This window comes from Miniopterus natalensis, chromosome X, assembly GCF_054644295.1.
Source record: "Miniopterus natalensis isolate mMinNat1 chromosome X, mMinNat1.hap1, whole genome shotgun sequence".
Lineage (NCBI taxonomy): Eukaryota > Metazoa > Chordata > Mammalia > Chiroptera > Miniopteridae > Miniopterus > Miniopterus natalensis.
In genome coordinates this window covers 88,963,084-89,035,172 of record NC_142103.1, presented here as the reverse complement: position 1 = coordinate 89,035,172, position 72,089 = coordinate 88,963,084, and the positions used below count along the sequence as shown (strand labels likewise).

Sequence of the window (72,089 nt, the reverse complement as noted above, 5' to 3'; positions counted from 1 at the left end):
ATGTGCGCTGTATTCCAAGCATAGATCTCCTTCGAGGGCACCGAATCCTGGCTACCTCACTTACCACACTGCCTAAGATTCCCCTCACTCAAGGCTTGCGAGCCACACTGACAGCCTGCCCAGGATTTCATCCCATCCATCTAGAACATGCTTTCTTCCTATATAGCCCTGACCATACTCTCTCTTTGTTCACTTCTCTGCTCAAATGCAACATCCTCAGAGAAGCCTTCCTTGACCAACCACCACATTTTCACCCATTCTTCACTCTCCTTTACTCTGCTTCATGTTTCTCCATAACACTGTCACTACCTGACATGCTATAATGTACTTTTCATTTATCTGTTTATTGTCTGTCTCCCCCAACAAACAAACAAGTAGTTTTGGTCATAAATTTCAGAGCCTAGAGTGATACCTGGCACAGAGTAAGTACTTAATAACTATTTGTCAAAATGTGAAGGACTGTTTTTTATTTAGCACAGGGAAAACTTTTACAGCAGATCTTGAATAACATGGTCTCATTTGATGCCATTTGGTTATAATGTTCATGAGATGCCATAAGAATGTAACCCTTATTTATATCAATTAACCTTTGGTAAAATTGTTTTTGTTACATGTTGTTTTGCTTAAAGTCACGGACTCTATCAGTGACGTTAAGTGAAGACTTATTGTACTTCAGTTATGTTTGTACCACCTTACTAATATGATACATATCCACCTCTGATTATTAGAAATTATGCTATAATTTTTCCCACCTATGATAATGAGGAAATGACTTATTAGAAATGGGAGTGTTTTCAAAGATTTCTTTTGGAAAAGAAGTTAACATTTAGCAATTTGAATTCCCTAAAGGATGTATTTTTGGTCTTTGCCAATAAATTTACATTAATTGAGAAAGGACCAAGATCTTTAGAAAAATACTACAGAGAATTATTGAGTTCCTGATATTTTCCTTTGCAGTGCTTTTCTGTATAAGCTTTGTTGTGTATTTGTTCTTTTTTTCCGTCATGAAGAGCAACTACTGAAATGCAAACACTTGTTAAGATATATTTTTGGTGGTTTCCACAAATAAACGTATCTCAGTCTGTGCCAAAAATTCACTTTACTAAAACAAAAAGAATCAAAAGCATATTCAGCACCCATCTTGAATGAATGACAACAAAAAGCCCTTAGGTCAAAAGCCCCTGAATGCTTTATTTGGTCTGATTCATACAAGTCAACTTTTTTTCTTTGTGGGAAGGTTTCCAAGTCAATATGTTAAGGAATATAATGATATATGAATCAAGAGCTATGTGCGCCTGGCTGGTGTTGCTCAGTGGTTGAGCATCAACCTAGGATCCAGGAGATCACTATTTGATTCCCGGTCAGGGCACATGCCCTGGTTTCAGGCTCGATCCCCAGCAGGGGGCGTGTGGCAGGCACCCGATCGATGACTCATCATAGATGTTTCTATTTCTCCCTGTCTCTTCCTCTCTCTGAAATCAATAAACATATTTTTTTACAAATCTATGTACAAAGTACAGCTAGGCATTATGAGAAACACAAAGGTAAGTAATACTCATATACAGATGTACAAGCGATAGGACTGTGGTAGGCAGTTAGACAGACCTGAGCAGAGCAAGGAAGATGGGCCAGGTACAGAAGATCACCAGGGTGGAAAGCCCTGGGTGCCGAGCGAAAGACAATTGTAGGTGTGACCTCCCCCCCAGGATGACCTTTCCTCCCCTGGCATATCTCCGGTCATTCAGTTTGGACCCCCTGACCTTTCCTCCCTAGAGATAACATCTAGGCCTCAGTTGTATTTTAGCTCCAGGCCTATAAAAGCAGCAATATCAGACAAGTGACACCATGGCTGACCTTAGAACCAGCTGCTTTGGATAATGACCCTCTGCCCTAGTGCTCACCAATCAGTCAGTGGAGACCCCACCCTGAAATGACACACCCATAGAACTCAGAAGAAATTGGTTTAGCCAAATTAGAAAATAAACTAAGTGGTGCCTTTCTCATATTCAATATTTGAACACTTTGCTTTTATTATTATTTTTTTAAATTTATCTTTATTGTTGAGAGTATTACAGGTATCCCATTTTTCCCCCCAACTGACCTCCTCCACTTCGCTCCCATCCCCTCCCAGGCCTTCACCCTGTTATTGTCTGTGTCCATGGGTTATGCATATATGCATATAACTTCTTTGGTTAATCTCTTCCCACCCTCCACCCCACTTCCCTCTTTCCTCTAAAATATGATCATCTGTTGCCTGCGTCAATGTCTCTGGATCTATTTAGTTCATCAGATTCTTTTGTTCATTAGCTTCTTCTTAAAGAAGACCCTTCAACTTTTCCTGTACTGCTGGTCTGGTGGTGATGAACTCTTTTAGCTTTTCCTTGTCTGGAGAAGCTCTTTATCTGACCTTCAGTTCTAAATGATAGCTTTGCTGGGTAGAGCAATCTTGGCTGTAGTTCCATGTTTTTCATCACTTTGAATATTTCTTGCCACTCCCTTCTGGCCTGCAAAGTTTCTGTTGAGAATTCAGCTGACAGTCGTATGGGGGCTCCCTTGTAGGGAACTAACTGCTTTTCTCTCGCTGCTTTTAAGATTCTCTCTTTGTCTTTAACCTTTGGCATTTTAATTATGATGTGTCTTGGTGTGGGCCTCTTTGGGTTCCTCTTGTTTGGGACCCTCTGTGCTTCCTGGACTTGTAAGTCAGTTTCTTTCCCCAGGTAGGGGAAGTTTTCTGGCATTATTTTTTCAAATAGGTTTTCAGTTCCTTGCCCTCTTTCCTCTCCTTCTGGCACCCCAATAATACAAATGTTGGGCCTCTTGAAGTTGTCCCAGAGGCTCCTTGTACTATCTTCATATTTCTGGATTCTTATTTCTTTTTACTCTTCTGGTTGGGTGTTTTTTGTTTCCTCATATTCCAAATTGCTAATTTGATTCTCAGCGTCCTCTACTGTTGATTCCCTGTAAATTATTCTTCATTTCAGTTCCTGTAGCCTTCATTTCAAATTGGTACTTTATTATGTTATCGATTTTCTCAGTTATTTCCCTAATAGTCTGCTTAAACATCCTTATAAACAAAATTCTGAACTCTGTATCTATTAGCTTGCTTGGATCTGTTTCATTTAGTTCCTCTTCTAGAGATTTCTTCTGTTCTTTCCTTTTTGACATGTTTCTTTGCCTCCACATTTTGGCTGCTTCCAGGTGTTTGCTTCTATGTATTAGGTAGAGCTGCTATGTCTCCTGGAATTTGTAGAGTGGCTTTGTGTAGTAGGTGTCCTGTAGGGTCCAGGGGCTCAGCCTCCCCAGTCACCTGCCCTGGGCCTTCTAGGTGCTCCCCTGTGTGGGCTGTGTGCACTGTCCTATTGTAGTTGAGCCTTGGTTGCTGTTGGGCTCACTGGGAGGAATTGACCCCCAGGCCAATCGGCTGTGAGGACCAGCTACAACCACAGCCAGAGAGCTGCTGTGCTGGAGACACCCCTATGGAGCAGGATTTGCTTCAGTGGAGCTTTGGGGTTCACCAAGTGCGCCCCTTGAGTGTGTCACTCGTGGCTGTGATAGGGTTGTCATCCAGCGTGGTCGAGTCTGACCACCAGGTGCGCTGTCTCTGGGGCCTCCCGGGAGGAGCAAAGTCAGCCTGTGCCAGTGCCTTGCCCAGGGCCACCCAGCATGAGCTACTCAGCAAACCGTAGTGGCTGCTCCTTGTGCTGGGCTTAGAGGTGCCCAGGAGAGGCCAAGCCATGAGCCAGTGCAGCTGCCGCCAGTGCCAGGCCTGGGGCCGCTTATCAAGCCGTATGGGGCCCGCTGCTGCTTGTTTGAGAGATTTTAGGAAAGTCCTAAGCATGGGGCTCGAGAGGCCACTTGCACAGAAAAGCCCCTGGAAACGGCCTGGATAAGCTGCAGGTGGGGAGGGCGGGGCCTCCGGGAGTCACGGGGCGGGGCCAAAGGTGAGTCAGGTGCTGGCGACTCAAACATGGCGCCTGCCTGCCGGCTGTGCGGGGAGGACTCGCCACAGGAGCCATGGCCTCCGCCAGCCCTTCTGCCCGGGAGGAAGCCGCCCTCCACCTCCCGCCCAGATCTCAGGCAGGTCAGTTCCCCCCCGAGTGTCCCGGGTCCCTTCAGGCCGCTGCCCGGCGCTGGGCTCAGAGGGAGCGTCCGAGTGAGTCCGCGCGCGGCCCTTTAGAGGAGCTGCTGGGGCTCCCGCGGCCTCCGCGACCCTCAGGGACAGTCCCTGCTGGTTTCACAGCCCGGGGTTGTGGGGACGTCTCTTCCCGGCCTGGAGCCCTGGGCTGGGGCCTGCTGTGGGGCTGGGACCCTCCCTCCTCCGGGAAACCCCGCCGCCGAGATTCCCTCCCGGGTTTCCGTGCAGCACCGGGTGTGGGCCCGCGGCCGCGTCTCCGGGATCCAGCCCCGCCCCGCCCGCGTCCCCGCCCCTCCCCCGGTCTCGGTGCTGCCTCAGCTCCCTGGTTGCGGGGCTTCTGTGCAGCGGGGTCTCAGGAGGCTCTGAGCGACGGTGGGTCTGTGTTTTAGTTGTAATTTTGATGTGGTTGCGGGAGGCGGTGGGTTCAGCTGTTACCTCCGCCGCCATCTTGTTTCTCCCTGCTTTTATTTTGCTTAAATTCATTTCTAATTAGCTGGATCTCTAAAATTAGGTTTTACCTACATGTAGAATTAATATAATGTAGGAAAGAATTGTCTGAACACAAGAAGACAGTCTTGGGTGGAGTAATACACGATGGAAGGGAGTTGTGAAGGAGCGAGCCCTCTACATTTATTCTGCGAAAGAAAAAGTAGTCATGAGAACTGTGTCTAAACCCTTGAATAATAATGGGAGTGGGGGGATGGTCTATGAATAGTTTTCACTATTTGCAAAGGACTGAGAAAAGCATGTAAATCTCAGCAACAAGTCCATATAGTCAGACTTAAACTGCTCCTAAAGATGAGTGTCCCTTTTTTAGAACTTTCACTACAGCCATGCAAGCCTGGGTAATTCGCGGGCATTGTCAAAATGCCACGGCCCTTGAAGCCCAAGGAATGAGGCAGAGGCGTCTTGTAACATTTCATAACTCTGTGTGCTCATTCTTTCTAAGAGACAAGCCCCAGCATCTGTGGTTCTTAAAACACCGTTCAGAATGTCACATTATAGTCAATTCTCACACTTATCCTGGCAGGGATTCTTCTTTGCACAAAAAAATCTAGTCATACAATTTTGCTCCCACATCAGGTAACCTCCTCCCTCTTTTTATCATGGAGTCATATGGCCCCATAGTCTGTTCTATCAGTAAGGTGTTAGGGGTTATGAGAAGAGTAACTAGCCCTTGGCAGATTCACAATAAATATTGTTGCATAATTACTGAAGTGAAGGAGTGAGTGGTGGATTTATTAAAGAAGCAAGATATGGAAACCTGAGAAGTTTGGCAACATTGTCCAATAAAAGTATAATGCAAACCACTTATATAATTTAAATATTTCTTGTAATTCCATTTAAAAAGTAAAAAAAAAGACAAGTGAAATTGTCTTAATATTTTACTTGATTGAATACACCTAAATATTACCTGTTTAAGATATAACAACATATTAATTATTTAAAAATATTTTACAATATTTTTTACTATTTCTTTTAAATTCATTGTGTATTTTACACTTGTAGCATGTTTCAATTTAGAACAGCCACATTTCAAATGCACAATAGCCACATGTGGCCATTGGCTACCATAGTGAACAGCATAGCTATAGAGGAATAGTGAAGTACCCTGATCTGGTCACGAAGGGACTTTGGTTGCTTCCACCCACCTCCTGTGGGCCAAACCCATTTACATGGCTCAACCAAACTACAGAGGAGACTAGAAAATATAGCTAAAGAGCAATCTTCAAGAAACTATTGGTCAGGTAACCTAAGCTGTACTAAAAAAATATTAATGTTAGGTTAAAATAATTCTTTTTACTATTGAACCACTGGAGAACATGTTACATACAGTTTCTTACAATTAGGGGAAATTTTGAGTGAATGATATAACAAATGACTATTTAAATAGTGTTATAAAAAGCATTTTAATTTTTCTAAGCATCTCAATAAATTAATAAAAATACTTAGACAATAAATAAAATAGTAAGGATATATAGATAGCATTTATATGAGTATATATGTGTATATATATGTATATTTAACTATACTAGGTGAAAAATTAAGGTTTCCACCTCAATGAGGAAATTTAAAAATATATGCACATAAGTAGAAGTAGTAATCTTATAATATTGAAAGCTCTAAAAAAATTAAATAAAATATTTATAACATGGAGAACATTTTTTATCTACTTATCTTCAAACTGCTGTAGGCAGTGGGAATAGCACCAGGTGTTAGACCAGTGTGGTCAGACCAGACCTGGGTTCAGCAGCCTCAGTACTTGAGTTCTGGCTAGGAAAGAATTCAGTGCCAAGACTCCAACCATAAGAGAGCATTTATTTAGAAAATCACAGAGGTAGAAGAAATTTGTAGAAGAAATGGGCTGAGGAAACGAGTTATAGAGGCAAAGGAAAGGGCCCCTGGAGCGTGGGAGTGAGTAATGGTAATGCACCTGGGGGGCAGGGAAGGAAGAGGGGGAAGACAAGGGAAAGGCTCGAGTGTGCTCTGGAGAGGGAGAGGGAGAGCGCACTGGGTCCTCTATCCTAAGGGTTTTAAGGGTGGAGATGATGGGGAGGTCCCAGGGGAAGATCTCAGTAGAATATTCAGCAGTTTTCCAGGTGTGTCCTTTCAGGGTCTAGGTCTCCACTGATTGATTGGTTGATGGCAGGTCAGGGGTCATCATTCAATGCAGCTGGTCATGAGGTCAGCCTTGCTGTCCCTTGTCTGGTTTTGTTCCTTTTCTGGGCCTGGAGCTGGAATACAACCGAGGCCTAGACATTATTTCTGGGGAGGAAAGGTCAGAGGCTCCAAACCGCATGACCAGAGATATGCTAGGGCAGAAAAGGTCACCCTGCCGGCAAGGTTCCACCCTACAGTTGTCCATTGCTAGGCACCGGAGCTTTCCACCCTAGTGGCCTTCTGTACCTGGCCCATTACCCTTGTTCTGCTCATGTCTGTCTAACTGCCTACCACACTTATATAACCCTAATACAGTTGTTGAGTTAATTGAATGTGTGGATAAAAAGGGGCCACATGCTAACATGACAAGCTCAGGGAAGGCTATGTGATGGCCTTGCAAAGTCAGAGACCTAAAGCAACCATGAAGGATGCTCTGAAATGAAAACTTTTTAACTAAAAGCAGTTTATGGTGGGTAGTTTTGTCCTAAGCTGGTATCTTCCCTGACAAAAGTCAATCTTTACCTTAATTGAGCCTGTCTTTTGTCTTTTGCATCTATAATAACATACCTTTGGAATGGCAGGGTAACTCCCCTTTTTCTGGAGTTCTCAGAACACAACCAATGCACCAGGGTGGAGACTACAAAACCTCTCATAGTTATTTTTATCGTGTTAATTGTTCACTATTACCTATCCTGTACCCACTCATGTCAAAGATGTATATGTCTATCATTTACTTTTCATGCAATCCCAAAGGTTTCCCTGCTTTACTTTCTCCCACCTCCCTAATCTATCACCAATGAATTTCATGTAACCCACTTAGGTCTTCTCTTTTGATTGTAAAGTATAAAATAAGGTGCAAAACTGCCATTCTCTGGAGCATTCTCTCAATGCATTGAGATTTTGCTTCCTGCCAATTGTTGACAGTTTGGCTCAGATAAACTCATAAAACTTCTTCAGAGGTTTAAATGTTTCTTATGTGGACAAATGAGATAACTTATGTGAAGTTTTTAATGTATGACACATAATAAGCCCTCAGTGTATGACATATAATAAGCTCTCAGAAATGTTACCCAAGAAAAGGCATTACAATTAGGTAAAACTTCAAGAGACTGAAAACCCAAACTAACAGTAGCTTAAATTTTTTTAATTGATTTTTTAGAGTTAAAGGAAGGGAGAAGGAGAGAGAGAAAGAAACATCAACGTGAAAGCGAAGCATCAATCAGCTGCCTCCTACCAGGATTGAACCCGCAACCTGGGCATATGCCCCGACTGGGAGTCAAACTGGCAACCTTTTGATGCACAGGGTGATGCCCAACCAACTGAACCACACCAGCCAAGGCTAACAGTAGCTTAAATCTAAAAAGAAAGTAAAATCACCCTCAGGTAAATGAAGTCCTAAAGTGTGGAATAATGACTGTTCATCAACCAGTCCAGTGCTGGTATCATTACCGGAAAGGGGACCTAGTCCTTGGTGGGTCTGCCTAGAGCCAGCCAGTAGTGAGGGGGTTCTTGATTTCATGCAGGGAAGATTTCACATTACGCGTCCAGGTGACTAGGAGGGGACCACAAGTGGGAGACATAAAACAAGAAAGGATTTGGTATTATGAACCCCATGGAGCACTGTGACACCATCCTGGTTCATGCCCTTCTTTCACTATACCCTACTTCCTGTTGTTTCTTACCTACTAAGTCTTAATTCCTTTCACCCACTATTGTTAGTTACCGACTGGCTTAATTCAAAAGTTTATGTGCATTCCAACCCATACCTTTCTTCTTCCTTTGGACTCAATAGTGATCCAAATGATGTGAGTATAAATACATCAAATATATAAAGTGTAACCCCTGTGGCATAGACATATAATTCTTACCAAACATTCATGTTCTCACCTATATTTCCTGGCCACCTTGCAACTGGGCAGAACCAAACTGGCTAGATTTGGCCAATGGACTGTGAGCAGAAGTGGTTATTTATGGGCTGAGACAAAGAAAAATTGCTCTTGGACTATCATCGTTCTTATTCTTCTATGGTGATGATGATCTGAGATAGCAAGATGTCAGTGGACTACTTCCCGAACTCTCCCAGATAGCATGCAAATACTTCTCATTAGTGAAATCTAATTGAAACCCTGTTCCCAAGAGAGTCGGGGAAATATAATTTCTAAGATCCCACCCTTGGGCTATTGAGAGAGATTAAAAGGCAGAGTATTTGTCAACAAAAGGTATTGCCCATGGGTGATATATTTCTTATAAAGGCAAGAAGAGGTTTGAGTTTATTTCTATAATAACAGCACTCTCCTGCATTTGCCTGCCAAACATCCCTGAGTGGAGAAAGAAGAGTGCGATGTTATGGAGCGTGAGCTAGGAACTCACAGTGGAGAATGTTTACTCATGAGATCATTGTTGAGACAGAAAAAAATGTTGACAACACTTGGACTAGTGAATATGGAAACACAGCTTTAGGTTTTCTACCCCAGCTCCATAGCAACATGAAAAATCATCATGTTCTCAATACATGCTAATTGAATAAAATAAAAAATAATAATCATACTTTAAAGATGAAAGTGAAAGCTCTGATTATCATCCTTAGCAAAATATTTTAGCCTTGGAAATGAAATCATTGGAGAGTCTTTCAAAATGTGTGACTTCAGATTAATCTTAATTTAGTTTCTTGACTAAACTAACACTGGAATTGGTTCTTTCAACTTACTTCAGAGCAATTTTTCACTCTATTGTGTAAGCATTCATAGCCTCTCAGCCACCACCCTCAGTGTTAGCCATGGCAATAATAATACAATGGGTTCTTCACTTATTATTAGATGATAAGAATTTAATCAGTCATTTTCAGGTCTATGTTGCCCTCCTTCAGGCTTCTGAAAGGCAGTATAGAGTAAAATTTTCTTTCACTTTTTCCCTTTCAAATGGATATTAAGAAATTTAAATATTATGTTTGCATTATCCATGTTTTGAGTATGGCCCTTTCTTATGTTAATTCAAACAATTATTTTCACATTCATTTACCCTCATTTTCCAGGCAGTACTGAAGAGAGATTAAGCACACAGCATCAAGCTGTTTGTTGTTAGGTTTTGAATCTGGCTAACTGCTACCAGCCATGTGACCTTGAGCAAGTTCTTTCATCCTTCTTTGCCTCAGTTTCTTCACTTGTTAAATGAGAATAATAATATTACTTATCTTATAGAATTGTTGTGATGATAGAATGAAATAACACATATATAGTACTAAGAACAGTAACAAGCAGACAGAAAGAGCTCAATTGTATTAGCAATTATTATTATTATTATTATTATTCAAAGACATAAATCTCCTACAGGCTTAATCAATACTTCTGTAACCTGTATGTGAAGCTTCTTTACTCCATACCATGACAGTGGCTCTAAGAATCTCTCTAAGTATCATGGTGTGAGATTTGTGTGCCTGGTATGGATTGACTGCCAGGAAACATTGATTTATTTGAAAAATAAATTAAGAAAATAATCCCATTCACAACAGGATTAAAAGCATAATATACATAATAATAAATTTAACCAAGGAGGTGAAAAATCTCTACACTGAAAACCAAGATGTTGATGAAAGAAATGAAGGAGACGAGTAAGTCCAGACAACCACAAGTGGGAGGCAAAATAGCTGACAAGTGGAGGTGATCCACAGAGAGCCTCAGACCAGCCAACTACCTAAGGACACCAGAGCCAAACCTAGACAGCTCCTGACATTGGATGACATACAGGTACCTCCCAAGACACCCTAAATCAGCATACAAAACAGTGAGCCACAGACAATATAAGCTGCCCAGTTGAAATTCACCTGACTGACTTTGGGGTTTTTTTTGGTCATTGTTTGTTTTTTGTTTTTTCAGAAAAAGAAAAGAAAAATAATTATTTTTAAATTTTTTAATTGTTTCTAGTTTTTTAATTAATTTTTAAAATTTTGTTTTGGTTTGCTTATTTTTTTTGTTTTGTTTTGGTTTTTTATGTATTATCAAGATTTTCTTTATATTCTCTGCTTTATTGCTGGGATGTTATAATTATAACCAATAAATTTACTGCTTTTTTCTATTATTTCCCCCATGTCTTATTGGACTCCTTCACTGCCCTTGCTTTACCTCTCTCTCTCTTCTTGTTCCCCCTATAACTCAGAATGTGACTGAATTTACAGATAGTATTGATCATATCAATTGATGCAGAAAAAGCATTCAATAAAATCCAACATCAATTTTTAATAAAATCTCTCAGCAAAGTGGGAATAGGGGGAACATACCTCAACATAATAAATCCCATATGTGACAGACCTACAGCCAACATCATACTCAATGGGCAAAAACTAAAACCATTTTCCTTAAAAACAGGAACAAGACAGGGGTGTCCACTTTCACCACTCTTATTCAACATAGTACTGGAAGTCCTTGACACAGCCATCAGACAGGAAGAAAACATAAAGGGCATCCAAATTGGAAAGGAGGGAACAAAACTTTCATTATTTGCAGATAACATGATATTGCACATAGAAAACCCTAAAGACTCCACCAAAGTACTACTAGATTTGATAAATGAATTCGGCAAGGTAGCTGGATACAAAATTAACATCCAAAAATCAACAGCATTTTTATACACCAACAATGAACTCTTAGAAAGAGAAACTAAAATATCAATACTATTTACCATTGCAACTAAAAAAATAAGATACCTAGGAATAAACTTAACCAAGGATGTAAAAGACCTGTACTCAGAAAACTACAGGACGCTGAAAAAAGAAATAGAGGAAGATATAAACAAGAGGAAGAATATACCATGTTCATGGGTTGGAAGAATTAATATCATTAAAATGTCCATACTACCAAAAGCAATCTACAGATTCAATGCAATTCTTATTAAAATAGAAACAGCATATTTCACAGAGCTAGAACAAATATTCCAAAAATTTATATGGAACCAAAAAAGACCCCGAATAGCCATAGCCATCTTGAGAAAGAAGAACAGTGGGAGGGATCACTATACTGGATATCAAGTTATACAACAAAGTCACTGTAATAAGAACAGCCTGGTACTGGCACAACAACAGACATATAGATCAATGGAACAGAACAGAGACCCCAGAAATGGACCCATGCCATTATGGTCAGTTAATATTTGACAAAGGAGGCAAGAACATACAATGGAGTAAAGACAGTCTCTTCAATAAGTGGTGTTGGGAAAATTGGACAGGTGCATGCAAAAAAATGAAACTAGATCACCAACTTTCACACCATACACAAAAATAAACTCAAAATGGATAAAAGACTTAAATGTAAGTTGTGAAACCATAAAAATTCTGGAAGAAAGCATAGGCAGTAAAATCACAGACATCTCATGTAGTGGAATTTTCACTGATACATCTCCTAGGGCAAGGGAAATTTAAGAAAAAATAAACAAATGGGACTACATCAAACTGAAAAGGTTCTGCACAGCAAAAGAAATCAGCCTCATAATACAAAGAAACTCCATGGTATGGGAGAACATATTTGACAAAGATACATCTGATAAGGGGCTAATTTCCAACGTGTATGAAGAACTCATACTACTCAGCAAGAGGAAGACAGACAACCCAATTAAAAAGTGCTCAAAGGATCTGAATAGACACTTCTTTAAAGAGGACGTACAGATGACCAAGAGACATATGAAAAAATGCTCAACGTTGCTAATCATCAGAGAGATGCAAATTAAAACCACAATGAGGTATCACCTCACACCTGTCAGAATGGCTCCATCAACAAATCAACAAATGACACGTGCTGGCGAGGGTGTGGAGAAAGGAGAACCTTGGTACACTGCTGGTGGGAATGCAGACTGGTACAGCCACTATGGAAAACAGTATGGAGGTTCCTCAAAAAATTAAAAATGGAATTACCATTTGACCCAGTGACCCCACTTCTAGGAATATATCCTAAGAATCCTCAAACACTAATCAGAAATAATATCTGCACCCCTATGTTCATAGCAGTGCAGTTTACAATAGCTAAGATCTGGAAACAGCCCAAGTGCCCATCAGTAGATGAGTGGATAAAAAAGCTCCACTTTTTTATGGGACATTTACACCATGGAATACTATGCAGCTGTAAAGAAGAAGGACCACATACCCTTTGGGACAGTATGGATGGACCTGGAGAACATTATGCTAAGCGAAATAAGCCGGGCAGAGAAAGACAAATATCACATGATCTAACTTATGTGTGGAACCTAAAGAACATAAACTTATGAACAAAATAGATTCAGTAACATAGAAGCATGGAACAGACTGAGGAATCTCAGAGGAAAGGTGCGATGGGCATGTTGGTGGGGAGAAATTAACCAAAGAATTTATATACATATATGCATAACCCATAGACACAGACAATAATGTGGTGGAAGCCTGGGGCAGGGGGTAGGTTCAGGGTAGAAGGGGTCAATAGGGAAAAAAAGGGGACATCTGTAATATTTTGAATAAAACAAGCAAGAAAGAAATTGAAGAGGACACAGACAAATGGCAAGGTATCTTATGTTCATGGATTGGACAAATTAATATTGTTAAAATATCCATAAGACCCAAATCCTTCTAGAAATTTAATGCAATCTCTATCGAGATTTCAATGGCATTTTTTACAGAAGTAGAACAAACAATCCTAAAACGTATATGGAATTACAAAAGACCCCAATAGCCAAAGTGATCCTGAAAAAAGAGAACAAAGCAGGAGGCACCACACTTCCTTATTTCCAATATATCTCATGAACCCTCTTAAGCAGAAAATGCTTGGGATGCACTGTAAAAGCCAGATCATTTCCCCACACAAATGGAGGTCAAAGACTCACTGAATTACATACAGTTTCCCAAACACACCAGGCTCTCTCATTCCTCTATGGATTTACATTTGTTGTTCCTCTGTCTGGGATGTCCTTCATCCTTCTGCATCTAAATAACTCTTATTTATCCCTTAAGACAATGTAAATATGGCTCCTTCCAGAAGCCTTTGCCACTGTCTTTACCTTGCAACCCAATACCAAATGGAGTGAGCTAGCCATCACTGTCCTTCCAGTGGGTCTCTGCGTACTCCTATGTCATTGTATTTATCCATTACCTTTACACCATTTTTCTGTCTCCTTTCATTAGCCTATGCACTCTTGCAATGCAAGAATGGTAACTTTAACCTTTATCCCTTGCATGTGGAAAATGGTTTTATGGAACAAAGTAGGAGTTCAATAAACACTTGTGAATGAATGAATGAATGAATGAATAAACATGTCTTCAAATATATCATTCCTTCATTATTCTGGACATGTGCATATAAAAGAAAGATGAAGTGTGATCAATATTCTGAAGAATGTATAATCTAGTTAGAATGAAAAGGAACAGACGTGCCCTGGCTAAGTAGCTCAGTTGGTTAGAGCATCATCCCAATATGCCAAGGTTGTGGGTTCAATCCCCAGTCAGGGAACATACAAGAGTTAACCAGTACATAAATAAGTGGAACAATAAATTGATGTTTCTCCCTCTCTCTCTCTGTCTGTCTCTCTCTCTCCCTTCCTCTACAAATCAAGAAATAATTTTTTAAAAAAAGGAACAGACACATGGAAATGTAGAAGTGAAAAATACTGTATCAGCAAATGGTGCAATAAGGCTACATAATAAACCATCTCAAAGTCTCAGTGATATAAAACAGCAGTCATTTTTTTCACTCAAAGGTGTGCTGTCCTGCTGGTCAGATTCAGGATTCATTCCAAACTGGAGTCATATCTGCCCTCCCAGCAGCCAGCTATGGTACGCTGTTCTCATGGTGACTCCCTAGACCACAAGAAGCCAGCCAACGCACACTTAGGCTCCTCTGCACATTCCATTGGCCAAGACAAGCCACACGACCAATAACAGTATCCATGAGGAAGAAAGTGTTCTCTGCCCACAGTGGGAGAGGTAGGGAGTGAATATTTGCTAAATGGTAAATTATCACACACAGTGTCAGAATATCCATTCTAAATGCTTGGGAATGCCACTAAGTGTTCTGAATGTACAGAGAAGAGAGATTTAAGCGGGTCAGGACAATCTAGGAAGATTTGACAGATAAAATATTTCAGCTAGGTATTTAAAAAATAGGCAAAACTAAGTGGGGAAAAGGGAACATTTTCTGGGGAAGGAACTGAATGAGTAGAGGGGAAGAGGTGTGATATTCATAGTACAGTTCACAGTATATTTAAGATCAGTTGGGAGCAGTTAAAAGAGGACCAGGAGAGTAGACTACAGAAGTTAGAATTTATCCTTCAGCACTTGTTTAGCTGTTGAAGTATTTGGGGCAATTACTTGTGACTCCTGACTCTACTTCTTTCCTCATTTTTGCCTGTGTAGCCTCCCTGCCCCCAAATATCAGTCAGGATTCCTTAGCTCCAAGCACACAGAGAGGAGATCTGGCCCACTTAGTATAACAGGGTGACAAGGAAGGTGAGTAAACCAAGATAGGAAAACGGAGGCTGTGCAGCAGCCATGGCCACAGTCATATCATATCCCATAAATCTAGCAAGAGCAGCACATGTGGACTGGGAATTCACACCATCACCACTGCAGCACACTGGGACAGAGGACCCCGGGCCATACCATCAGCATCACTGTTTCTACGGCCACCCCACAGGGCTGGCACGGCTGCTGCTGCTTCAGCAACTGCTCGTCTGCAAAATACCGTCTAAGTAGTGCCTGCTATTGTGCACCTGTTCCGGATTTACACTTTGGGATGGGTGCCCCGCGTTTGTTGAGCTGAGGTCACCTGTCTGTATCCTAGCTGCAGGGGCTGCTGGGAAATCAAGTGTCTGGCATATTCAGCATTTATACTGGGAGGTAGGCCCGCTTCCCATGTATTAGGCAGAAAAGTCTTCAGGAACAGGATGCGGCTCAAGCTCTACCTCTAAAAACTTCCCCACATGTTTTTTAACTATCAACATTCCAGCCTCACACTTTCTCCCTCTGAAGTGCTACAGCAGTTTTTATTAGAACCACATCTTTGATATTTGTCTCGTGCAGTTTTGAATTTTCAGCATGTGTTTGTCTCTCTAGTGCACTTGTAAGCATTGTGCAAGCAGTGACCATGAATTATGTTCCCATGAACCCAAAGTGCTTGTCCCAGGGAATTGCTCAGAGAGCCTCAGTGTGGATTTATTAATTGACTGATAAAAACAGTGAGTGAGTGCTGAGAAACAGAGGGGACAAAGAGATTGACATTCTAATATTATAATGTTTTAGGCAAACAGTAATAAGGGCCTAAACTGGATATTCAAGTGGAAGGAAGAGACAGATGCAAGATATCAAGTCAGTGGAGTGCTGGAGCTGCTAGCACCGCTGCTTGGGAGAGATGACTGTACACATGTCTTCCCAACTGCCCCAAAACCTAGGCTTCAGTGACATCTCATCAGTAGCTTGGAACAGACCATGGTGGCAATATTTACACCACAGGATTCTGCGAACACTACAAATCTGGGCGCTTCTTTTCCTATTTTCAAATTTATTTTCAATTACAGTTTACATTCAATATTATTCTGTATTAGCTTCAGATGTACAGCATAGTGGTTAGACAATCATGTTCTTTACAGAGTGGCCCCCTGATGTTTCAGGTACCCACCTGACCTCGTGCATAGTTATTGCGATATTATTGACTATATTCCCTGTGCTGCAATATACATCTCTGGGACTATTCTGTATCTATTAATTTGTACTTCTTAAACCTCTCACCTTTTTCACCCAGTTCCCAAACCCCTCCTTCTGTCAACTGTAAATCTGTTCTCTGTGTCTATGAGTCTGTTTCTATTTTGTTTGTTTGTTTGTTTTGTTCATTAGATTCCACATATAAGTGAGATCATATGGTATTTGTCTTTCTCTGTCTGACTTAGTTCACTTAGTATAATACCCTCTAGGTCCAACCATGCTGTCACAAAGGGTAAGATTTTGTTCTTTTTTATGGCTGAATAATATTCCATGGTATAAATGCATCACAGCTTTTTTACCCACTCATCTACTGATGGGCACTTGGGCTGCTTCCATATCTTGCCTATTGTAAATAACACTATAATGAATATAGAGGTGCACATATTCTCTTGACTTAGTGTTTTGGTTTTTTTCAGATATATTCCCAGAAGTGGAATTGCTGGGTTATAAGGCAACTCTACTTTTAGTTTTTTGAGGAACCTCCACACTGTTTTCCACAGTGGTTGCACCAGTCTGCACTTGGGCTTTCTTCTCTTTTTTTCAGGGAGCCAGTCATAAAACATTGACCAGGATACCATTGCACTAAGGAAAAAGAAAGACTCTCTATACTTCTTTCATTTTTGAAATTAATATTCAGGAATTTTTTTTTTAATATTCAGCAATTTAATCCCTATTGCACATATGTTATTCATGTTTTGAATGTAACTCTTCCTGCTGTAGAGCTCTAAGTATGAATAATTTTATTTGCCTGTAAGGAAACTATAAGAATGCATGAGAGAATGGAAGAGTTTGTATATTCATGTATTTGATAAAAATGCCTTTTAGTTTAATTTTTAAGATACTTACGCATACCATAAAATAATAATCAAATAATTTAATAAGTGTGATTTAATTCTAGGAGTTAGATAATAATGCAGTAAAAAGAGATTAAGAACTAAGAGCAAGTTCCCAACTCAGTTTTCATCCACTGCCCTTCACCCCACTCCACTAGACAGCTTCAGTCCTGAATGTGGGTATTCTTGCCTCAAGAGGGAGAAACAAAGTAGCCGTTTAATTCTGTGGGCGCAGGACAGCCATGACACTGCACCTTCAAATGAACACTGGTGTAAGACAATGGAAAACAACTCCCCTGTGTAGAAAATAATAAATGCGTCTCCATTCGAACTGCATGATTTTTTTACGGCTTCCTAACCTTCTTGTTCAAATGTTAATGAAATGTTTTTCGGCAGGCTGTAATAGTCAGGATCCACTCAATAAAAGCTGCACTGCTAAAAGGTCGCATCCAACTGTGTTATTCTCCCAGGATTGTATGACCCCTGCTGCCGCGTCCATCAAAGGGAACAATGAGGAGGGGTCTCCAGACAACTGCTTTGGCCAGTGCAAAGTGGAAGAATGGCAATGTTTCCTTTTCTGAAATGAAGGATGTTTGCACTTAAAAGTCTTTAAGAAGTATTGAGAGCAATTTCTGTAAAAACTTGAAATTAAATGTGTGGTTTTTCTCTATTGTGCTGCATCTGGAGTCTGTAGAATGAATCTTGTTGATGCCAGTTTCAAGGTTGCTATTCTTTGTGCTTTTAAACCAAGGTCAATCGAGAGGCAGCTCAGAGGCCTTGAGATTGTCATTGACAAGGAAAATAGAAGCTTTATAGCTGGAACACTAATTAATCACTTTTAGAAAAATAGAAATAGGAATATATATATATATACACACACACACATGCACACACAAAATTTCACGTCGACAGAAAATTTACTTTGTGATGTTCTGCATGTAATTACGTATGTATAAACACACTTTAAAGCAGATTAAAATATATACTCTCACCCAGCTGGCGAGGCTCAGTGGTTGAGCATCGACCTAAGATCCAGGCGATCGCGCTTCGATTCCCGGTCAGGGCACAGGCCCGGGTTGCGGGCTCGATCCCCAGCTGGGGGTGTGCAGGAGGCAGCGATCAATGACTCTCTCATCATTGATGTTTCTTTTTTTTTTTAATATATCTTTATTGATTTCAGAGAGAGGAAAGGAGAGGGAGAGACAGAAACATCAATGATGAGAGAGTCATTGATCAAGCCCACAACCGGGCATGTGCCGTGACCGGGAATCAAACCCTGATCGCCTGGATCCCAGGTCAACACTCAACCGCTGAGCCACACCCGGCCGGGCATCACTGATGTTTCTATCTCTCTCTCTCCCTCTCTCTTCCTCTCTTTGAAATCAATAAAGATATGTAGATATGTGTAGATATAGATACTCTGTAACTAGATAAGTTTAGAGAAAAATATAAAGTAGTCTATATTACAACAACTTTCCAAATTACTGTAGTCAAGGCTACCCTTCAAGAAGTCCGAAGTTTCAGTTAACTGTCTCAAGTTAAAATGGATTTGAATCTTTATTGCCAATGTTTCACTGAATTCCAGTATCTCATAAGTAACTTAAGACAAAGAATGCTGTTGATAACGTATTTATCTTCACTTACAAAATATAACAATTAACACCAGATGAATTAACATATGAAGAATTTCTCAAAATAAGCGTTTAAAATCAGAATTTGCATAAGAAAATTAATTTGTTTCAAATCATAGTTCACTCATTCTGACCAGTCTTCAGCAAACCTTTAATGAGCACCTGTTATGTGCCAGGTATTGTGAAATAACTTTACTAGACAAAAGTGTATTTCAGATATTCTTTTGAAATATAACATAGTGCAGAGCTTCTTCATAGTAGGGTTCCAATTAACACTTTTTGTTAATTGCTAGTTTGAAAGTTTGATATATTTTTTGTTACCTTAAAGATGTTTAGCTGAAGTGGAAATTTAGAAGTTGTTTTTAGGAAGAAATTATATTTTATTTTAATACAAGTATGTAGCATCATACTTCTGTAAGAAAGCAGATTCTTCTAATTTTTCTTCAGACTCTTCTAAAAGACAATGTGAGTAGAATAATAGTTCACTCTGCCTGAATGTTAAAAAATCAAATATTATATAAAATTCATTCCTTCATTATACAAACAATTAAACATTTAACATTGAAACATTGAAAACTGACTGTGAACCAAGAATTGTATAAGGCTCTAAAGATACAGCAATGATCAAAACATTTCTACCCTCATGGAATTTGGAATCTAATAAGGGAGCTCACCTGCTGCAGAAAGATTTAGGAAGGCCACTCAACCCAGAAAGGGGATTCAGGCGGGGCTCCACACAAGAGGTTATCCTCTAAAGGGAAAATCAAAAGAGGGAAAAGATTTCGCCAGGCTGAAGAAAATAGTGGCATTGCAAATAGCAGACGTAGCAAATGTTCGGGAGAGGGAAAAGATCTTGAAGGGATTAAAATTCCTTTAGCTTTTTCTAGAGTTTAGTATTTGAATAGAAAATTGGTGAGGGCCCTAGCCGGTTTGTCTCAGTGGTTAGAGCGTCGGCCCGTGGACTGAAGGCCTGTCCCCTGTTCGATTCCAGCCAAGGGCACAGACCTCGGCTGCAGGCTTGATCCCTGGTCTAGAGGCTGTCTCTCTCTCACATTGATCTTTCTCCCTCTCTGCCTCCCCCATCTCTCTCTCTCTCTCTCTCTCCCTTCCACTGTCTTTGAAAAACAATGGGAAAAATATCCTCAGATGAGGATTTTTAAAAAATTGGTAAGGGATAAGGTTCTGTGAGGTGAGAGGGAGCAACCTCAGTGTTGCTTTGTGAGCCTTGTTAAGGGCTAGGGCTTTGCCATGAGGGCAACCCCATGCCATTAAAGTGTTTCAGTAAGAGATTGTGATAAGATTTGCGTCTTAAAATGACCACTCTGCCAATGGAGTTGAGAATGTAATGAAGGGTGGCAAGACTGGAGGGAGGGAGATCAGACCCTCATGGTATCAAAGTGTGAGGGCGTGCTGTCCTGAACCAAAGCGGGGATGGCGGGGACAGAGGAAATGTGGTCCGATTGGAGTGGTGATTAGTCAGTGGAATCAACAAGATTGGTGATTGGTAGTACATGGAAGGTAAGGATGAGTTAGGTCGATGTCAGAGTTTCTCAACCTTGGCACTATTTGGACCAGATCATTCTATATTGTTGGGGACTGTCCTGTGCATAGTACTATTTAGTAGCATCCTTGCTCTTGACCTACTAAATAACAGAAGCCCTCTTCCCCTAGCTATGACAACCAAAAATACCTCCAAACATTACCAATGTCCCCTGAGGGAGCAAAACCACCCCTCGTTGGTACCTAGTTGTCGGTTTAAATGACAGTGTTTTCCAGCCTTGGTTCCACAGGATAATCACCTGGGAAACTTTTAAAACACACTGATGACCTGCCCTCATCTACTCCCCATTAGATTAGACTCTTGGAGGGTAAGACCTAAGCAGTGCTTTTTTCTGAAAGAAATTCTAATGTGTAGCTAAGCTCAAGACTGCTGATATAGGTAATATTTAAATTTAAATTTAAAAGCCCATATGCAGAGTGGGGCAAAAGTAGGTTTATAGTTGTGAGTATGCAAAGCTCACAGTTTATTCTTGTATTGTTATTTATTATTGTATTATTTTCCATACAAACAACTGAAACCTCCTTTTGCCCCACCCTGTAGATTAACATGCTTCTGCAAACACCACACCTTCTGTTAAATTTTAAACATTTTGAAGTAAACTTTTTAAATGTCCTACTCTTCATAGTGAACATAATGTAAATGTTCCCTTGTGATTCAGATCCATAACTAAGAACATCTGAAAATATTAATACACAATTTAAGAAACTGCTGTTAGGCATTATTGCAATGGTGGGTGATGTGACTACTCATCCACCAGATGGCCCACAACTATGATTCACTGCTGATTTTGTCTTTGTTTCTGGATACCTCTAGCAAGTCTAAGAAATTATGACATTCAAGGGTTATTTCTTATCAACGTTTCTATATCTATTTGTCCCTTGTCTTGCCCTCACTGGGCAACTTTTATTCACTATATTTTGCACTCTAATTTGGAGTTTTAATCAACTGTAGACAGAAAACCTCTAAACCAATTATTATAACTGAGTTAAATAATAACCAACATGTCTTTCAGAAAGAGTCAAGAATATCTTCAACAAAATAATATAATAATATCTAGTACATGGAAAGCTTCCTAACTCATCATTAGCACAAGGTAGGTATCAGATTCAGACAAAATATCACCCACATGCACATGCACAGAGAGGGGTAACTCATGTATCAATATAGATGCAAAAAAGATAAATAAAACATTATCAAATAAATGTATTAAAATAATAATACATTTAGACTCTGCAAAGTTTATGTCAAGAGCAAAATAATTCAACATTGGGAAATGTAAAAATAAAATATAATACATTGAAAGAAAAAGGAAGAAAAGCACATAATCATGTTTAATAGATACTGAAAATGTGATAAAACTCAACAACCATTCTTGTTTTTAGAAAAGATTAATATTAGACATCTAGAAATACAAGGCTTTCCTAAACCTATGAGACAATGAGTACAGAAACCACCAAAAAAGTTTATGGAATTTGACCCATAAAAATGGGAAATTTTTATATCACAAAAGAGAGCCTAAGTAGAGTTAAAAGATAAACAAAAGACTAATGGAAAATATTTTCAAATAATTTTGAAATAACAAAGAATTATTATCCACAAAATATTTAAGGTCCTAAAAACAAAAAAAAAAAATGACAAACTTGTAACAAAAAAATCAATGAAGGACATGAGCAGATGGCTTACAAAAGAATTCTAATGGTCAATAAGTACATGAGGGGGAAAGCATAACCTCACTAATAATTTTGACTATTGTTATATCACTTTCCCAAAAATATTATAAATACTAATAACTTGAAAATTTGCAAGCATATGGGAGAAAGGAGCACTTTCTTACATGTTGATGGTGGGGTGGTGGTGTAGCCTTTTAAAGGGGCAATTTGGTAGCAGCTACCAAGATTTCAAATAAGTTGGATCCAGCAAATTTCATTCTTAATAATATTTCCTACAGAATAATCATATTTGTGTCCAAAGAAATATGGACATTTCGTTAATTGCTTTCAAAAGTGAAAATTTGGAATCTACCTATTTAGGAACATTAAGAAAGACTAAATAAGTGATGGCACATCTATGTCACGGAATACTGGAAAATTGTGTAATTATTTAAAAGACTGAGACAGATGCATAGGTAGTGGGCTGGAAATAGCTCCAAGATACACAGTGTACAAAATCAAAAAAGATTATGTTTTATACTTAGTTTCTTACCATTCCCTGCCCTGCTTCCCTCAGTATCTTATCAGTTTCCCCCGGAACAGTGCCTTAATAATAAATCTCTTGCACGTGAATCTTCATCTCAAGGTCTGTTTCTAGACCAATCAAGCAGACAGACTCCTACAGGGGTGGGGCGGAATGGTAGGGAAATGGCCACACTCACCCTTGGGGGCTACTGAACAGAATCAGCACAAAATCTCCCTGTTAAATGAAACACTCCCCGGTGGCCACAGAAAATCACCAAACATGTGTGAAAGGTTACATAGCAAGTCATTAAAAAGTGGTGATTCCTGGGAGTTAAGGTTGAGGGGAGGTGAACAGGGATTTTCACCTTTTGTTTAACATATTTCTGTAGCATCTGAATTTTTTTTACAATGAGCATGAGGTCAAAGGTTACAAATGTCACTACCATTTTATGTGCATAACAGTCTTCAAACTAGGAATTGGGTCTGGGTTACACTGGGAATGCACAAAGCCTTCCCAAGGAGTATATGGGCACTAGGAACTTGAAGAAAATCAATTTCTAGATGCTAACTTCCATATGTACTCTTACCTTTCATTATACTGACCCCTTTTTAGCCTGCCTTTGCAAAATTATACTTCTGTCACTTTACTTCTCCCCCATCCTAAATATTACTATAGTGTATTTCCCCAAGAGCATTAAACTACCTGGGGTGCCAAAAAAAAAAGAATAATTAGAAATAATTTTAACTAATGACTAGGGAACAAATTCTTTAGCATGACAGGTTGTTCGTTTCCAGTTTTTTGCTATCAACAAAGAGGAGTACCTAATTGAACTGTCAGCTAACAGATCATTAAAATTTATTTTTGATGATATATGACTACCTTATATTTGGCATATATTTCAGAAGGAGTTCAAAGAATTGAGTATTATACTTGTAACAGAACTTTTATTCCCATCTACTTATTTATATGAAAGTTGATCAGTACTTACATCTAAAAGAGCAAACAATAGGAACAGACTTGATACTGAATTCTCTTTGTGGAATAAATTAACATTCATCTAGAAATATAAATGAATTAGAAAAAAAAGCCCTAGCCACTTTATCAAGAGATGTACTTTTAATAAATTTTTACTTTTAATGTTTAATAATTATTTATTAAATTGTGTACTAGATTTCTAGCGGTTTGGTTAATTGTGTCTCCTAAAATAATTGACAGATAATCCAAAAAAGAAGAATTTGAAAAAAACAAAACAAAACACAACTAACAATTAATGATCATAGCAATTTTTAAAAATTAATTTTGACTCATATACATATTTCTGTAATGGAGAAATATAGCATAAAATTGTGTGATAGAAGTGGAATAAAAAGTCAATTTCAAAGAAAAAAAGGAAACAGTAAAATCCTGCTTGTTAAAAAGTGTTTGTGAGTTTATTTGGTTGGGATGAAATAACTATGATACTCCACATACTATGATACTCTCCAGGATATATTTATTTCTAACAATGATGTAACAAGCAGCTAGCACATTTTTATTAAAGTAAGTATATTTCTGTGTTCAGAGCAGTGTCCCAGAAAGTGGGGCACTTAGAGTTCCAACCTTTACAGAAGTAAGGATTGACCACGTGATGTTTTGAAAGAGAGGGAGAATCTCAAGTTATTTTAGTCACTGCCAAGAAGGAACAATCTCTTCTGGGTTTGGTCTCTCCAGCTGATAGTTTTGGGTACCAGGGCTACCTTGCTAACTTGTGTATGAGGTAGCAGATTGTAGCAGTAAAGGGGCAGCAAATAGCTGAACAGGTTAAGAGAAAATGTCCTCAGAGAACATTCTGCTCTGGAAACAAGAAAAGGAGCCTGCTTTCTCTGACTCAATAATTCACGACCTTTAGAATCTGCTTTTTGGAACTTGGATGATCTTCCACTGAGTGCTTTGAATCCACTCTTTACCTTGTTAACTCCTAAAAAGACAGCTATGATATTTGGTAGAATGCTGGAGTTAAGATTTTTTAAAATGCCTTTATGTCTGTTGAAATAATTATATTAAGAAACCCAAACAGACATTCCCTTAGGAATCTAAAAATAGCCACACTGGTTCAATTGGCACCTGGACCACCAGCAGAGGAATTTCTTTCCTTTTCTTGATTTTTTTTAATTTTTCAATTACAGTTGACGTTCAATATTATATTAGTGTCAGATGTACAGCACAGTGGTTAGACACTTGTATGGCTTACAGAGTGATGGCCTGGTAAGTCTAGTACCCACCTGGCACCATGCAGTTTTTTCAATATTATTGACTCTGTTCCCTGTGCTGTGCTTCACGTCTCCGTGACTACTCTGTAACTGCCAATCTGTACTGCTTAATTCCTTCAGCCGGCCCCCCACTGATAGCTATTTCTAAAAATGTTCAGTAATCAAATATAAAAACTTCAGTCCACACAATAACCTGGTTCCCCTCCATAATCATTAATACTCATTGAGCACTTAATCTATACTAGGCACTGTGCTAAGCACTTTACATAGAGTATAATGTTAATCCTCGTAACTATGTACCTATGTGAAAGGTACTATTTTATTGTCATTTTACAGATAAGGAAACTTAGACCCAGAGCACTTAAGTAACTTGCTCCCAGTTACACGGCATTAGCATCCAGCATGTCGACTTGTTCATAAATGACAGATCTGGGGTTTGCCGTGCTGTTAGTAATTGAAAGCAAGTCATTTCCATCTCCAATGCAATTTATCATCCACTAGCAGCTCTCAGGAAAATTTATTTCATAAGTTTATTCTCCAGGATCCAAAATGTAGATGGACATTTAAAAATAATTATTGTGATAAATGTTTGCATGTTAAAAATAGTAAGCTGAGCTTCCTGTTTTGTCATTTTCATTTTCAAACGTGTACTTCTGCAAATCAGTAATCCTTTTCCTCTTTCTATTTCTCATTTTTCCATGGGGGACATGGTCATATTAATACAAATGAAATCATTAATCAGAGATGCCTTCAAAATGCAACTTTTACATTTTCTTTTAAAAATCTGCTCGGAAAAGGCCAAATGAGGACTACTCCAAAATTATACCGTTGGGTCAGGAAATAAGTACAAATCATCCAAGGTAGTTTGAAATTGTCATGAAAGCAAGAAACCGAGAATTAATTGTAATAAAGTTAATAAGGTTTATCAAGTGTTTGTGCTAACAACAGAAAGGGGGAAAGGCAGGGTTCATTCAAAACTGATTCTGTATTTCAGGGACTTCCTATTACAGCAGAAGCTTTGTAAGGGCCAAGGCTTGTGTGTCTTTTACAGTGATGTATCCCTACCTTTTAGGACAAGGTCTTGAATGTAATAGATGCTCAGTATATATTTGGTGAGCTCATTAGTTCCTCTCATCATACTAAAAAAATGATGATCATATTGGTTGCCTGAAGATGGTATTAATTGCATCATTTCATCATTCCTCCTTACTGAATATTATTATATATAATAGGGATACCCTCTAAACAATGATACTTTCATGCTTACCACTTTCTGCTTGTCTGAGACAGTAAGATGGCTGTGGTATTGTCAAGGGAAACAATAAAAGAGAACCTGTCTCTAACATCCCCTCCCATCCAAAATATCTCACTACATTACTCACAGGCTGGTCCCCGGCTGTGACATGTTTGTCGCCAGTTTGTGACAAGATTCCATACAGAAACTGGGGAGTAAGCAAATAGAAACCTTTCAGCAATTTTACATTTCTGCAACCTCTAAGAACTCAGTTTTATTATGATTTACAAAGATATCAGACCCTGATGAATTCAAAATTTAAAACAAAAACACTCTCTGACTGGTTTTTGTGCACCAGCAGGGCCGATGTCAAAAGTAAATTGGATCGAAGCCACCTATGGTTCTGTGGCTTGCACAGGAAGAAGGTTGTCCATCCCAAAATATAAAGTACACTATGCCAGGCCATTATTGTAGCATTAACTCCTCTGAGCACTGAAGTCTTCTGATGTTTAAGAAACCCCTTACTAGTGCAAACATCTCCAGTGGAAATCTTGTTTACATCCATTAACTATGAACACTTTAATCATCACCTCCCACCTTGGTGTAATAAAGGGGATAGAGGACTAGTCAGCCGGTACTAAGGGTGCCTAGGAGCAATCTTGAGTAACAGTGACAGTAGCAATAGTGGTTTCCTGGGGTGGGACCAGATGGCCTGTAGTCCTAGAAATATGGCAACTGCAAAATTAAAAGCTGCTGCTATACTGTAAAAAAAAGGATCTCTTACCCTTTGAGACAGCATGGAGGGACCTGGAGAGGATTATGCTAAGCGAAATAAGCCAGGCAGAGAAAGGCAAGTACCACATGATCTCTCTCATATGTGGAATATAGTGAACAAAATAAACTGATGAACAAAATAGATCCAGAGACATGGAAGCATGGAACAGACTGAGGGATCTCAGAGGGAAGGCGGGGGTGGGGGAGTGGGGTGGGGAGAGATTAACCAAAGAACTTATATGCATATGTGCATAACCCATGGACACAGACACTGGCATGGGGAAGGCCTGGGGGTGGGGTGGGTGCAGGGTGGAGGGGATCAATGGGGGAGAAAAAGGGACATCTATAATTCTTTCAACAATAAAGATAAATTAAATTAAATAAAAACTGCTGCTGTGGCTCAGTTTCCAGATGTTACAATGACCCATGGTTTTTAACGTTATTTGAATACCTATTATTTTAGTTTGTCCTAATGTAAAAATTTATTGATAGATAAAATTCAACCAGTAATTTACTACAATATATCACTCTTTAAAGGATACCGTTGACTTAGCGATACCTTTAAATATCTCCACCTTATCAGCTAGATACTGACATAATGCAGCAAAACAAACCACCCTGAAACTCAATGGCATAAAACAATAATTTCTCCTTGCTCACACATCTGCAGTTTGCCTGAGGGCTGGCTGATCTGGGTTAGTCTCGAATGGGCTTGGGTGCCACACTGCAGACTCTGTCCAGGTGAGCTCCACATGTCTTTAACCTCCTCTTTATGGTCCAGAAGCACAAGAGGGCAGATGGAAACAGATGCCTTTTAAGGATTTGGCTCAACACTGTCACTCATCCTCACATTTCCTGGGCCAAGGCAAACGACATGGCCAAGCCCAGAAAGAATGCTCTGCAGCTAGTGGGAATAACTAACTGCACTTGGAGAAGGGAATGGATATAAGAAGGGGTGACAAACTGAAAAACTTACTACACCCATTAAGAATCTCGCTAGAACTTCTTTTTGCAAGAGGCCAGGGACTGTGTTTGACGTTTTCTCAACTGTGACTTCTGCTGTGCAAAAAACCCTCCCCAAAATTTAGTGGGTTAAAGCAACAATTATTTACTCGCTTATGATCACAAGGTTTGAAAATTTGGGTTGGCCCAGCCGGGCAGTTTTTCTGCTGGTTTCCTCTGGGCTCACTCATACAGTTATAGCCAGCTGGCTAGTATGCTAGGGCCCAATTGGTCTAGGATGGCCTCACTTATATGCTAGCTGTCAAATGGTGTTGGACTATTACTGGGAATGGCAAGGGTGACAGGGCCACAGTTCTCTGCAACATACTCTATGTTTATTCACATGCTGGAGAGTCAAGGTTTCTAGGACCAGCAAGAGAGGTCAAGCCCTAATGCACAGATGTTTTTCCAAGCTCCTACTGGTGTCACATTTTGTATTATCACGTTGGTGTAAAGAAGTCATACAGCCAAGCCCAGATTCAGAATCTACAAGGGCACAGGAACAGAGAATGTGAACAATTGTGGTCTGTTACTGCAATAAGCTACCATACCTGGCACTGTTCCTGACACATCACAGGCACACAGAAACATCAGTTGAATAAGTGAATACTGATGATTTATCTATTATATGTTGTTATCAGTTGAAATGTTCCAAAATATTGCAAACTGCTGGTGACACATGACTACTATATTGATCTCTACCAGAGAAAGGTCTCAGGGATGTGCTTTCCACGTCAAGGGGATATCATGAGCATGCTTTTCAAGTTTTCAGGTGCCACAATGTTTGAAACTAATAAATTGGATGATATAATTAAAATCCAAAATATTGAGTTGGAATATTTTAAAAGAATAAGTAGCATGTCCTGCATTTAGATACCAAAAATTTATTTTTATTTTTTATTGAATTTATTAAGGTAACATTGGTTAATAAAATTATATAGGTTTCGGGGATACAATTCTACAATACATCATCTGCATATTGTATTGTGTTCACCACCCCAAGTCACATCTCCTTCCATCACCATTTATCCCCCCATGCCCTCTTCTACCTCCTCCCATCCCCTTTCCTTCCAGTAATCAACATGCTATTGTCCGCTCATATGTGGAATCTAATGAACAAAATATACTAACAAAAAAATTAGAAACAGATTCATAGATAGAGAAGACTGGCAACTGTCAGAGGGGAGAAGGGTTGTGGGGCTGGGTGAAAAATGTGAAGGGATTAAGCAAAAAAAAAAAAAAAAAAACGAAAAACATCAAAAATTTGTTTTTAAAGTTTAGAATGAAAAGCCACATTTGACCTCATGTCATTTGAAAACAATGTTAGGTTTTAGATAATCCCAAGTTCAGTTGGAACCCACAATATGAAACGTCCAGTAACAAACAAACATAAAAATGCAATTTTTAGGCCTGGCCGGCGTGCCTCAGCGGTTAAGCATCAACCCATGAAACAGGAGATCACGGTTCAATTCCCGGTCAGGGCACATGCCTGGGTTGTGGGTTCAATCCCCAGTCGGAGGCATGCAGGAGGCAACCGATCAATGACTCTCTCATCATTGATGTTTCTCTCTCTCTCCCTCTCCCTTCCTCTCCCTGAAATCAGTTAAAAAACACATACACAATTTTTAGCTTACATGGATAGGCATATAGTATCATCATCATAGAGCCTAGTGGTTCTAGTAAGAACATGAGCGAAACCTTTTGTATATTCCTAGATGCTCCATCTAAAGAACTTTCACAAATTAGAAAGTATCTCAAGGAAAGCAACCAAGATGGTGAATGATGTGGAAATCATCTGACATGAAGAAAAGTTGAAAAAAGTAGAGATATTTATCCTAAAAGAAACTTGGACAAACACAATATTGACCTTCAAAATCTGAGGAGGTATGTCATGTGGAAGAAAGGACAATCAACCTGTGACATTCCAGTAGCTAGAAAGTTACAGGAAAATGGGATTTTGCTCCATATAAGGTCTACCAATGAGACACAAATGAAATGGAACACCTAGTAAAGAATGAGCCACTCCCACCAAAAGTACTCAAGCAGACACCATTTGGCTGTCTCTTAGGGATGCTGCAGAAATATATATTTTTTTAATTTGGAATGAGGTTGATCTAGTGCCATTTAAGTTCCCTACCAAATTCAAGGTTGCGTCTGGTGCTTTGTATGTATGGGGGAAGGGGCAGCTTTGGGGAGGGAGGACTGTTGGGAATAGAAGAGACTCAGTATTTTCACTTATGTATGAATTAGTTTGAATAATGATGTTGCAGACTAGTACACCTAATAGAAAACTTGTCAAGGTTATTTTCTAATTGAAACTGAATTACTCACAACAGTTGCCAAAATGAGAGTCACAAATTCATTTCAAATAAAAAAAGCCAGACTAGAAATGTCCTATTTTAATTATTTTCTGTACAAACTTTATTGTCAGTACACCCATGAGTTTGCCCTCCCATTCCAGTAAAATATGTTTTCTTCTTTTTTCCTCTTCTCTCAATGTCACAGTTTTTATCCTTTTAATGCTGATAGAACCAAGCATTTCTTTTTAAATTGTAAAACCATTATATCACCCTTCCACTAATTAATTCTATCTCCATAGCTACGGTTTGTGAAGTATTACTTTTCTGCATCTTGAAGTAGAAACAAAACTTTTTAAACTGTTCCCTGTGGTGTTGAGCACAAAGAATAAAACACATAAGTTCTGTTCACTGTCAAGATTTGTCTGTTTCAAATTTTTCTGAAGCCCTGGCTGGGTAGCTCAGTGGGTTAGAGCATCATCCCCACACGCCAAGGTTGAGTGGCAGTTCCACCCCATCAACCAATGGAACAACAAATCGATGTTTCTCTCTCACACACTCTCTCTCATCGATAAATTTTAAAAAATGTTTAAAGCACAAAACATTATTAACAAAGCACTTAACAAGCTCTCAACAGCCTGGTGTAAAAATGACAACAATCCACCAGATAAAGAGAAACATGGGAAACAATGAGAACAGGGGAAAGATTTATGTACTTTTAATGGCATTTTATAGGTTCTGGTTCCTTATTGTGTCAGAGATCTGAAAAAAGGAAAAGGGAATAATCTTTTTCATTGATTCCAAAGAGTTTAAATAACAATTGGGGAGGTCTGGGGATGAGTAAGAGTTGGAGTGAGTGCATGAGAGCAAATGTTCTTATTAAATTTGCAAGCTGAACCCCAGAGATCCAAAGGAAGCTCAGCAATAAAAACCAGACACACCAGCTTGCTCCTTACTGGCCCGACTGCAAGAAGGGGACCGTGCCAGGAAAGAGGGCTGCCAGGGAACTCAGACTCAGGAACCCACTGGATAATCTTTGGTAACAGAAGAGAAGGAGGGATCTACCAAGGCCGTCCCGAATGGGACCTGAGTTTGTGCCAAAACCTGCTGAAGGAGTCAGGGAAGCTTCATTTTGAAATAATAAATCAAGGGTTTTCAGTTGAGAAGAATGTGTATGAGAAGCTACAAAGGATGAATTTGTGAACAAGAAGTAACAGAATAAGGGCCCTTTGATATACATGGTTTCAGAAGCACATCAAAGTTTTAAAAGATCACATTTGATATTTATCCTTTTGCCTGTTTCATAGGTCTTCATCTATATAGAAGATGCCACTGATTTGCCTGTCAGTAAAGCATATATATGGAGGCTTTACATTTTCGGAGATGGACTGTACTGAGCCCAACTAAATCGCAAATCTTATCCCTCTCATGACCAAGAACAGGTATGTATGAGGTTACTGGCTGTGGTTTAAAATAGTATTTTTCCCCCAAGAAACCTACTTTCTCTATTTAAGAGGCTTACTGACCCCGAAAGAAATCATAAAGTTAACACAAGTCCATATGTGTAGCATATGGAGTCCATGGAAATATGACCCATTTCAATATATGAAAGATTTTCTTTCCATAAAATGTAAATGTGCTTATTACTGAAGAATCAGATATAACTGTATGTAACTGCCAGATTGTTAAGTTCAAGAATTATCATGATGATTATACTGGGAGTCACCCATTTGTGCAGAGCACCCACTCTTCCCCCTTTGCCAGCCTGCTGTGACCCAGGAGGCTGCCCCAGATGAACTGCATCAGTGGACTTCCCTATAGTTTCCGGTTCAGTGTGGCCTTAGGGCTTATTGACAGGCGATAGAAGGGAGAAAAGTGGGGTAGGTGCACTCGACAGTGCTCCAACCAACCGAGTCACCCTACCAGGGCCTAAAGTCCCATTTTAAATTGATAATTATTCATTCTTGCCTTAAGTTACAGTTTACACAACTGATCATTGAAAAACTCAGACTAAGAAACATTGGTAAAACTACTTTTTTTCTCTTAATAGATGAATGCCCACCCTGTTTTCTTAGCAGTGCAGATCCTGGACCTCTCCAGAACTGGACTAGAGTAGAAGAATAAAATGCCTTTTTGTCTTCTTTCTGGGTTGCTCTAACAAAACAATGCATGGGTAAGCAATTATTTTTTTCTTTAGCCAGTTTCATAAGCCGTAACATTGTGAGAAATTCCTCCAGGTTTTGGCAATAACCTATCTGTTCCTCTTCATTCTAAGCTCTTTTTTAGTTGTTATTATGTGTGAATATTCGTGAGAACTTTTTGTGAGATGTTAGGAGGATCTACAGAGACACCTCTTTAAACTTCCCCATTATTTTTTCTGTATTTTAAACTACAAGCCTAAGTGAAGAAAGTTACGAAATAAGGGCAAAATTGGCACCAAGCAAGACATCAAGTCATATTATGGTATCTAAAATGTTGTCAGCTTTTTGTTTCCTTTCACCTATCATATGGGACAATGTGCCTATTTCTGGAGACTTCTGGATTATCTGGAGCTATCTTCTGTGGGCACCGCAGTCTAAATTAAGAAATTATAGAACCGAAAATTTTCACTTTCATTTACATTTCTTTAGCTCCTCTAAACTCTGTTCTTAATAATAAGTTAGCATGTAATGACCTTGTAATATATAAACTCAATTTTATAACTAGCTGTGTAGTTTGTAAGGCCCAATGCAAAATGAATTTATGGGACCTCTGGTTGAAAATTTTTTAACAATTTCAAGATGGCAACAGCAGAGCATTAAACCAAGTCCTTCTAAACATGGGGCCCTGCCCGGCCGGGCGTGGCTCAGCGGTTGAGCATCGACCTAGGATCCAGGCGATCAGGGTTAGATTCCCAGTCAGGGCACATGCCCGGGTTGTGGGCTCGATCCCCAGTTGGGGGCGTGCAGGAGGCAGCCGATCAGTGACTCTTTCATCATTGATGTTTCTATCTCTCTCTCCCTCTCCCTTCCCCTCTCTGAAATCAATAAAGATATATTTTAAAAAAATAAAAATAAGACTAAATAAACATGGGGCCCTATGTAACTGCATGGGCCTCATGCCCATAAGCCAGCCCTGCAGTTTCCTGGATATATTTTCAGTTCATTAACATATTTTAACATTGCAACCTTTGCAGACTATTTTAAAACAAGAGCCTATATGACAAATAGCCAAAAGTAAGCTTTCTGCCATATGAAAGCCATTAATTTGTGCATTTAATTCCTTGTATCTGAAAAAAAATAGGAGGGGAAATCCTCATTTTTTCTTCTACGATTTAATGTTGGCGGGCTGGGGGAGGGAATCTTTACAAGCAAACACATATGCTTTCTTTCATTATCTATTCCTTCATTTACAAACACTTATTGAGTAGTTACTCTCTGCAAGCACTGCTCCAGACACTGAGATAAATCAGTGAGCAGGTGCACGGAGAAAAAGCCTTGCCGTTGTGGAGTTTATAAATAATGGATGGAGTTATGATCAATTTCCTAACCTTTTCAGGGAAAGCTCTCCTGAAGGCTGACCATGTTTTCAGTCTTTTCCTCTGCCATATGTTAGCGCACTTTGCACACTATATCAAAGAAGCAAATAAATATTTAAAATTTGATTTTGGTGCACAGTAGGAGCAAAATGGGAAACCGCATCCTAACATGCAACCCTCCTGTACTTCATAGAACTTTTTTAAAATACAAGAGCAAGTGCAAACTTCTATGTAACCTATGTGGGTCATTTCAATATGAATGAAAAATATGTTTCCACATAACTCATGGACTGATGAATAATTAAGGTTCTGTGGCAAGTTTTAGGCTTATCTCAGTCACCTTCTTTCACAACCAGGCATCAGTGTTATGTCTAGTCCACAGTGAAGTAAAAAGGGGGGGGGAGGGGAGCAAAAAAGATCTAAACAAAGCTTTTCATCAAATGTGAACATTAAAAGACAAATGAAACTATATTGACAGCTGGCACTCTGAGATTTTAAAAGCTTATATTCGAACAAATATACCTGAAATTCCTTGAACTGGCAACTGGGCAGGATAGTATTTATTGACAGAACAACAGCACATAGTTATTAGGGGCTTTGAGCTTGTATCAGACATCCTGGCATCCTGATTCTGAATTAGAATCCCTAAACTTCCTCAAAATCAGGGCACAGAGGGATCAAGAGGCAGAGCACAGAACTTTCAGGGCAGTGTGACTATTCTCTGTATGATGTCACGGTGGATACGTGTCATTATATGGTTGCCCTACAATGTACGCCAGCAAGAGTGAGCCTTAATGTGAAGTGATAATGATGCGTCATTGTCGGTTCATTACTGTAACGAATGTACCACCGTGGCGCAAGGTGTGGATGATGGGGGGGCTGTGCATATGTGGGGGCAAAGGGTACATGGGGACCCCCTTGTGCTCAATATTGCTGTGGACCTAACACTGATCTAAAAATAAAGTCTACTAAAAAAAAGGCCCACATAACTCTTTGAATCCATTATCTCCTTAGCCCAGACACCACTCTCATCTTTAGCTGGACTTTCAATAAAATTCACTTTAAGGTTTTCTATGCACACATAGCAGGCCCAGTTCAGCTCTTTGAAATTTAAAGGATCTCCCAATGGCTTGAAATATCTCAAAAGATAAAGAAAATGCAGAGTCAGTAGAGAATGACAGGAAGTGCATAGCTGATGAACAACGTGCAAGTACAGATTATTGAGATAGCTTCTTAAATTAGTATATCCACCATCAGATCCATAGGAGTGCATCTTGTCTCGGTGGCCATTGGGAGAGCTTTTCAAAAGTGGGCTTCATTGGGTCACTGTCTTAGTCAGTTCAGGCTGTTGCAACAAAATACCATGGACTGTGTGTCTTGAACAACAGACATTTCTTTTTCTTACAGTTCTGGAGGCGAGGTAACCTTCAGCCTGAAATCACCTTCTCTTGGCTTGTAGGCAGCAGCCATCTTTCCATGTGCTCACATGGCCTCTTTTTTTGGTGCAAGCAGAGAGATTACAAACTCTCTAGTGTCTCTTCTGGTAAGGGCTCTAATCCCATCATGAAAGCCCCACCCTCGTTACTTCATGTAAACCTAATTACCTCACAAAGTCCAGTCACACTGGGGGTAAAGGTTTTAATGTATGAATTTTGGTGGAACATAATTAAGCTGATAGCACCATTGTTCAAAGTTTGGTCTCAGCGCTACACATAGAAGTTAAAAAAGAGAACTTTGTTTACAAAGCACTTATTCTATTATGGCACTAAGGGCTTCAATATATTATTTCATTTAATAGAGCAAACTACATTGGGAGGCTCAGTGAGATGAAATCACTTTCTCCAAGTCACAGAACTAGTAAACTTTGCAGATTTAAACCCTGGCCCATTTGGTCCCAGTGCTATACTCTTCCTGCTAGCCCATGGAGGCCTTTTTAAAATTTCAATATTTACTTCTTAGCTTATTTAAGAGTGATTAGGCCCAAAGGAACAAGCGCACACCTCCAAGGTCACATGAAGCCAATTTGAATCAGAAAGTCAATGTTTTTATTTCATAGGGGGAGCTACAGTTGGTCAAAGAGTATATATTTGTGTTTGCTTTTTAATCCATGAATGAGTTCAATAAATTGATTTTTTTTTAATTTCTTAGCAAACATGAAGCCAGAGAAAAGGGATTTAGATGTCTTCGAAGGTATTCCAATACTGGCTGTTGTTCACCATTCCTATTGTGTTGGTCATGTGATTCTTTTTTTTTTTTTTTAATCTATCTTTATTGATCTCAGAGAGAGGAAGGGAGAGGGAGAGCGAGATAGGAACATCAATGATGAGAGAGTCATTGATCGGCTGCCTCCTGCACCCCCCCCCCCACTAGGGATCGAGCCCTTAACCCAGCCATGTGCCCTGACCCGGAGCTGAACCTCGATCTCCTAGATCCTAGGTCGATGCTCAACCGCCAGTGGAGCAGCGGCATGTGCTGCCACGTGATTCTTTATGTCCCTTCACATCAATATCATCTAGCTTAGGAGGGAAGCACTGTCAATCTTAATTATTGCATACAGCCTAATAGTAGCAAAAAAAGAAGAAAAAGATGTTCAATAACTGTTTGCTCATTACCTGGCAGCATCACTCAGCACACCTTCAAATACTTTGCTGCCAAACCTGGAGAATCTACCAATGCTCTTTATTGGATTTAAAACCCAGAGGATCTAGCCTCCAAGATTCTTACCCCTCTCCCATGTGGACCCATACTTAGCACCTCACTGCAGCTCCACTCTCCCTGCAAGCAGCCCCAGTTTAGTGGTGCAGGGTGTGGCAGTTTTGTGTGTGTGTTTTCTGTAAAGGGTCAGATAGCAAACACTTTTAACTTTTCAGGCTATATGATCTCTGTTGCAACTATTCACCTCTGCCCTTGTACCATGAAAGCGGCCACAGACAGTATAAAAATGAATGAATGTGGCTGTTTCAATAAAATTATATGCATGAAAAAAGGGAGCAGCGCAGATTTGGTCTGCCAGCAATAGTTTGGCCTCTCCTGCACAAGGAAATAATGTAATTTATTGAAATTTGTATAATGAATGGAGAAGAGTGTTCCTTTACATCACACATTTCATTCAAAAACTCAAAGCTCCCATTGAAATTTTCATTGTTTTACCCCAAAATCTGTTTCTGGCCTCCAGTAGCCCCAGGTCTCTTTTATCTTTCCCTTTTAACCACAAATCTTTCAAAGGCCCCAATACTATCCAGAGCATTTCAGTCCTTCCTCAAAGCTCATCAGCCCCATTAAACAGTTAACAATATCATTACCCTTTAAAAGCTCTTTAAGTGAGTAGCATTGTTATTGAAGCGTGTCCCTCGAAGGTCACACCCTCGACTCCAAAATAGCATTATAAATGTAATGTCCAATAGTCACATGAAAAAGTGTCCTATGTCATTAATCATCAAAGAATTACAAATTAAAAACTCAATCAGATATCACTATATACTCACAAAAATGACTACAATTAAAAAATGGACATCAATAAATGTTAATGAGGACAATGCGTATGGGACTGTAGAATTTTACATCCACTTTGGAAAACAGTTTGGCAATTTTAAAATAAACATATATTACTCTATGACCTGGCCATTGTACCCCGATTATTTATCCAAGAGAAATGAAACCATATGCCCACATAAACACCTGCACAGGCATGTGCATAGCAGTTTTATTCATAACAACCAAAAACTGGAAGCAGACCAGGTGTTTATCAACAGGAGAATGAATGAAAAAATGAAGTACTTACTGCTCAGCAATAAAAAGGGAATGAACTACTGCTAGAGACTTTATGTTTGTGTCTCCCTCCCCCAAAATTCATCTTTTGAAGCCCTAATCCTCAATATGATGGTACTTGGTAGTGGGCCTTTGGGAGGTACTTGGGTCATGAGAGTGGAGCCCTCATGAATGGGATTAGTGTCATTCTAAGAGACACTAAAGAGACATGTTCTCTCTCAGCCATAAGAGGATACAGCAAGAAGGCAAACTTGGGCCCTGGCCAGTTTGGCTCAGTAGTTATAGCACCGGCCTTCAGACTGAAAAGTCCTGGGTTCGATTCCAGCCAAGGGCATGTGCCTTGGTTGCAGGCTCAATCCCCGGCCCCAGTCAGGGCGCATATGGGAGGCAACCAATTGATATCTCTCTCTCTCTCTCTCTCTCCTTTCCACTCTCTCTAAAAAGCAATGGAAAAAATATCCTTGGGTGAGAATTTAAAAAGTAAAATAAATAAAAATTTTAAAAAAGAAGGCAAACTAGGAAAGGATTGTCACCAGGCACTGAATCTGCTGGCAAGTTGATCTTGGACTTCCCAGACTTCAGGTCTGTGAGAGAGAAATATTCGTTGTTTAAACCACCTCATCTATGGTATTTTTCTTATAGCAGCCCAACTGACTAAGACAACTACTAACACAAGCAACAACATAAAAGGATGTCAAAAGTATCATGCTAAGTGTTAAGAAGGCAGATGCAAAAGGGAGTATAGTCCATGACCCCTTTATGTGAAATTGTAAATAGAATTAACCTATGGAAATACAAATCATATTAGTGGTTTTAGTTGGGATATGGTGGTTGACTGAGAAAGAGCATCCGGAATTTTTCTGGGGTGATGGAAATATTATGGGTCTTGATATGCATTGGCTTAAACTCATTGAACAGTATGCTTAAGATCTGAATGGTTCATTGTACGTAAATTTTACCTCAAAACAAAAATATTAAAAATAATGTATTTACTTGACATTTTAAAAGTCCCAAGATGACCACTAGAGTTCTAACCACCACATCTGCATCCCAGGTAGTGAAAAGGAGAACAAGTGGAAAGGTAAAAGGACGAAGAGCACATGCCTCTTGTCTGATCTTTTTTTTAAATTTATCTCTATTGTTGCAAGTATTACAGGTGTCCCATTTTCCCCCCCAAATTGACCACCTCCACCTCACTCCCACCCCCTCCCCAGGCCTTCACCCCGTTATTGTCTGTGTCCATAGGTTATGCATATATGCATATAACTTCTTTGGTTAATCTCTTCCCACCCTCCACGCCCCTTCCCTCTTTCCTCTGAAATATGATCATCTGTTGCTTGCGTCAATGTCTCTGGATCTAGTTAGTTTGTCAGATTCTTTTGTTCATTAGCTTCTTCTTAAAGAAGACCCTTCAACATTTCCTGTAGTGCTGGTCTGGTGGTGATGAACTCCTTTAGCTTTTCCTTGTCTGAGAAGCTCTTTATCTGACCTTCAGTTCTAAATGATAGCTTTGCTGGGTAGAGCAATCTTGGTTGTAGTTCCATGTTGTTCATCACTTTGAATATTTCTTGCCACTCCCTTCAGGTCTGCAAGGTTTCTGTCGAGAAATCAGCTGACAGTCGTATGGGGGCTCCCTTGTAGGTAACTAACTGCTTTTCTCTTGCTGCTTTTAAGATTCTCTCTTTGTCTTTAACCTTTGGCATTTTAATTATGATGTGTCTTGGTGTGGGTCTCTTTGGGTTCCTCTTGTTTGGGACCCTCTGTGCTTCCTGGACTTGTAAGTCTATTTCTTTCCCCAGGTAGGGGAAGTTTTATGTAATTATTTTTTCACATAGGTTTTCAAATCCTTGTTCTCTTTTTTCCCCTTCTGGCACCCCAATAATACAAATGTTGGGCCTCTTGAAGTTGTCCCAGAGGCTCCTTATACTATCTTCATATTTCTGGATTCTTTTTTCTTTTTGCTCTTCTGGTTGTGTGTTTTTTGTTTCTTCATGTTCCAAATTGCTGATTTGAATCTCAGTGTCCTCTACTGTTGATCCCCTATAAATTATTCTTCATTTCATTTCGTATAGCCTTCATTTCAAATTGGTACTTTATTATGTCATTGATTTTCTCAGTTATTTTTGTAAAACTCTTACTAATATGGTTAAGCATCCTTATAAATGAAATTCTGAACTCTATCTGTTAGCTTGCTTGGATCTATTTCATTTAGTTCCTCTTCTAGAGATTTCTTCTGTTCTTTCCTTTGTGACATGTTTCTTTGCTCCACATTTTGGCTGCTTCCAGGTGTTTGTTTCTATGTATTAGGTAGAGCTGCTATGTCTCCTGGAATTTGTAGAGTGGCTTTGTGTAGTAGGTGTCCTGTAGGGCCCAGTGGCTCAGCCTCCCCAGTCACCTGCCCTGGGCCTTCTAGGTGCTCCCCTGTGTGGGCTGTGTGCACTTGTCCTGTTGTAGTTGAGCCTTGGTTGCTGTTGGCGTCACTGGGAGGGATTGACCCCCAGGCCAGTCAGCTGTGAGGACCAGCTGCAACCACAGCCAGAGAGCTGCTGTGCTGGAGACACCCCTATGGAGCAGGATTTAGTTCAGTGGGGCTTTGGTGTTCACCAAGTGCGCCCCTTGAGTGTCACTCGTGGATGTGGTAGGGTTGTAATCCAGCGTGGTCGAGTCTGACCACCAGGTGCACTGTCTCTGGGGCCTCCCGGGAGGTGCAAAGTCAGCCTGTGCCAGTGCCTTGCCCAGGGCCACCCAGCATGAGCTACTCAGCAAACCGTAGTTGGCTGCTCCTTGTGCTGGGCTTGGAGGTGCCCAGGAGAGGCCAAGCCATGAGCCAGTGCAGCTGCCGCTAGTGCCAGGCCTGGGGCCGCTTATCAAGCCGTGTGGGGCCCGCTGCTGCTTGTTTGAGAGATTTTAGTAAAGTCCTAAGCATGGGGCTCGAGAGGCCACTTGCACAGAAAAGCCCCTGGAAGTGGCCTGGGTGAGCTGCAGGTGGGGAGGGCGGGGCCTCCGGGAGTCACGGGGCGGGGCCAAAGGTGCGGGTCAGGTGCTGGCGACTCAAACATGGCGCCTGCCTGCCGGCTGTGCGGGGAGGACTCGCCACAGGAGCCATGGCCTCCACCAGCCCTTCTGCCCGGGAGGAAGCCGCCCTCCGCCTCCCGCCCGGATCTCAGGCAGGTTAGTTCCCCCCGAGTGTCCCGGGTCCCTTCAGGCTGCTGCCCGGCGCTGGGCTCAGAGGGAGCATCCGGGTGAGTCCGCGCGCGGCCCTTTAGAGGAGCTGCTGGGGCTCCCGCGGCCTCCGCGACCCTCAGGGACAGTCCCCGCTGGGTTCACAGCCCGGAGTTGTGGGGACGTCTCTTCCCGGCCCTGGAGCCCTGGGCTGGGGCCTGCTTGGGGCTGGGACCCCTCCCTCCTCTGGGAACCCTCCGCTGCCGAGATGTCCTCCTGGGTTTCCCCCCGACACCGGGTGTGGGCCCGTGGCCGCGTCTCCAGGATCCGGCCCCGACCTGCCTGCGTCCCGCCCCTCCTCCCGGTCTCGGTGCTGCTTCAGCTCCCTCGTTGCAGGGCTTCTGTGCAGCCGGATCTCAGGAGGTTCCGAGTGATGGTGGTTCTGTGTTTTAGTTGTGATTTTGATGTGGCTGCGGGAGGCGCAGGTGCAGCTGTTCCCCGCGCCGCCATGTTGATTCCTCTCCTGATCATTCTTAAGGAGATTCCAAGTCTCAGCAACAATTTGCACCTAATTCTTTTTAAGGAGTTATTTTTATATTGTTATCATCATAAAATATATATTACAGAGTATTTACCATTTTAACCATTTGTAAGTGTATAACCCAGTGGCATTAAATATGTTCGCAAAGTTGTATAACCGTCACCATTATCTATACCTAAGAATTTTTCATCATCCCCACAAAAACTCCTTCCCATTCCTGCTAGTTCCTGGGACCTCTATTTTACTTTTTGTCTCTATGACTGACTATTCTAGGTACCTCATATAAATGGAATCATAGAATATTTGTCTTTTTGTGCCTGGCTTATTTCACTAAGCATAATGTTTCAAGGTCCATTCATATTGTATATTCCTGTGTGTGTGTGGCATTTTCTTTATTCTTTCATCTGTTGATGGACACATGGATTTTTCCCACCTTTGGCTTTTGTCAATATGCTGCCTTGAACATTGGTGTACAAGTATCTGTTTGAGTCCTCTCAACCTCAAAAAGAATACACCTGCCAAGAAGGACTCCTTGGGGTTAGTGGGGCTCAAATTAATAACCAGAGCCTGGCAGCCATTCTTTACAGAGGTACCTCCTGTACAGTCCATTTCAAGGGAAAGCCACAGACTGAGCTGCCAAACCTCCTGCATTGTGCTCTTGCCTTCTGAGTCCATCTTTATAAGAAAGCTCCTAGGATCAAAATTCAACCAATAGGACAGAGACCTTCCCGGTCCAATCAGAGCTGTGCTGCTCTATCCTCATTTGCATCCTCATCAACCAATCAGAATGGTACTCTTTGGACCAATCAAATGGTGATGATGTGGAGTACTCATCTGCATAGGAAATGCGACTGGAAAATCCCTCTGTCCTGGTGGAGCGCATTTGCAGTTTCCATCCAGGATTGCGTTTCCCCAGAAGGACTGGCAAAATTGGCTGGCGCTGTCTCCCAGCAGAGCAAAGCTGTGTCACGGGATGTGGAGCGGAGCTCTCTCCCCACCCCAGAGGTGTAACACTAGAACTGGAACACCTGGACTGCCTGGCCTAAGCTCCACAGACGTGCTGTTCCGCGGGCGTGCTGTATTACAGTTGAGCTGTCTGCACTGAATAAAGTCTCCCTCTTCACTGCATCCCAAATTGGGGACTCCTGTTGGTGTTGAATTGGTGGCAGTGACCTTCAGTTCACAGTACCCTCCTGTTATAGTTGACTCGATTTCTCTTGGCCCCTCCGTGGGTGGAATTGACCCTCAGGTTGGCTGCCTGTGGAAAGCTCCTTTTCGATGTTCTGCTTGTGTAGCTAATTGGATCCTGCCCTAATGTTGTCTGAATCCCACCACCAGGTGTGTAGTTCTGTGGCCTCTTGGGAAGGACTCTGGTGTAGATCAATGTCTGGTGCTGCCTGTGGCTAGCCCTGCGACAGTTTGTGGCTACCTCTGTTAGGCCTGGGTGTGTGGGGGAGGGACAAAGATGCACACCAAGGCCAGCTTTCACCAGCACTAAGCCTAGGGGCAAGGCCCAAGGCACCCCAAGATCTGCCTCTGCTGTATTCCACCTGCTGGCTGCCTTTTAGGTTCAGTTACTGACAGAGCCTCTTCATTATAAGAGTTGTCTGAGATAGATTCTCAGGGAGTCATTAGGTACAGGCAAGTGATGTTCACCAGATTGATACAAATTCAAACTCAGTGCCAGTGCTAGGTCTGAGGCCATTTAGCAAAAGTTCCAGGGTACACCAAGACCAGCCACCACCTGCTGGGTGCCCGTGGACGTTTGTGTTGTGGTGGGGTCTCAGGAAGTTATCAGGGTGAGGCCAGCAAAGTTTATCAGGCTCAAATAGTCCAAAATTTGGCTATGTGCAGGGAGGGCTCTGCACCAGTGGGGTATGTGAGGGGGAAAATGGTCCGTGTTCTAGAGCCACACAACTCAGTCTGTCTGCAATTCAGGCCAGACCTCCTGGAGAGCCTTAGTTTGAGAGGGCAGGGCCAGCAGGAGTCAGGAGGTTGGGGCTAGTGGATATCTTGTGGAGAGGCAACTCCAGTCAGGTTCTTGGGAAGTAGGGTGCACCCCAAAGCCACACAACTTAGTCTTTGACACTCCCTGAGTCCGCTCAGATATCTACATCCTGGAACCAGGCAGCTGATTTCTCTGCAGTGCGGGGTACAGGGAGACTATTGCATTCCCCCAGGTTGATGCCATATATAGGGGAGTACTCAACCCAGAAAGATGGCATCTATGGGCAGTGCAGGAGAGGGACTCGGCACAGGGGCCCTGATGGCTGCCCCTTTTGTTCTCTCCCTGGAGCTACACAACCCAGTCTCCTCACACATTTCTAGTCTGCTCTGAGCCTCCCTCCCTCCGCTGGAGCCCAGGGAGAGCGGGAGTGGCTGTGAACAAGATTTCTTGCATTGGCCCTTTGAGAGGGCGCCTGAGTTTCTAGCAGATGCCCATCTCTCCCTGGTGGACAGAATCCCTGCTGATTTTCACAGCCAGATGTTGCGTGGGCTCCTCTTCCTGGCTCTGGTGCTCTGGGCTGGGAAGCCCAGCATGGGGTTGAGACCCCACACTCCTCAGGGGAGACCTTTGCAGCTGGAATATCCCTCTGGATTCTCAGCTGCAAGGATTATTCAGATTGATTGTTCTATATTTTAGTTGTAATTCCAGTTTGGTCCTAGGAGGAGGTGAGTGTAACTTCTACCCACTCCATCGCTGTCTTGGGTCTTCCCAAGTTACACTTAATTCTTAGTGGACCCTAGCTGGAAGAATCGTGGGAAAACAGGCACTCAAACTATTTGGCCAAGCACCTTCCAGACAGAATAAAATCAGTGTCTGTGGTAACAAGAACAAGGGGAAAATGGATATTAGCTATCCATTGGTAGGTTCAACCACACCACAAAAAAGTGTGCGTATACACACACACACACACACACACACACAAAATTTCTTACACAATTTCAGGGGATTCGTGGGCCTTCACTGGGTCCCATTTTATATGAATTCTATATTAAAAATCACTGATCTAGGGAGTTTGAGCAACTAGTTATTATTAAACACAGTTTATGAAAAGTGTGTGAATGACAGATTCACATGGCAGTGGGCATTCAAGAGATACCAGGTTGCACAGAACATGCCATGCTCACCCACGTGGACTAAATTTTGTTTCCTATGTATCCCAAAGGTTGCAATCCATTAAATGACCTGGTCTTAATTGAGCAGTATTTAATTCTGCTGCCATTGTAAATATACAATATGCGAATGTAGGAAGATAGGCCACTTCACTTAAGTGTACATTATACTTACACACTTGATTTGATGACATTAGTTTGCAGGTGTCTCTACTTCAATTAATTACATATTGGTGAAATGCGTAATTTAAACTGAGTTCATAGTCTCTTCAATATAATTATTCCACATAAGTTGGAGTGCTGACAAAATGTTATCCTTTATTTTCTTAAAATAATAGCTTCAAGTATGTTCAAGATTAGATAACACAGAAAATGTCAACAAGATATGACAAATATGATGAAAATGAGATTTAAATTTTATATTTTTATCCAATTTTCCCCCATAGATTCACAAACTATTTTTTTATGAAATCAGGATACACAGTGTCCTGCACAGTTTTTCAGCCTGACTTGAAGAACAAGGGGAAGTACCTTTAAAAAGGTCACATAAAGACACAATAATTTGCTGATGAGTAAGTTAGATGTTGATCTGTAAAAGTGTGCTGATTTCCTTTCATTCTAACAGCAAAGAAAAAATGAAAATGATTCAGTTCAATAGAGGAAATACACAACTTATTCTACACACTGTATTTGAAAATTGATTTAAATAGCTTTATTTTTCTTATAAGTCAACCTCTTCCCTGAGTAGAAATTTTTTTTAAAATGCCTATGTCCTTTCACTAAACTCAGAATGTAAAAAATATCATTTTATCATTGTCATTTACTAACAGAGCACCGTGCTGCTAAATTAACATTTCATGTATTATCATAATAAACATAGTTCTATTTGTTGAGCACCTAATCGGTAGTGGGGCCTTTACATATAATATTTCTGTGGTCGGCTGAGTAACAGCTCCCTCAGGTCCTAATCCCTGGAACCTATGAATGCTATTTATGTAGCAAAAGGGACTTTGTAGATTTGATTAAATTGAGGATCTTTAAATGGGGAGATTATCTTGAACTATCTGGGTGAATCCAGTGAAATCAAAGGAGTCCTTATACAAGAAAAGACAATGTGATGATTCAAACAGAGATTTGAAGGTGCTATACCGTTGGCTTTTGAAGGTGGAGGAAGAATTCACAGACCAGAAAAGGCAACGGATTCTGGCAGCCTCTAGAAGCTGAAAGAGTCAAGGAACCAATTTTCCCCTAGAATCTCCAGAAGTAATCAGGCCTTCTGACACCTTGGCTTTAACCTAATGAAACTGATTTTGGACTTTTGGCCTCCACAACTGTAAGAAGATCAGTTTGTGTTGTTTTAAGCCACTACATTTGTGATAATTGGTTACAGCAGCAATTAGAGACTAATGCAGTTTATAATTTTAAAACTATTCCTGAAGGGTGGTATTATTGCTATATATACACGCACTTATCAGATGAAGAAAATGAAACATGAAGAAAGGTTAAAAAATAATCTTATTAACCAATGTCATCCCATATACTTAATAAATTTTTTTGAAGAGAGAAAACTAAGCAAGTGTACAGAGCTAGGGAATGACAGAGAGAAGCATGGCACCTAGGTCAGACTCGAAGCCCACAGACCATTCTTCTCTATCACACTGGCTCATATGAACCATCAAGGCACATTTCACTGTGTACCAAAAGGTTTTTTCCTCTTTTTAGAAATAAAAAGAAGCAAATAAAAGTGTCCCAAGTTACATGCATTTCAAAGAGGAAGTAGTTGTTTTAAACAAGGAGGTGACTGAATCAACTAGCCTGTTTCCATAAGGCGGCTTTTATATTCCAAATTAAACTTACTTGTCCCTATAGGTATGGGAAATATAGTTATAAAGCAGCTATCAAGGATGGATTATGTATCCTGGCCGGTGTGGCTCAGTTGGTTGAAGCATCGCCTTGTGCACCAAAAGGTGGCAGATTTGATTCCCAATCAGGGCACATACCCAGATTGCAGGTTCCGTCCCTGCTCAAGGCTCATGTGGGAGGCAACCCATCAATGTTATTCTCTCTCTCTCTCTCTCTCTCTCTCTCCCCCCCTCCTTCCCTTCATCTCTCTAAGCTTTAACAAAAACCTTAAAAAAAAAAAAATGGATTCTGCATGAAAACTCCAGGGCAGGGAGAGGGACTATAAGCCTAAGAGTGGCCACCTTTAATGAAGTCATTGCACAGTTGTGAAGGAGTTCAGGTAATGCCTGAGGGTTTAATAATTCTATGAAGCTTCTTTGTAGTAGACATATGATACACTCCTCATCCAGACTTCAGAAGAGTTCCCTTTTGCTAGCTAAATTGAAATTCAAAAGGAGTTTTCCAGAAACATCATTTTGGGGTTTTATTTCATAATATTTGAGAAGTGCTGAGTTAAAAGAGAGCTAAGTAAAGTCTTAAAATCATAAAATAAAGAAAATAATGAAAAAGTAAAATAATTTAACCATGATAATTGTGTTGTCCAATATGTATAGGGAGGGTGATAATTTCAAAGTCCCTATGGTTCTGGGTTCTGTGGGAAATGATCAGATCATTTGTGATTTGATCTTTACCCAAGTGAAATTTTATAACTTCATCTACCACAAAAATTTTGACAACTTCAGTGGATATGTTTCAAAAAGTTATTGAAACATCAGCAAAGGAGATATTTTGAAAAGGTTGCAGAAAAAGCACTTAGGTATTAGGGTGGTAACATAGTGACATCTTGTGGTAAGAACTAGCAACAAAATCCCCAAAGTTAGTAAAAGTTAAAGCAGGGGAGCCAAGTAATATGAAAATAAAAGAAAGAAAAAGAAAAAGAAAAACCTGACTAAATCTTTGTTCTTGTTGATAAAATAAATTTTTCTTATTTTGGCTTTTGCCTGTGAAAACAATTCTGGGTTTCTGCCTTATGTTTCCCATACCAACAGGGATGAAGGAGTTTAATTTAGAAAATAATAAAACCCTTATGGAAATAGACCAGGACACTGCAAATGTTTCCCTCTATAAACTTATTGTTTAAAACAAAAATATTTTACATTTGAAATTCATGGAATATGGAAAACTTTCTCTTTCACTTTAACTAAAAATATAGGAAACGTGCTTTCCCCTGCTTGTAACAGATGCTCTTGGCAATTTTGCCACGTTCCTTCTGCTGACCCCAGAGGTCACCTGCAGCTTGGGCGACAGTTATAGAGCACATGCCTTCTCTCTGCCTGACGTCTATCTCTGGCTGTCAGAATGAGTCCTGCCTGTGCAAGGCACCCTGGAAATGCCTGGAAGTTAACACTGCCATGAGCCACTTTCAATCAAGAGGGCAGGGCACAAAGGAATAAATACCTCAGCTTTCTAAACCATCAGTGGGACAATTCTGAATGTGTTTCACATGGTGTCTCAGGGGGTCCCCAGCAGGAGTGAACAGCAGTTTTCCATAGCAGTAACTCACTCATCAATGCGCCTTTCCTTTCTTTTCCTGACTCCCTCACCATGCTTCCTGGAGTCACCACCCAATAAACTACGGGCACCAAGATCATCATCTAGGGACAACTTTTGGAGGAATTCAAATTAATATAGGGACCTACCCTTGCTGCATACACATGTACATGTGTTTCAAAAGGGAGAAAATGAGTTCTAAGCATTTTTACTACTTTCAACAGCAAAACACCAACATGAAAAAAGCAAAGACAAGTCTAGCACATTTTGGTTTAACTGCAAACATAGAGCCTTTCACAGCTGCTTGCAGCCTGGCTGCCATTCCCCTGCGGGCTTTCTCTTTGTGGAAATGGAAGTTCAACATAGGGGAATTGCCTCAGTAAGGAAAGAGGGCACTTCCACCGCTGGGATTTTGTACCCATTCTAAATTCCCTGCAAGGAAACTTGAACTGGGTGCTAAAAGCTGATTGAACAAATTGACCTACTAATTGGTTAGGGAATAAGATTAATATTAATATTATATGCTTGGAGATCCAAGAATTAAAAATGTATTTTATAAAACATATTTATCTATTAAGAGTTGTCTTTTTCTTTTTTAACAACCAATTTAATCAACTATTTTTCTTCACTTTCAAGGGCATGTGAGGGGCAGAGAGACCAGTGAGTATCTCAATGTTTTACACAAAGCAGGTCCCAATCCAGCACATGATATACAAGAAGGAGGGAGGGTGCAGCTAATCAGTACTTTGACCATCAATCACATGTAAATTTCAACCGCTGGCCACAACTTTGCATCAAGAGTCAATTTATTCCGACTTGATGGCAATGGAGAGGGGGGGAAAGCTGTTTTATATTGGCATGTTGAAAATTGCAAAATAAATCTCAAATATATTCACCTGAACTCTTGGTCACAAACAAGTCAAACTGCTAACTACAGCATGTGACTAATAGCACTTTATACACCAAGTGATGCTGGTAAAGTCATGTTTTTACTTCCCTTTAAAAGAAAACTATTTCCAAGCCGATTATTCACCTCCCAAGTAGTAAATTTATGAAGTTTAACAGGCATTAAACTTAAGAAAAAGGATTTATCTGCCCCCAGTTTCAGAATAAAGGCATTTTTTTAAACCACCATGTATTCTAATATCTAATCCGTGACTTGATCTCCATGCATGTCTCCTACTTCATTGCATTTCTAGTCCCGAGGTTTCTTTGTATCTGTAAGTATAATAATACTAATAGTGAGGCACTCTGCCTAGTATTTTACATATACTATTTTATTTAATGACTGTAACACTGTGGTATAGTTATAATTACATACATTTTTATTTTCACCTGAGGATATGTTTTTATTGATTTTAGAGAAAGAGGAAGGGGGGAGATAGAAACACTGATATGAGAAACATCGATTGGTTGCCTCCCATATGCGCCCCGACCAGGGATCGAACCCGAAACCTAGGTATGTGCCCTGACCAGAAATCGAATCTGCAACATTTTGGTGTACAGATGACACTCCAGCTAACTCAGCATCCCAGCCATGGCACATACATTTTACAGATGAGAATACTGAATCTTTAGGGAGGTTGCCTAATTCCGATGTCTGAAAACATAACTTCTTGCCTCTGATATCAGCCAGCTATTGCTACCTAATAAGCGATCACAAAATCTCAGTGGTGTACATCAAACTCTAAACATGTATTTTTCACATGTCTGCACACTAGGTAAGGTGGCTCAGCTGATCTTGATTGGGCTTAAGCAGATGACTCCAAGATGCAGGTTGGATCCAGCTCTGCCCCGCACGTCTCTCAACCTCCTTGGATCAACAGACTAGTGGGCCCATGGTCTTCTCATGGTGATAACAGGATAAAGAGTAAGTAGAATACACAGGGCCTCATAAGGTCTAAACTTGAAACCAGTACAGTGTTGTTTTCACCCACATCTCACTGACCACAGCAAGTCATGTGGCCAAGTTGAAAGTTAAGGGACATGGGAGTATATTCCTCTTTCAGTGAAAGGATGTGCAAAGTTACATAGCAAAGAGAGTGGATACAGGAAAGGGTGAAAAATTGGAAACAAGATTTTAGTGTACCCCACTCACTGTGTCAGTGGGCTCCCATAATCTTTCATAAATCACTTGAGGTGTGTGTGTTTGTAGTAAGGTATGGAATGAGCTGTCATTCTGATACCCTCAAAGGTGCTGAAAGAATATTAAATGTGATCAATTAAACAAGATCCAGGTGATCTGTCTCTAAAGTTCTGAAAACCTAAAGTCTAGCAAAAACCCCAATTTATTAGAGAGTAATAGTGGTACTGTATAATTATCTTATTAGTCAAATAATATTAATATAATTATTAATAGTCAACTATTATTAGTTCACATGCAGAGCAGGAAAGGGACAAACCCACTTGTTTGTTTAGTCTCCCCATCATATCACCTTGGTGATCTCTGAAGTTCTTCTACAGAATCCCCAGGTCTGTGAAAGCATAAAGCTATCTTGATCCCAGGGCCTTTGTGATGTGGTCTGATATGCATGTGAATTTTTCTTTCCCTTTAGTCTGCTACAGTGCCTAAATATCTGCAACTGGAGGTAATACTTCTTTGGTCTAAGGCATTTTCTTGTCCAGGAGTTTTTTTAAAAGTGTAAAATCACTTTAGAGAAACTATCCATTTGTTCATTATTACCTCAGCTTGAATTGGGTTCTTTGGATGGCCCGTAAACAGCACATGTAGGCAGGGTAAGAAGTGTGAAACCTAGATATCCCAGGGGCATGGTGAAAAGGGGTTAGGAGAAGCTATGGGGAAAAATGATTAGAAAAAATAAAAGGGAGATGAAAGTGGAAAGGTGAGGTGAATTCAAAACAGAGGTAAGCCTTGTCTGAGGAACACGTTTTCATTAATGAGCTTCAGCAAGTACCATATAGAGATTATTTTCTCTGAACACAGACACCTTAGGAAGTTCACTTCCCTCTCCTTCTGTGGGGAAAACCAAGTAGGTGGGCTTCCTGTGGATTCCACTCTTACTGTGGGATTTCCTAAAATTCTGATTGGTCCAGAGCTCAAAACATCCATTTCAAACCATATCTTTCTAAAGTTAATTGCCCAAGGATGAACAGCCTCAAAATTATTTCATAAGTTTTATAGATGCTGGGAAGGAGAAATAGGTCCAAATGGGTATAGGAGGGGGCTATCTGATAGTCATGTTACATCTTCTAAAGTCTGTCATATACTAAATGATCAACTGGGCCTCATCAAGAGCAAAAAGATACAGAACTCATTAAATTACTATATGATGACTTATTATTTGGACTTAGAATAGACTACCAAGTACCAGGTGATTGCTGAAAAGGTACAAATTCATGAGACATAAAAAGAATTTAATGTTTCCTGTAAAATTCTTCAGGACTTCACTGGGAACTTCTAGTGTATTCGTTTAATTCAATTCAGCAAATAATTATTGCCTATTTTATGCCAAGCACTGTGCAAGGTGCGGGAAAGGCAAAGATAAATTGGACATTCCCTCTGCCTCAACTCGCTTAAAACCTAAGTGAAGAAGACAGAAATATAAATGGCTGTATTACTGTGTAGTAAGTGCTACATTGGTAGTATAAAGAGTGTGGTATGGGAATAAGCAGGGGAAGGAATGATCTAGTTTCTGGCTGTCAGAGGGAAGGAAAAGGTCAGGTCTGGGGAGGTTCTGTAACTAAGGTGAATCTTGAAAAGGCATTGGAGACTTAAAGGCTTGAGAAAGGCGTGATTAGATCAGCTTTTTTGGAAAAAGCACTCAGGTTGGGGGGAGGGGGGAGGCCATCAAATTAGTTAAGCGGTGCTTAAAATCAGTCAGTCAACAACTATGAAGATTGGAGACAGAGGAGGAATTTCTTCCAGGTGACCTCGGGAGATAGAAATAATGAAGGCTCAGTACTCAAACAAGAAGTATATAAAAGACAACCACTGGTTCACATGTATGAAAAACTAAAATTTTCCAATTCCTATCATGCATTGTGGTAGTTATGTGGATAACCGTTCCGCATAACTAAGAAAGAAACCAAGAACTCCTTTCTCAGAACTAGTCAAGCAGCTGCTAGGGACAAGACATGAGTCCTGTCATAGGGAGACTCACATTCTCAATGGAAACAGAACTACTGTATTATTCTTAATGGAAACCGTTACTTGAAATAGCTGCCCTCCTGGCATGGGGAAGTGAAACTTCTATTTGCATTAGGATTACATCTTCTCATGTAATCCTCAGACAAATTTCTGAGAATCACTTTGTCACAAATGTACTATGAAAAACACTGTAAAAAGAGGTAGAAATACAATGTTAGAGCTCCATAATCAGTGCTGGATATCACGTAGTGCATAAAGATGACAGTGAGAGTGGGGATGTGACCCTGTCAGTTAAGAACCCACTACAGAATGCCAACAGAAAACTCTACCTGGCACATAGAGTTGTACTCAGAGAATATTTGATGGATAAGTGAATGAAATGAATGAAAAGAAACAGGAAAAGTAGATATCAAGAAAACATAAATGACTTTCTTGTCTCTGAAATGCTAAGAAAATACTAATGACCTTCCTCATATGATTGGAATAAAAAAAGCATAATAAATAATTTAACATATTCTCTGGGTTTTCTTTTCCTTTCATTTCCTGCAGTTCAAAGCACTATTCAAATCCATCAGAAGTGAGAACATGTTTCAATTCTTGGAAGAATATATAAGTTGATTCTTATAACTTAGTGAGGAAGAAATATTTTTAATGAATAAACAAAATGTGGGATTAGATTCATACACTCAGAATAAAAAAAAGTGGGGGGAAACCCTGAGAAATTATGGCAAATGGTGATACAAAGGTACAAGTAACTGGTCATGAATGCCCACACTATTAAGTAGTGAGGTACAATCCCATCCACAGAAAGAGAGCTGAATCCTAAAATCCACCAGATACAGAATTAAAATGTGACCCAGGATGTCAAAACTCAGTGAACATTTTTACGACCCATCAATTGTATCATTGCAAGTCATTAGAGAGAAGATTTTGATGGACATCAACTTCTACATCAAGAAAAATAAATGAGCCTCCATTTCCTTCTTTCTCTTTGTTCTCACCTTCAAGTTGTTAAGGTCTTTAAGAAGAATAAAAGATGACACTTCAGTAGCTCACAAATCAGACTTAACTGTTCCCATGTCAGTTTGAGTTTAGAAAAGATTACTTTCATCTAACAGCCCTCTCAGACACAATACTACAGTGGGGTACTATGTCACCTCCAGAAATGATTTATACTGTGTCTATCTAAATTTTAAAATATCCGAGAACTCTGCCTTATATCTATCTCCATTCTTTTAAAACAGCTCCCAACAGTGCCTTAATAGCACAAAGAACAAGGAAATTTTCCTATCCCTTAACTACCTACAATCCTAAATTAAGTTAGTGTTTAGAAAAAGTTCAAAACAGAGGTCAAAATGAAAACACACACAAACTCTTCTCCAATTTTTCTGTCACCATAAGAGAAACAATCCAAACTTAAGATTTAATCACTTATCATTAAAAAAAAAAAAAAAAAAAAGCACAAACTAAATGTAAGGGGCCCTTCAAGGATGTGGAGAAAAAGGAACCCTCATGCACTGCTGGTGGGAATGCAGACTGGTGCAGCCACTGTGGAAAACAGTATGGAGGTTTCTCAAAAAATTAAAAATGGACCTGCCTTTTGATCCAGTGATCCCACTTCTGGGTATTTATCCAAAGAAACTCAAAACATTAGTTTGAAAAAATATATGTACCCATGTGTTCCTTGCAATGTTACTTACAATAGCCAAGCTTTGGAAGCAACCCAAGGGCCAATCAGTAGACAAGTGGATAAAAAAAGCAGTGATGCATATATACAATGGAATATTACTCTGCCATATTCGCGACAGCATGGATGGATCAAGAGGGGATTATGCTAAGTGAAATAAGTCAGTCAGAGAAAGACAAATGCCGTATGACTTTACTTATATGTGGAATTTAAAGAACGATATAAATGAACAAACAAAACAGAAACAGACTCATAGACACCGAGAACAGACTGATGGTTGCCAGAGGGGAGGGTGGTTGGGGGACTGGGTGGAAAAGGTGAAGGAATTGAGAAGTACGGATTGGCAGGTACTAAATAGTTTTGGGATGTAAAGTACAGCATAGGGGTTATATTCAATAATATAGTAATAACTATGTATGGTGCCAGGTGGGCACTGGTAATACTGGGGGGAACACTTTGTAAAGTATATGATTGTCTAACCACTATGCTCTATACCTGAAACTAATACAAAATATTACTGAATGTAAACTCTAATTTTTAAAATTTAAAATATAAAAGTAAATGTAAGGGGCCTTTGTGAGGATTGTAAATATAAATAATCCTTTTCCTCAGAGAACTCCCAATATAGCAGGGACAATAAGAAATGTGCACAAATACTTATAAGATAACTGTCTTAGAAATGTGTCAAAAATGCCAGCAATGCTCAGAGAAATAAGAAATAACTTCAAAACTAACTAGGACTGGGAACATGAGAGCATTCTAGTAAAAGAAAATGGAATCAACATAGGACCAGGGGTCTTCAAGAAGAGGCAAAGAGTCCAGTTGCCCTAGGAGTGAAGAGAGCAGTGGAAGACGGTCTGAAAAACAAAATGTAGAACAAATAATGAGTGACCTTGAGTGTCAGGGCCAAGAATTTAGATTTTATAACATAATTAAAGAGAGTGCTTCAAAGCAGGGAAATAACATGAAGGAAACTTAAATGCATACTACTAAATGAAAGGAGCCAATATGAAAAAGCTATGTACTGGATGATTCCAACTATATGACATTCTGGAAAAGGCAAAACCATGGAGACAATAAAAATATTAGTGAGTTCAGGGATGTGGGAGAGGGGAGAGGAGGAGAACAGGGAAGAGATGATAAACAGAAAACAGGATTTTTAGGGCAGTAAAAATACTCTGTATGATATTATCATGAGCATATGTCATTATACATTTGTCCAAACCATAAAATATACAACACCAAAAGTGAACCCTAAGGTGAACTATGGACTTTAGGTGATTATGATGTATCAATGTAGGTTCATCCTTGGTGGAAAAAAAATAACTGTACCGTTTTGGTGAATGATATTGATAATGAGAAAGACTATGCATGTGTAGGGGCAGGGGATATATGAGAAATCTTGATAACTTCCTCTCAATTTTGTTGTAAACCTAAAACTGGTCTTAAAAAAATAGTCTTTAAAAAAAGAGAGACATGCTCTCCAGGGTTTCTTAAGTGCTGGGATATGAAGACTAAATGAGTATATACATATATGAATTAATTAGCTGCGAAGTCTATGTGACTGGGAAAATGGTGTGGCATTAATACAAATTAGAAAGCCAGAAAGTAGGACATATAGAAAGGGAGAGATAATTAGTTCAAGTTTAAATATGTTGAATGGAGGCCCCTACGAGACAATCAGTTAGGAAGTCCCACTTAAGTTCAGTGGCATGAACTTCTGTAGACACATTCGGTTTTGTGAGCAGAAACCCTAGACAGTTGAGTCTGCCCCGGGCTGGGCATTGTGGCCCACCTGTGAATGAGAATTCCCACTCATACGTGGGCATTGTGGCCCACCCGTGAGCTTCATCCCATCTGTGCACCTGGAATGAAGTCCAGGCCTCATTGAGAAACAAGACCCGTCTGGAATGAGGTCAAGAAAAATGGTATTGAAGTGGCTGGTCTTGGAATGTAGGTTCGACCAGATAGCAGTAGACATTGTGGTTTATTTCTCTCTATCAAACCCCCTCACTTTCCCTGATTTTTGTGGCTTTTTATCTGTTACCTAGAATCACTACATCTTTTTCGTCAAGTCTCTCAGGTCTATTCCAGTCTGTCTCCTGCCACTAGCCCTGGTACATAAGTATACCCAGTGGGATGACTGAATCGGGGTTTCCAAAACACAGTGTGTAAAGTGAGCTTTTCTTTTTTAAGTCACTTTTGTGAGACTAAGAAATAGAATAAACTTTTGGCAAGTGAAAGCAGCAGTGTTTTCCCTGCCCCACGGAATCATCCCAGAAAGAGGAGAAGGAGGGAATGGGGAGGGCAGGAGGGCAGAGAGGGGAAGGGAGGGGAGGCTGAGCAATGAAGAGTAAGAACAAGAAGGGAGGGGAGGGGGGAGGGAGGGGAGAGGGAGGAGGGAGAGAAGGATGAATCCTTTGAGGTGCAAAAGAATCACAGAAAGGTGATTGTTTTCAATAATTCAAGTCAGCCTAGAGGCAAGAAATCCACACAGGCCAGCCCTCAACACTCATTAATCAGGTGAAGCTACACTCAATTCTGCTTCAGACACATAGATCCTACTTAGGTCTAGTTGTGCAGAAAACAAGGTAGAAAATAGAGGATGTTTGAGTCCTTAAAATTTTTTTATTAATCCAAGCTTTGCTTTCTATTAACTATGTGAACTAATATATCTTATTTACCTTTTAAGCCCTAATTTTCTTGTGTATAAGAGTTATAATAACACTCACCTTATGGTGTTACTTTACATTAAAATATATTCATGTATGTGTGCTTATGCCTCACGCACTATAGAATTCAACATAGTCTCAATAACTTCTAGTTTACTTCCTTACAGAATTACTGTTAGAATTAAATGAAATAATGTGTTTGGAGGCACCTGGAAAGCAGTAGATTAGCTTGACAAACTTATAAACTAATAAAATGATGCTTGAAAAAATAGCTATAGCTATATACATATCCTCATGATTCTTTTTAAGATGACATTGATAATAATCTTATTTTATTTTACTGAATAATACCTTGTAGCTTTATTGAAGTTCTAAATATTCTACATGCTAAAATGAAATTGTAGTACAGTCCCTGGAGTATTTTCAATCACTATAAAAACCATCTAACTGCAGTGCATATTTTTTAGATGTGAGCCATATTTGACTTTGAAATTATGCTGAGAGACAAAATGCAGTGTTGATTAGCTTTCTAAGTCCCACTAGATTTTCAAGATAATCATCTTCCAGTCTACATTTTAGTTGTATAAATGTGGCCTTAATCTGTATCTAGCCCTAGCTGGTGTTGCTCAGTGATTAGAGTATCAGCCTGTGAACCAAAAGGTCTCAGATTCTATTCCTGTCAAGGACAGGCACCTGGGTTGTGGGTTCATTCCTCACCCCGCTCAGGGCACGTGCAGGAAGCAACCAATTGCTGTGTCTCTCTCACATGGATATTTCTCTCTTTCTCTCTCCCGCCCCCTCCTTCCCTTCCACTCTCTCTAAAAAAATCAATGAAAAAATAATCACCCTAGCCAGTTTGGCTCAGTGATTAGAGCATTGGTCCACAGCCTGAAGGGTCCCAGGTTCAATTCTGGCCAAGAGCACCTACCTCGATTGCAGGTCGGCCCTGGTTGGGGTTCATGCAGGAGGCAACCAATCAATGTGTCTCTCTCACATTGATGTTTCTCTCTCTCTTTTCCACTCTCTCTGAAAGGCAATGGAAAAAATATCTTCGGGTGAGTATTAGAAAGAAAGGAAGGAAAAAAGGAAGGAGGGAGGGAGGGAGGAAAAAAGAAAGAGAAAAAGAATGGAGGAAAAGAGGAAAAACTACCCTCCAGTGAGGATTAACAACAACAACAAAAATCTGTGTCTATGTGACCTCTAAAATTTAGATTAAAAAGTTCCAAACCCATAGGTCTCTGATCCCTTGTGGTAGTTAGTTGCCAAAGGTCTTCATATCATATACACATAGAATGTTAACTTCTCATTAACTAAATAATATTTCTCATGAATATTTGTTCCAATATTTTAAATATTACTTGCTGTTGGGGATTAATAAAATAAAACATCATCTCAAAGCATTTGTATTAGAAAAGACTTACTTTCAAGTAAAGAAAACACAGTTTAACTAAAAATGATATTTATGGGCTCATATATATGAAAAGTATATGAATAAATCCAGGCGTGAATAGTTCTAGGGACCCAAACCATGAAAATGGTACTCCATCTCTTTAAATATATCAGCTTTATCTCTTGTCATTGAGCTTTATTCTCATGCATACTTTATCATTGTGAAGGTGGTTGTCAATAGCTACAGGCTTATATAGGCAAATTCCAACAGTCCAGGACAAAAGGGACTGCCTCACTCTCAACAGTCCCAGTAAAAGTTCAAAGACCTCAAACCAGGTAGTCCGTGCCCATCCTGGAAGTACTTACTGCGGCAAGGGAAATGGGATGCTCTGATTGGCCAGGCCTGAGTTACATGCTGACACCCAGAATCAAGAATTGAGTCGAAATCATCCAACACGAATGGACTGAGAGTAGAAAAGTAGGAATGGTTCACCATAGGAAAATTGGGGTACTGGAAGAGATGCTGACCAGCAAAAATAACAAATGGCTATTAGAGCATTACAGAATCCATAGTAGTAATTTATAATAACGTATTTTCTCATCATGTGTGGATCTTAAAATGCTTTGATGCTTAAAAAGGGGTCCTTACATTTAAAAATCTTGAGAATCTCTAACCAATTCTTCTTTATATAAACTGATATGATATAAATCAAGTACACATATAACTAAAGCTTCTGTCTCTCAATTTAGATAACTAGTGTGGTGAGTATGATGCCTTAGAAGGCTGCTTTGGGACTTCTTGAGCCTATAAGACACTAGCACAGTGAGTTTTCTTGGCCCATTAAGTAAATTCACAAAGCATTGCATTTTCCAAGGAGCAGGAAACCCGATGAAAGAAAATTATATAAAGCACATTTTCAGCACGAATTTTCTTTCACTTGAGGTGTATATTCTTGAATCTTCTGAGGTTTCCAGGTTAGCTGCTTACAGAATGAGTTTATGAATTTTCTTAGCTCTAATTTGAAATTAGTTATGCATTCTACATATGAAGGCCTATCTTTTAGTACTTCTTTCCATGAGATAGCTTAGCCCAAAGTAGTTTATGAGATTGATCATTATAGTGCATTCTAAATGAGCACAATTGTAATAATTATATACTCATAAGTGGCAAGTGCACCCCTTCCACTTGTGTTCCCTTCTAGCTACCTGGATGTTCATCCTTCCTTGGAAGGAACTCTTATAGTGTCATAACAGACTACACAATTACTTTATGCATAAGTTTTTTTGTTTGTTTTTGTTTGTTTGTTACAGTGTAAGATTTTTATATTTAGAATTAGCCAGCTGGACTCAGTTTAGATGATCCCAATTTTGTTGGCAACATCCAAAACATCATCGTCAGGAGCCAGTTGAACATATGCCTTCTCTCCATCAGGCCTGATCAGGGTGTTGACCTTGGCCACGTCAATGTCGTAGAGCTTCTTCACAGCCTGTTTGATCTGGTGCTTGTTGGCCTTGACATCCACAATAACACAAGTGTATTGTCTTCTATCTTCTTCATGGCTGACTCGGTAGTCAGGGGGAATTTGATGATGGCATAGTGGTCAAGCTTGTTTCTCCTGGGTGTCCTCTTCCAAGGATATTTAGGCTGCCTTCGGAGCCTCAGTGTCTTCAGCCGTCGGAAGGTGGGTGACGTGCAGATCTTTTTTTTATGGCTGTGGACGCCTTTCAGCACTGCTTTCTTTGCCTTCAAAGCCTTTGCTTTGGCTTTGGCTTTGGCTTTGGGAGGGGCAGGGGCTTCCTTCTTTGCTTTAGGGCCATCTTCGTTAAAAGCTGCATACGTGTTTTTTTAAAAAATAAATACTTCCATGATAAAGCCCATTTTAATCATATATTCTTTCAGCAATGTGGAGCCCTGTGGTTTAAATCCCATATAATGCTACATAAATGGCAAACTCCAATCTCTTCATAAAATCATACTATGTCTCAATTACACTGTAATGCTTAGACCGCTACATTCTCCTCTCCAACAAGTTGCAGTTAGTTTTGTGTTAAAGAAGATTCTGATACATTTTAACTTTTGAAAAGTTGATCGTTCAAAGCAATAATCCATATGACATTTGCAAATAACCCAAATTCATTCTTTTTCTCTTCTCCCTTTCTTTCTTGTCTTTCACCAGTTAACTCTTAAATAATGTTATCTTTCTTTTTCTTCTTTTAATTTTATTTTACAGTTGACATTCTTTCTTAATGCTTATCTTTGTACACTATTATTTATGTATACATTTCTAAGATTTTATTTGAAAGTCCAAAATGATGTATTGTGACTCCCAGTTAAAGTAATCCAAAAAATTTACTTTTCTCCCTTCTCACAATATTTTTTAAGTGCATTATTTCAAACATTGTCTGGACATATGACATTTATTTTTTCGTCTGTCATCCTAATCCCCACATGTGTTTTAGTTTTATCTTTGCAGTTAAAATATATTTGGTGCTTACCATTAGTCCTTTCCCTAGTCATCTGTTGGTTGGCTGAAGTTCATCCTCTCGTAGTTTTCTCAAAAAGAGCTCATAATAACAATACCCCTTTAAGTTCTTGCATATTCATAATTATTTTCTGTTGCCTTTATGCTTGAAGGACAGCTTGGCTAGATATAAAATCCTTGTCTCGCTTGTTAGTTCCTTGAGTATATTGTAGGGAGTTCACCATTGTCTTTTGGCCTGGACTGATACTACAGAGAAATTTGAGGCCAGGCTGAGTGACTTAATCTTTTTGCCTGGTTGCCCAATACATTCTTTTTTTTTATGTAACTAGTGTACTGAAAGAGAATTTTCACAATGTACTTGTGAATTTTCACTTGAAAAGGTATTTGGGACACGAGTGTATTAGTAAAAGTATTCAAATTCAGATTATTTATCTTTAAGGTACAATAACTTATCAGGTCATGTTTTAATGTGGACCATTCTAGGGAAGGTTTTCCTAGCACACAGGGTAGATTATCTTTTGATTAAGGGAAGGTTTTTTATTACATATTTAAATATTTGTCTCTTTCCATGTTTTATTTTTCTTCTCCTGGGACTTCACTTCTATGTGTATTGGATGTTCTTCAGCTGTCTTCTGTAACTATTATTTTTCTCTCTAATCTCTTTTAACACTTCTGCTTCTATTGCTATTTTTCATTTCTAGTTTCTATTTCTCTGTTACTTGCTTACTACAATGTCTATGATTCCATCTATAATCTCCCATTTTCCTTCCAATTTCATCTTTACTCCTATGATTCTGACATTTTTCTTCTAATACTCTACCATGTTCTGACAGCTCATTTGATTATCTTCCTGATGTCTTGTCACCTTTTTTCCTGAGTTCTTACATTCCATCTTAGTGGCTTTTCTTCAGAGTGGCAATTTCTTTTCATATATTTTTTTGAATTCTTGGTAAAATGTCTAGTCACCATCATAGATTGGGTTCCCTCAGAAATAGACTCTAAGATATGGATACCAGGGCATGTCATTTATTTGGGAGTGATCCTAAGAAACACTGATATGAGACTGGTAAACCGAGGCAAGGAAGGGATGGCAGCCAATACAAGGTGCATTAATGAGCAGATCACTGCTCTGGACAGTGTTATGTGGGTGACATTGACAATTTGCCAGCTTCAAGCCCAGGCCTCCAGAGGCTTACATGTTCCCAACCTTGCTGGAGTCTTCTAGGAGACTGCCAAAATAATTCAGCATAAGAAACAAATTCAGACTCTCAATAGAATACAATAATAGGCATTTTTATAGACTGATATACATAGGGTTTGGCTGGGTGGCTTTACTTAAAGCTGCAGTCTGACTGGGCATGGCTGGGGTAGCTCCACCCCTTGTGTGTGCATTTTGGAGTTCAGATAAAAGGAACATCAGCTCTCTTGAGGAATCTCTTTGCATGGTGATGGTAGAGGCTCAAAAGGGTGTGGAAACATGCAGGCCTCTCAGGGCCTAGGCTTGAAACTGGCAAACTGGCATTTCCACCCACACACCATTGTCCAAAGCAAGTTATATTTCCAGGTCCATAGTCAAAGTGTGGAGAAGTATACTGTCAGCCTTCTGTGTGAGAAACTACAAATTATATTGCAAAGATCATGGATAGATGGAAAGTAAATCATTGAGGCCAATAATTTCAATCTATCACAACCCAACAACCCACCAAATGACTGAAACTAACTCTTAGATACATCAAGTTTTCCTATTGGGGATACATCTATAGATTAAGCAAATAAGATTTCATAATTTTACGCATGTGAGGTCGGGGGCATCCTCAATGGATAGCTGTTTTTTATCCATTCTGGCATCTTCTCCTTCTCCTCTTCATTTCACTCTTCTCCTTAGGAAAAAAAAAAAATTTTTTTAACTTTTCTTATTGATTTTAGAGAGAAAGAAAAGGAGAGGGAGGGAGGGAGAAACATCTATGAGAAACATTGATCAGCTACCTCCTGCACATTCCCTACTGGGGATCAAGCCAACAACCCAGGCATGTGCCCTGACTGGCAATTGAACCCAGCGACCTCTCGGTGCATGGGACGATGCCCAACCAACTGAGCCACACTGGTCAGGACACTCTCTTCTTTTTGGTCATCAGTTTCAGGTCACTGCTACATCTTCTTTGGCCAATGGCAAGGCCTTTTCAAGTGGGTTGGCTCTCTGTCAAGTCTTCTTGGCTACAAGTAGGTCCTACTTGAATGCTACAGAAATGTCTCAGACACATCTGCCTCTGTCCCATTAATAAGTGGATTATAAGTTTCCCCATCTCAGAGATGTCTGAAGATCTCACTCATGGTCTAACTTCTTGCAACACTAACTCAAAGAATGTATAGAAGTATACTAGATCCAAGTCTCCCTCTCCCACAATGACTTGTCCCAATTTTGGCAGGAATGGACAGGGCAAAGGGCCTCTTTTCGGGAACTGCATTGATGTTCAAGCTCCTTCTTGTTTTCTCACCTTATCTCCCTTTTCATCAGTCTGCAAATCTCTATCTAGGCTCAGGGGTGAAAACAACCATCTATTACTGATATAATCTTCCAAATCTTTTATCTTAATCCATCACTTCAGCTTTGTTTTTTAAATCAAAGGCCAAGACTCTGGTTCTGTTGTCTGTGTGTCCTGGAATGTCAGTCCTATGAGGAAGTAAAGGTAAAATGCCTTAGCTCTCTTGGTTCTGTCTCTAAATATTATGCTTCTGTACCTGTCAGATGAGACAGACTATTATATTATGGGATGATCAGCTTTGGTACCAAATACACTTTGGTTCACAGCTCAGCTTCAGCTCTTAGTAGCTGTAGGATATGCAGCAAATCAATTAACCTCTCTGAGTCATTTATTAAAAGCTGACAGTTTTAATTACTCTTTGGTTATGCCCATTCTTCTTTCAGATACTCTTTTTTGTTTTTAATTTTATTATTGTTTAAGATATTACATATGTCCCTTTTTCTCCCCAATGACCCATTCCACCCCGTCCCCTCCCCCTCCCCAGTCCCTCTCCCCACCATTGTCCGTGTCCTTGGGTTGTGCACATATGCATATAAATTCTTTGGTTACTCTCTCCCCCTCCACCCACCCGCCCTCCTCCATCCCCCTGACATTTGTCACTCTCATCTATGTTTCCATGTCATTGAATCTATTCTGTTCATCAGTTTATTAAGTTCTTTAGATTCCACGTATAAGCGAGATCCTGTGATATTTGTCTTTCGCTGCCTGGCTTATTTCTCTTAATTCTTTTTCTCCAGTGCCACAAAGATTTCACTTTCATTGCATTACAGTAAGATGCCATATTTAAGTAATTATCTTTCTCTTCACCAATTTTAAAAATGAAATATCATATTTGTACCTCCATCACCTCTGCTTTCTAGTGTGACAATTTTTAGGAAGCTCAATGGCAGAAGGAAAAAAACCGCTCCTGTACCATTGAAACAATTTCCATCTCACTTTCCTAAACCTCTCCAATGTCTAGCAGTGCCAGATCACAGATCTTCTACCAGCACACCTTTTCTTTAACCTCATTATTTCTTCAACTTCTCTCAGATTCTGCTTATTAGAAAATCAGTGCCTCTCTCTCCCCCTCTCTTTTTCTCATCTTGCTTATATTTTCTTTATATCTATGATTATCAAAACAGTCTTGAAAGAGGAAACCAAAAGTTCTCATAGAAGTGATGATAATACCTCACAAGTTTTAAAAAATATCAGGTGAGCTCATTGACTGGAAATTCCCTTGTAAACTGAAAAATGCTTGTATGGATGGTAGCCATAGCAGCAGCAGTAATAATATTCCTGGCACCAGTTAAAACCCATCAGGAATACAAACCTGTCTGGTTTTGTCTGGCTAATTGTTGGAACAGGTGGTCAGAAGTTTATTTGCATAAGAGACTCAGATGCTCCTGGGAATTACCTCATTTTGAGGACAGGAAGAAGCACAGTGAATTTGACACAGTAACAAAGCTACTGAAGATGATTAATTAATGGTGCAGCAGCTGGAGACCATAGAAACCTAATCTCAATCATAAAGATCGGAAACTGATAAAAAAGCCTTGGTCACTGAGAGGCAGTAGTAATTCTGAGTACAGTGTGGTGGCAGTCATTTGAACTTACCCCCCATCTGAAGGATTCTTGGATCATTAGGAGAAAAAGTGGCTGTAATGAAAATCTAAATGATTATTTTTAATCTTAGAAAACATTGGGCCACTTGCACTGTTCTTATTGTATCCAGTCTAATGGAAGGCAACACACATGGCTGAGACTGCAAAATGCCAAGAAGTATTGGTACATTAAGGGCTCCAGGGATATTAGGGGATTTGGGGGAAGTAATCGGGGGAGCATACAAAGATGGGTAAGAGAGAGTCCCTGAAATAACAAGTATATACTTTAGCTTGGGAATAGCATTTACATTCAAGAAATATTTAGAACAAATAAACACAAACCAATTAAGGCAAACCTATACCAAGTGCCTGAACTAGGAACTATTTGGGGACTCAAAATAATTTGCAGACCAGCAGAGGTTTGTAGATCACAATTTGAGCAGCTATGAATTTGAGAATAAGTAATTCCTGTTCACACACACACGCATGCACACACACACACACACATTCCTCTCCTATGAACTTTTCTGTATTGCTAAGCTGAAGTTTCTAGGTGTTTATATCTAAAATACCTTCCATTCTTAGTGAGATAAGGAAAAGGAACTAGCTTTTTCTATTACTCCATTTTCCTTGAGAGCCTTCTTAAATTTTGTAAATAACAAGAAAAGTGTTATGATTCTTAAAAATAAAAATAAATTCATGCATATAGTATCACATTGTTTTTTCAAAATTATCTTACAGCAAAAATTTCCACAAAGCCTACCAAAAAGCCTTTGGTTCTTGGAAAACTGAAACTTCTCTTCTCTGGCTTGGGTTTCTAGAAGACAGTTTCTCTCCTCTCTACTCGAGCATATCCCCATTGTGGGTCTACATATATTCAGCAAGGGCAAGACCGTAAAATTGCTATGTTCCCATTTTGTCTTGAAGTTTTTTAGTCTTCACTTATATCCCACAGTGCCAGACAAGAATTGATGATTATCACTTATGACTCAGAAATAGAAGAGTAAGAATGTAAATTCTTCTAGCCAGCAATAAATTGTTATTTGTGAATAAACCACTCAGATTTTAGGCACTGATTGTAATAAACAAAAATAATTAAAATTATTGCACAAGCATCATGTCATTAAACTATTTTTAGTAAATGGCTTTGAGTTCTTATAATCCTTGAATCTTACACCTATAAAAGACTTTAAAAGTCATACAGTACAATGTAAAATTTTCAAAACCAACATCATAAACATAATTCATTATCATTAAAGATAATTTGGAAAATATAGAAAAACAAAAAGTCATGTCTAGTCCCATTACCCATTACATAAAATCACTCTAAATAGTGTGTCCTTTCTTCCAGCCTACTTTCTATGCAAAGGTGACTTGCTTTATAAAAACATAACTGTAAGTCATACTGGATATACAATATTGTCTCGTGAGTTAGCACTTAATATTACAGAGTAGGTTTTTCTACTCTATTACATAATCTTCACAAATGGTATTTTAGATAGTTTTGCAAAATAATTCATCAAATGCTATACCATAGATTACTTAAACATTCTTTTTAATTAATATTTAATTTGTACATTAATGTACATGACCATAAATCACACTGAAATTAATGATTTGTGAAAATATTATCTTGTCTATACTGTGTCACTTAGCACTAACTCCTTCATTTTTAATAACTGGTATATTCTTCTTCACTCCACAAGATAGAATAAAAATTAAGTTTTAGTCCAACCTGGAAACCTTTTGCATTAAGTCTAATGATTTAAACTGAGCTTTATTTGGGTGAGCCCAGGTTTCAGATTTTCTTTGCATCTCATATTGTTTCTAAGAAGCCTGTAGGGCTTTACTCCACCTCATGGCACTAGGGGAAGAAGATGGATTCCATAGATAGTATTGATCTAATTCCATCCTTGTGTGTTCTGCTGGCATCTGCTGCTGAAATTTTGTCTGATGCAATTTGTGACCTGTTTTCCTGACAACCTGGCCCAATCTTAGTTCCCAGCAGTGCCTGAGAAACCTCTGAAGTCCTGATATGTGAGTTAGCTTTAGCTGCATAATAAACCAACCTAAAATTTAGTGATTTAAAACAACTATTAGCTCATGATTCTGCTGGGCTCAGGTGATTTCAACTAGGCTTGCTCATGCATTATGGTCAGTTGGCAGGTCAGCCGAAAGTTGGATGGCTTCACAGGACCCCATTCATATGTCTGGTGGTGGGCAGGGGCAATGGGGGTTATTAGCCCACATATCCCTTGTTATCCAGCAGCCTAAGCCAGACTTTTTCATATGGCAGCTGAATTCCAAAAGCCAATTCAATTGGCTTGAAAATTTCAAGCCAATTTTTTCATAATGTTTGCTAGTGTCCCATTGCGTAAAGCAAGTGTAAGAGTATACTACCAAAGGGCATGGATGGGGGAAAGAAATATTTTGTGGCCATTTTCTTAATCTACAACATGCTGTGATTGTCATTCAGTTCAGATACCAGTGCTATAGCAACCCATTCTGGTATACTACCCAGTTAGACTCTAGGCAACCCATTGGAGGCATGCGGAAACTTCCTGGTGCCCTTTCAGAACCAAGGGCAGCTTTGGAGTACTAGCTCTAGTTATCTCTGTCTAACCAGTCCATTGTCCCTGTTTTGGGGGCAAATGGGAAAATGACTTTATCTCAGCTTTATGTTCAACCTCTCTTAAATACCTCCTGTGCCTGCCAGGATCCTTAGTCATAGAGAACCGGATTCACAAACTAATTTGGCACAAAGTAAGTATTAAAATATGTTAGATATTCCGAAAGGGCCAAAGATTGGACCTAGATTTAAATTCTCAGGATCAAAGTATCAAGAGTTAATAAAGCCTAGGAAAATACACAATTCTACCCCAGACCCACCACTCAGATCTTTGACACTGATGCCAAAACTCCACCACAGGTGAAGACCAAATGCATCAAGCCCTGAACTTTGCAGATTATCGACTCTTCCCACATGAAACCATTAACTCATGTTGCTGCCTCCAAGTTGAACACTGACTTAAGAAACTGGGTCCCATGCAGAACTCCAGAGACAAGGAACTCTGACAAATGTTGTTTCTAAATTTCCAGCTTTGATTGTACAGGAAAGTAAGCTAGAAGGTGGTTGCAAAGCATGCTAAGTGATCTAATCTATGGTGTCCATTGTAGCTTCCTATTCTAAACTCCAAGTTTAGAGAGGGGAGATCAGGATGCATGACTGACTACATGCTTCCCTTATATCCACCTTTCCTACCATCCCTACAACCTCATGAGCTTGAAGGGAATGGCTCTCTACTTTATCTTTCTTGTGTATTCGATCTCCACATAGGGGCACTGAACTTTAATGGTGGATGAGGCATTTGGGGTTGAGTTCTCTAGAAGCATACCCTGAGGCAAAGATCCATGTGGAAATGATTTATGATGAAGTACTTTTGGGATAAACTGTTAAAAAAAAAAAAAGAAAAAGTGGGAACAGAACAGCAGGAGAAGGAAGCAGGAAAAGGCAAGCAAGATTGTAATTGGAGGCAAAATTTTTAGGAAGCCAGCTGCAGCGTGATCCCACAATCCAACTGAAGTGTGTGCCCTCCCAATTAGAGACAAGGAGGCTGGGCTTTCATACTAGTGCATTCTTCAGCTATTGGCTAAGAGCTGTGTCTTAGTCCCTTTGGGCTGCTATAACAAAAATACCATAGACTGGATGGATTAAACAACAAACGCTTATTTCTCACAGCTTTGGAGGCTGGGAAGTCCAAGATCAAAGCCCCAGCAGATTTGGTAACTGATGAGGGCCCGCTTCCTAAGTCGTAGACAGCTATCTTCTTGCTGTGTCCTCCCATGGCAGGAAGGATGAGAAAGCCCCCTGGAGTCTTTTTTTATAAGGACACTGATTTTATTCATGGGGGCTCCACTCTCATGACCTACTCACCTCCCAGAGTCCTACTTCTTAATACCGTCACCTTGGAGGTTAAGATTTCTCATTGTCCGTATCATGCAGTCCCCTGGGCCTGGGTTTTAATGTGTGTTATGGTGTAGCGGCTTGGCATTCAACATCCACTTCACCCTCCTCCTGTTTTGCAGCGGCCAGAAAACAAAGCCTAAGCTTCCTTACTATTAGAATCCTGGGTGTGATTTGAAATCAGGCCAGCAGATGCATCCATGCAAAATTAGAAAGTGGAAGTGAGACAGAGGCCGAGCTTCTGTTGCTTATGCCATTTTTGGTGGCAAGCATGGTTTTGCAGGCACTTGGTTTCCTGTGGCAGCATTAACAGAGGTCTCGGGATTCTGTCATAATGTTGAAAGACAGGATGTAGGGCATTCGTTTTGCTTGTGTGGATCATAGCAGGAATGACACAGCTCTGGAGCTCACAGCAGCAATTTCCTGATCGTGATTGTGGCAATAGCAGCAAATTCTGGAGCCAGGAGCCTTCTGACCATGTAAGAGATAGCAGCTATCTTGATAACCAGGTTCAGTGGTGAGTCTGTGGAACTTGTTCCTGAAAGCTCAAACTAGAGTCTTTTTCTTCAGCTCTCCCCACAGTTCTATAACCTCTTCCTGCTTGAACTAGTTCAAGAGCAGCCTGTTTTGTACAACTGAACCCTGACCTACACAATACACGAAAGGAAATTATAAGAACTTAAAATTTTTTTTTCTCTTTCAAAAATATCAATATGTTCTCATTTTTTTTGGTATTTATATTGTGTGAGTTTTGCTTTAGTTGGCCTGATGACCAAACCAACTGAAAATTTTTCTCAAGTCAAAATTCTATTTTAGTAGTCAAAACTTGAAGATTGATTTTTTTTTAAATCTCTGCATTCTTGCTGTAACAGCCTTAGGTCCCCATCCTCATCACTGCACATATGGATGCGCCAGGCTAACTAAAAAAGTTGTATACATATCAACACAAAAAGTAAAACCATTAGAGCATCGTCCTGATACACCAAGGTTGAGGGTTCAATCTCCAGTCAGGGCACATACAAGAAGCAACCAATGAGTGCATAAATAAGTGGAACAACAAATTGATGTTTCTCTTGAGCACTCTCTCCCTCCCTTCCTTTCTCTCTCTAAAATCAAATAAAAATTTTTTAAAGTAAAATCACATAGATATATTTTTAAAGTATTCTTTCTGTTATCTACACTTTAAAACAATTTCTTTAGGATACATTCCCAGAAAAGAAATTGCATCATGGACATTTTTTACTCTGAATACCTATTTCATATCATTTCTTAAAGTTTTGCACCAATGTATTTTCCTTTCACAATGTAAGATTCCTTTCAAGCATTCATCCATTGTGCATGTCCCCCAAATAAGAATCCTAACAAAGGTTTGAGTTTTTTTGCCAAATTGATTAATAAGTGATGGTCTCTTGTTGCCTCAATCTGCATTTTTGGTCACTGGGATACTTGAACCCTTTACAATATCTATTTGACTAAATGGATTTCTATTTGTTAATAGAGTCTTTAAAGCCTGAGACACTTTTGTGTGTAGAGTAAAAAATCACCACCACCTGGACTTTGCTTTAATGCTCAATTTATCAAATATATATGTATAATTAATTAAACCGGGGAAGTCACTTTTTCTTAAAGATATAGAGATTAGATGCTGTCTTAATGAAATTTCCTTAAATTAAGCTTCAATAACAAATTTAGTTTAACTAATGCTTTTGAACACTTCAGACACCTTATCAGCAGTCTGAACATTTCAAACACTCATAACACCAGAGAGAATGTGAATAAATACAGCACAGTGATTATAAAACTTATTCTTACAAAATGACTCCTCGAGTTCCAGTTTCCGTATCAACCAATGTGCCGAACTAGGACAACTATCTCCCTCAGCTGAGAATGCTCTCTGAGAGACCATTTTAAGGAATGAAGAAAACTGTGAGAAACCCTTGAGATGTGCAGCCCCCTAGTATGGGTATTTTCAGAAGTTAAGTCAGGGCAGTGCATAAACAGTGCTGCAGATCTGAGGAAAATGGGTGCAGATGGACTGATCTCTGGCAGTCACTTCCCCAATCCACCCCCAACCTCTAGAGCTGGTGCCTTTTCTGAATGTTCTGCAGTTGGGGGAAGGAGTTGTTAAGGAGAAAGCCTTGACATGAAGAAATAGCTTGGTGGCATGAGGAGTGATTAAACATGGGGCTCCCCACTCTAGGGGGTTTATTTCCTCTATAGTGACTCCTAGAACTCATTAGAGCTGGCCCAGATTGAGACCTGGCTACTGACCCTTTCCCCATAGCCATTGCTGGGCGGTAGCCTGTATTGAAGAAAGTATGATTCCACAGGCTATACGCAAGATAATCCCCATGCATATTACTAAGAGAAAGCAGCCAATCTGAAAAGAGTAGGTACTGTGTGATTCCAACTATATGACATTCTGGAAAAGGCAAAGCTGTGGAGAGTGTTAAAAGATCAGTGATTGCCAGGGATTAGAGGAATGAATAGGCAGAGCGCAGAGGAGTTTTAGGGCAGTGAAACACTCTGCATGATACTATAAGGATGGATACATGTCATTATATTTTAGTCAAAGTCCACAGAATGTGCAACACCAAGAGTAAACCCTAAAATATACTGAGGACTTTGGGTGATAGCAATGTGTCAATGCAGGTTCATAGGTTGTAACAAATGTACCACTCAGGTGCTAGATATTGATAGTGGGGGAAATTGAGTGTATATGGGGCCAGGTGATATATGGGAACTCTGTCTTTTCTGCTCAATTTTTATGTGTACCTAAAACTACTCTATTTTAAAAGGAAAAAATCGGTTAAAGGCATGTACAAACATTTTACAGAAGAGGAAACACCTATAACCATTAAACATATGTAGAGATTTTCAGCTTCATTAGTGGTCTAGAAAATATAAATCAAAGCCAAAAAGAAATACCATTTTTATATACTCCATTGGCAAAAATTTTTAATGTTTCACAGTATCAAGATTTGGCAAGGACATGGATTGACAAGCTGTCATGCATATTACTGATGAAAATGGGTTTATCTCCTTAATTTGAAAACTCACATAGCCTATAATCTAGCAATTGGACTCCTAGGTGTGTACCCAAAGAAGCTCAGTTACGCACACATGGTACTATGAGACTGACACACACACATATAATGCCACCAGGCTGACAGTTACTGAGGTCAGTGGGAAACCTAGAAAATTATCAGTGATGTGTATATGTAACTTGTATGGGGGAAAAAGGCTGAGAAGTCTTCAGAGAGATGTCTTAACACTCTTGCTACACAGTTTTGTCATTTATTGACTACTATGAATCTACTACCATTTATTTTATTGTATGGTAATGTATTTTATTTTGTACTAAATCTTTTTGTATGTAAAAATGGAAGAATATTAAGCATAAATAAGAAATAAATTTTCATTTGTCAAGAAAAAATGGTTAATGTGTAACTTTAGAAAAAAAAATTTGTCAACATCTGTCATCAGCCACAATATCACAGTGACATTACGAACTACATGAAAATACAAATCTGCTTAAAAAGCACCAACATCTATGACAAAGTTTTATAGTTATTTTAAAACTGTACCTGAGAAAGATCAAAGGTACATGATACTTCACTTTTCATTGAGATCAAATACCCATTCTAAATTAATTTTGCTAATTTTCAGTTCCAGTTGTGCATGTTTAAAAAAGCTAATGTAATTATTATAAATATGCTTGTGCCGTGAACAAAAGAGGAATTTCATGAAGTTAAATGACCCCAGATGCTTCAAATAGAAAATTGGTTAATTCCAATAATGGTTCATTTTTCCCCATTCAATTTATGTAATTAAAATAAAGCTT

General features: G+C 39.7%; 1 pseudogene; it reads right to left on the bottom strand.

Moving 5' to 3' along the window:
• Positions 1–58,979: 58,979 nt before the first annotated feature.
• LOC107534446 (large ribosomal subunit protein uL23 pseudogene) lies at positions 58,980–61,047 on the bottom strand (annotated as a pseudogene).
• Positions 61,048–72,089: the final 11,042 nt, after the last annotated feature.